The sequence below is a fragment of the Dermacentor variabilis genome, chromosome 7, assembly GCF_050947875.1.
Source record: "Dermacentor variabilis isolate Ectoservices chromosome 7, ASM5094787v1, whole genome shotgun sequence".
Lineage (NCBI taxonomy): Eukaryota > Metazoa > Arthropoda > Arachnida > Ixodida > Ixodidae > Dermacentor > Dermacentor variabilis.
In genome coordinates, this window is record NC_134574.1 from 114,233,199 (window position 1) to 114,305,287 (window position 72,089).

General features: G+C 46.4%; 2 protein-coding genes across 2 annotated transcripts; one reads left to right on the top strand and one right to left on the bottom strand.

The window, feature by feature from the left end:
* Positions 1-23,266: 23,266 nt before the first annotated feature.
* On the top strand, positions 23,267-35,230 carry LOC142587789 (uncharacterized). The gene is made up of 5 exons (XM_075699057.1): positions 23,267-23,389; positions 26,610-26,742; positions 30,064-30,209; positions 32,688-32,817; positions 34,047-35,230. The coding sequence occupies exons 1-5, from the start codon at positions 23,356-23,358 to the stop codon at positions 34,285-34,287; spliced, it is 684 nt and encodes a 227-aa protein (XP_075555172.1). The 5' UTR covers positions 23,267-23,355; the 3' UTR covers positions 34,288-35,230.
* Positions 35,231-36,039: 809 nt separating this feature from the next.
* On the bottom strand, positions 36,040-52,344 carry LOC142587035 (uncharacterized). Its single transcript, XM_075697919.1, has 8 exons — positions 52,106-52,344; positions 50,240-50,289; positions 46,915-46,996; positions 45,544-45,572; positions 43,734-43,788; positions 42,934-42,977; positions 42,408-42,501; positions 36,040-36,322 (listed from the first exon to the last, which is right to left on the bottom strand). The coding sequence occupies exons 1-8, from the start codon at positions 52,308-52,310 to the stop codon at positions 36,201-36,203; spliced, it is 681 nt and encodes a 226-aa protein (XP_075554034.1). The 5' UTR covers positions 52,311-52,344; the 3' UTR covers positions 36,040-36,200.
* Positions 52,345-72,089: the final 19,745 nt, after the last annotated feature.

Here is a 72,089-nt window from a genome sequence, read left to right on the forward strand (position 1 = left end):
GAAACCACTGTGGCAAGAAGCACGCGATTCCGTGGTGTTGACAGGACGGGCGAGTGACGTCTGCGTGAGTAAGGCCTAAGTTTAGTAAGATAGTTGTGGGGGCAACGAGCTAATGTAAACATTGCTTGTCATACCCAGAGACATCCTCGTCTGCATCTCCAATCCCTTAATCCCATACAGGTAATGTCACAGCCCAACAAGCCAAATGGATCAGTTTTACAGCAAAGCTGTATACCTCTACCCACCTAATGCATTTTTCGTGTGCGTCGGCAAAAACTCAACCAATCACAGTGGAAAGCGCGCGGGGTGCGAGGCTGGGTTCCTTGCAGCACCGCGCATCCGGGAGACGTACAAAAGCACAGTTCGGAATAGGGGATCACAAAATTTGGTTGTGGGCCGTATAATTACAAGAGCTTGGTGGCGCAACTCACGGCCCCGTTTCAAAGGGAATGCTTATAACATCCATCCATCCATCCATCCATCCATCCATCCATCCATCCATCCATCCATCCATCCATCCATCCATCCATCCATCCATCCATCCATCCATCCATCCATCCATCCATCCGGGGCAGCGGCGGTGCCTGTCGTGCTCGGCGAAAGAAAAAGAAAACCAAGAAAGCTTGCCTTCGCGTATAGCTTTCGCTGCAAGCGTTACCCGGTAAACAGCTCAGTTGCCTAAGCTGCAGTTGCAGGGAAGTGACATCTGTAGCATACGAAGCAGGAAATGACATAATTACAATATGTTATGTAAAAGAAGAACCCGTCTAGCAACTGATTTCATTGGTCTTCCAACTTTATACGCACCATTGACACAGCTTCAGTCGGCATTTTCCTGCTCAGCTAACAAACTGGTAGAGGCAGATTGGGCTGGTCACGCGTTAACAGTGGGTCGCACTGTACGTTGCATGGCGGTGGGAAAACAGCAGTGGGAAAATAAAGTTTTGCGGATCCATGGCATATGACGCAATCTACTTGAAGGCAAACTTTCGTGAATAAGTTATGTAAGTGCTACGAAAACGTCGATATTTCTCGCCGCGTGACCAGGGCATGTCGATCTTGTGCACGTAGTGACTACGCACCTGGCGCACCTTTCGTCCAATCCTGCGCGTTTTACCTCAAATAATTTTAGCATTAGTTCTGACGATGGATGGATGAAATAATTTTACTGAAAGGTACTGTGAGCCACGGGCGCAAGGTCCCATAGAGCGGGCTACTCCCACGTTGGGACCGGGAGTTGTAACTCCCTGGCCGCATCGTGGGCTCGCTGGACGGCCCAGAGCTGCTCCGCCAGGTCCGTGCTGCGTAAGTCTTCTTGTAGCCTGGTGGAGTCTCGATCCTTGTTTGCGTGGGTCCGACCACACGGCCAGAGCAAGTGCTGTACGTCTAGTGTGCTATGACAATTTTCGCAATATGATGTGTGTAGCGCAGGCATGTAGTGATGTAGTCTGTTCTGCGTGGGGTACGTGTTGGTTCGACGCATTCTGAACGTGAGGGCTTGAGGCCTGGAGAGCTTGTTGTGAGGTGTGCTGTATATTCTGCGGTCTAGATAAAAGTGCTTTGTGATCTCGTTGTATGTGGAGGGAGGGTCCCGATTCTCGCTGGGAGGGTCAAGACCAGAATAGGTGGCGTCGTGGAGGGTTAGGTCTCGCGAGCTCGTGTCAGCCATCTCATTGAGATAGGGAGGGGCATCCTCGATCTTTCCGAGGTGTGCGGGAAACCAGAAGATGGTGTGATGCTGCCGCGGTGCGAATGTATTGACTATTTGTAGTGCTTGTCTTGCAACGGCTCCTTTCTGAAAGGCTTTTAGGGCCGAGCGTGAATCAGTGTAGACGTGGGTGGTGGTCGAGTCTGTGAGCGCGAGTGCGATGGCGACCTGCTCTGCTATCTCGGACTTGTGGGTCTTGACTGTGAGAGCGTTTGTGACTTGACCTTGCTTATGGACTGTGGTGGCAACGAAGGCCTTCCTGGACGGGTGCTGTGTCGCCTCTACGAAACAGGCTAGGATCTTCTTATCACGTATTTGACGCAGGATGAACGATCCGCGTGCCAGCCTTCTGGGTTGATGGTGCGCGGGGTTCATGTTCCGCGGGAGTAGGCGAACCGTGTAGAAGTTGCGTGCGTCCGTCGGAACGCTTTGGTATAGATTCTCGATTGCTCTGGTGTCAGGACCTAGTTTGGCTAGGATTTCTCTACCCGGTTTGTTTCCAGAGAGTCTTGTCAACTGAGCCTGTTCTTGAGCTTCGGCGATTTCTTCAAGTGTATTGTGCACTCTCAGTTGCAGCAGGAGCTCTGTTCCGATGTTCTTGGGGATTCCCAGCGCTAGCTTGAATACTTCCTCAGTTGCACATTGAGTTTGTCCTCCTCCGCTACCTTCCATCTGTGCATGGCTGCCTCGTACGTGAAGTGGCATAGCGCAAAGGCGTGTGTTAGCTTGAGAAGATTTTCTTCCTTAAGGCCGTGTTGTCTTTTTGCTGCGCGTCGTATGAGATTCAAGGCATTATTCGACTTTGTCAAGATCTGCTCCCATGTTGCGGCGTTAGAGCCGTTGCTCTCAATGAGCATGCCGAGGACTTATTTTGCTCACGTGCGGAATGGTTCCTCCGTTTTTTGTTCTGAGAGTGATAGCGTGTGTATCTCTGATTTCGCTCCTTGGCTTGGGTCTGCTTCTCGATGGTTTGTAGACGAGAAGCTGAGACTTCGCGGGCGAACATCGCAGGCCCGTGGGAGCGAGATATTCCTCTATCGCGTTGATCGCTTGCTGTAGAGCGTTCTCAATTGATCCCAGGCTACCCCCGGGGATCCAGAGCGTTAGGTCATCTGCGCATATGATGTATTTGATGTTCTAGATTTGATCCAGTCTCTTGCCTAGGCCGGCTAGCGCAAGGTTAAAAAGCGTCGGAGAGATGACAGAAGCTTGCGGGGTGCCCTTGCTGCCCAGTTTGTATTTCTGGGATTTGATTTCCCTTGACGGAGTGTGGCCGTTCTGTCGCTATGGTCGTTCTGTCTGTGATAAATTATCGAAGGCCTTTTCGAGGCCTAGCCCGAGGATTACTCTCGCGTCTCTCGTGTCTGCGCCAATGATCTCATCTTTGAGGAGCTTAATGGCGTCTTGGGTGGATAGCCCAGGTCTAAAACCGATCATTGTTGCGGGGTAGATATTTTTTTCTTCGAGATGTCTTTCTTCGAAATGCATTTAAAAGCATAAAAGCTCTCGTGGGTGTTACACTCTAAGAACAGTTTACACCCTTTGGCTTGCCCCTTCTGCCACACAAAAATAATCGTCATCTGCCTTGATGCGTTTCCTTTCTTTATCGCTGCAAGCCCGGAACTTTCCAATGACGAACGGCACGCGCGTGATCAGAAGGGGCACTCCAAAGGGTGTAAACTGTTCTATGCTGATAACGCGCGTGCCATTCGTTACTGGAAAGTTCTGGTCTCGCAGTGATAAAGAAAGGAAACGCATCAAGGCAGATGACGATTATTTTTGTGTGGCAGAAGGGGCAAGCCAAAGGGTGTAAACTGTTCTTAGAGTGTACTAACGCTGGAGTTAAAAAAAAAGCGCCAGTTATCTTTGACGTGTGAAAACGCTCACCATTAAATTGCGTGAAAACGTTATGGTGCAGACAGGCGTGGCCCGTACTCAGTCGTTTATAACACCTTGTCAATCACGTACTTTTTTTTTCTACGTAGAGTCAATCAAACATGCGCCCTGCCTCAATAAGGTGGGCTCCTCGTTAAACGCCTGCATGAAGAACACCGTCACTGACTTGGACGTTGCCTCGCGGTTGCCCCAGGAACATCGGGTCGCCGGCGCTTGCTGGTCAGTGCGTTTTATTGGGACATTTGCATGCACGTAGATGAACTCACCGTAAGTTGCGTGAGCCATGCGCGGTGTGTATTCCATACATCTACAGGGTCAGTGGTCCCGCTGCTGGCCCCAGCCAAAGAAACAGAAACGATGCCGAGTATATATTTATTTTTATTTTATATACAAACACTGATGTCTTTATGCAATTCATAGCAGGAGTCAGCACTAAGCACAGATAATATATTCAATTGTGATTGACGATAGAACAAAGCGGATGTACAATATTTGAACTTGTAACATGGTTAGTTAATATATTAAGAAATGTATCAAATGGTAGGTTAGACAAATGCCCATCTATTTCATTCCATATTTATACAATTAAAGAAGAAAAGAGGAAATTTGTTATAGTCCAGGTAGGACCTAATTAAAGAACACAATACTTAGCGGCTGCGTAGGCCTAATTGGTTGTACAGAAGGGATGCAAAACTAGGTGGATGCTGAAATGGCCGATGTTCAGTGCACTATCTTGTGTGTTGTCAGTGCACTATCACGTTTTTACCTAATTACCTTACGGCACATAGGCAATTTACACGTTGCATCCGGTGAAATTCCAAAGCATACCCACTTGGAAATCTGTAGATGACACCATTTCCGAGATACGCGCCATAAAGCTTGCGGTGAAAATGCTGCGTAGTCCCATTTGTGTGTTTTCTGAAACAAAAAGCCTTTTTATGAATTGAAGTGCAGAAGTAAATGAATGTCCAATGTATTTCGTCGCAGTATTCAAGAACGCCTCGAAACTGGTGTCATCGTGAGAATTCGTTCCACACCGACTGGCCTTCTGAGCATGCCGGCTACAATTGATAAATTGCAATATGCTCTGTAAGATAACTACTTTGAAGCATATTTATGGAATTTTCATGATTAGACAATTGTGCACTTTGATTTGATGTAAAAATATTTGTCCACCTCTTTGTGTAAGCCAAGCCGAAGGACTAGAATTGTGCCATCTGCCACAAGTTATCTTTAAAATTTTAGTAGTCTTCCCGGAAACACCCAGTATTTCCTCCGGCACAGCCATTCGACGAGTAATTGTCTCAATGAACAACGTCACTCAAACAGGCGGACGTAGGCTGTACTGCCTGTATTTAACGCGCATACCTATAGCCTAAAGACTACAGGCTGCGAAGACAAAAGAAATTCGCAGCATATGTGGTCTCCACACTTTTGCTCCCGACTGTGCAATACAAGTCAACGGGTCTAGAAGAAGCCTTTGGTCCTACAGTAATGTTGCAGGAGTAACGGATACACGTTTAAATGCTCGTAATTCCATAAGTCCAAGGGGAGAGGAGCCAAAGTTCTGCATATGTGTACCAATATGGAGATCACAACGGTCATGGCAATATATAAATTGCTGTATATAAATATGGAGACCCCAACGCATGCGAGTCAGCCTGTCTCGTAAGCTCGCAGCGAATACTACGTGTCACGAGCATTAACAGGCAACAAAAACGCAAAAAATAAAATTCAATTTGAATAATGGTGGCACGGTCCCTATAAAGATCTCTGAAGGCGCTCACTCAGCGAACATCGCCAATTTGCTAGACATGACCATGGCGCAAGTATTTTAGCGCGTTCTGTTCCATCCTTTTCTAAACCGACTGCTGTAAAGAGGTCGAGGAAGGAAATTTCTCATCCTTTGAATTTGACTCTGTTGCGCAGTAAAAAAACAACAGCTAATCGATAAAACAAGTAAGAAGTGCTAAATGGCGTAATAAGGAAGATAATCAAATAGAGATACGCACAAGTAACTTCCAGTAAAAATGCGAACATCTTAAAATACTTTTCGGTAGACACAAGGTTAGATCAGCGTTTGTTAGAATTCGCATTTCTGTACTCCGGGGAGCTGGGACCTAGTCAAGCTGACTTGTCAGCTTTATTTCCCGCACTCCCTCACTTCAAGAGTGAAATAAAGATTGCTATTATAAGATGAAAGCGACGCATTTGTGTTGCGTTCTACCGACCGACCTTGGAGTGAGCTGCGTGGTTGCACTTGGCGGCCACGATAATAGTGTAACACGCGGATGCGCTCGACAGAAATGTTTCAGCTCGACGCGATACAATTTTTTTTTCTCGCATCACAATTGCCGGGCGCCTCGGTTTCGCTTTCGCAGCGAGTACGACAAGTTGGCCGAGTGCGCGCGCAAGGCGGTGGAGCCCACCTGCCCGGCGGAGGCGCTCGCGTTCGCCGAGGACGTGCTGAAGCGGTACGACGGATTCCTGCTGGGCGACCTGTGCGCCGGATTCCTCCGGTCGGCCGACAAGTGCCGGGACGTCCAGTACGACGACAGACCCGGCGACGCCTGCAGCATGCGCTCCCTCCTCGCACCGCTCGTCGGAGTTTTCGCCGCTGCATACATAGTGGGCTGACCGCGCGCTACGCGTATGTGTGTCGCGAATAAACGTTGAGAAATCGAACTCGTAAAATCGGCATGAGTACGGATGCCACGATTGGAATTTCGCTCCGTGCAACGACAAGTTTGCATATATAGAATGATCATTTTTTTTTATAGAACTATCAAAAAAAGTAGCCTGTTGCAGAATAAGAGCACAATTTCGGTTTAGTAACGTCTGCTGTCGGACTAGTTGGTACATGGCCTTTACAAATAGTTTTAAGCGCAAAAAAAAATACATAAGATACGGACGGGCCGTGGTCCGTGTAAATATACGTTCGCACCTGTACATGCTTGAGTCCACGTTTTTCTTGTGCTGTCCGTGTCTTATTTTTCTGCACCTAAAACCATTTCTGAAAGTCGTAATTCTAGTCTTTGAGCTGGATTTTTCAGAGAGGCGGACATCACTAGCAGGATAAATTGAAATCCATATTTAAACTGATTAACAAAAGAATACACTAATTCTATTTGAGTTAATTACTCCACCGCACGCATTGCGAATTACGAATTGTAGCCGGTGAGTTTGCACGGTGTATCCACGCGGACGACGAGCTGGCGACGAATAAGCTGGCGTCATTCTGGAAATTCATTCCAAGTGGATATACCTTCCAAATTCACCGGCTACAATTCGTAATTTGCAATGCGCGCCATGATGCAATTAATTAAAAAGATAATTAGTGCATGTGGCGCACAATCGCCGTCATACGGCCATGCTCATGAGGGGCCTTGGCGAGCGAACGCGCCGTAGCAAAGTGTTGATGTTGTGGCTACCATCGTCGAGCCTATACGCCTGATGGCGCTTGTCCATACTCTCCTTCTTCCACCGAGGGGTTGTACGAGTACCGTCCTCTACAAAAGTATATAGGAAGACACCAAAGTATGTTGCACATGGCCGAAGCAACGGAAGTGTCAAAATGATGACTACGTGTGTTAAAACAGCGTGACTTCGGAACTGTGTTTGGTCGTTACATTGCTTTTCTGCAAAACCTAGTACCATCGATAGTCAGCGTAAGATAAGTTTTGCCGTTGTTATTTTTCTGTTCCAGATTTCTTCGCTTGTTGCCTCTTGTTATGCTTGTATATGGTCGTGCTTGTCTGTTCGCTTGCCTAGAGCTGCCGCTAACGTGTGAATGTGGTATAATTGGTTAGTTACAAAGTTTAGCATACCCTAGAACAAAAAATAAAGAGAAAAGCACGTTGGAATTGGGCATCGAAATTACACCTCCTACGCGGTAGTCGGAGACGGTACCACTGCAGCAGTTTTCTTGTTTTATTTTCTTTCTTGCATGCCTGCCAACTCTCCCCAATTTTTCCTAAACGTTATGAATTTCAGCTCGTTTTATAAGTTTGCTAATGTTGCGTCAAGTTATACGAGAAATAAATTATGTCCGCGAACAAGTTGCATTCATCGGTCCCCGACTCTTCACACCACATTGGAGGCAGCCTTGTATAAAGTTGAAAATCCTAGAAGGTAACGCGGTGCAAGAGGGTGCTGGCTTCAGTCAAGTTTACACAGACACGTTTCTGAAGAACGTGAAATCGGCAGTACAAATGTGACTGAAGATGTCCCTGCACTCTAAAAACAATGCGTCAAATGCCCAAATCATCTTCAATAATGTGTGCATGTGCCCCTCAAAAGATGCTCGCTTATTTCGAGGTAATAAAGAAAAGTGGTGATTGACATTCTCCCCCTTCCCATTCCCCCCGCTGCCGTAAAAATTAGGATGACAACTGCTCTGAGGCGGACACGACTTATTTGGAATTTTATCATACCAGTCATCCTATAGAGTACATTGATACGCTCCGGAGGTTTCGCGTTACTGTGTGAATTTTCTTTTTTCCGTTTTTTCCTCCTCTCCTTTTATTCCCTTTACCCCTTTCCCCAGCACAGGGTAGCCAGCCGGTACTTACACTGGCTAACCTCCCTGTCTTTCCTCTCCTTTGTCTCCTCCTCTCCTCCGGAGGTTCATACTGTGCCCCGTATATCTTTATTACACATGCGACAATCTCGATAAAGTTTTCGGGCGCAGGACATACGTCGACATCAGCATGCCTCACTTGGATCCGTGTCTTCCGTATGCTGGGGATGCCAGTGTAGGAGCATGATAAGGCCATATTGTACGGCTCCGGTGCTTTTTACTGGTATAAATCTGATTCTATATGGGTATTAAAGCAACTACTTGTGGGTGGTACACTGGAGGGTGTCCCAGAGAAATATGGGATATCAACAGTCTATCAAAACGTGTTCCATTGTTTCTGGTTTCACACACGGTATAAGGATTCACTGTACCAAGCTACCAATAAGCCTTCCCTTTCGAGCCAGGTTTTCTCAAGAAGAGTATTACTACGCAGTTCGAAAAAAAAAGAACGCTTTTGTTGTTGATTTAACTAACATGAAGAGATTACCTAGCATGTGAGCATTAGACTAGCATTTAAATAGCGTTGAAGATAGTTAAAACACTCTTCAGTACGTTCTGTCTCTGACCTACACTGTATATTGAGCGGTACATGGATATAGGAAGCATTCTGTCAATGAGGTCTTTGTAACTGATACGTGGTATTTGTTAGAGCGAGTTAATATTGTATGGAAGCTACACATGGCAAAAGGTGATATATGTCACAGTAAAAAGATGATTTGTATGAGTAATAGCCGATAAAGAAAATGGTCATAGTTGCCTTTAAAGGGACCGACAGATACTTAATATATCGACGGTACCAGTCAGGTTGAAATTATACTTGGTCAGACATATCCTTCATGTGAACAATTATTCCACTAAAATGCACTGATAAAAAAAACGGGTTCAGTATTACGGTTCATCACTATTCTTTTCTATGAAATGTGTAGTTCAATTAGTAAAAACATATAATTGGGCGCACCATCTTCGGCAGGCGCAATCAAATCTAGAACAGCATGCTGATTGAAATCAAAGTTTTTCTTCACGGGCCTTTGCAGCCCATCCCAAACCAATATGTCATCTTTAAAGCTCATAAAACAATGCTCTATCGTCTCCAGTACACCGCAAAGACCGCAATTTACAGAGGACACAAAAATACCTTTTATTGCGATATCAAATACCTTGACACGCCAGGCGCATTGCCGCCGTCACCGTGAGGTTCCATATAAAGTACAAGGACGATAAAATAGTCGTCACTCGTTATATGCTCTTTATGCGACTGAAAGCGTGTGAGGGTGAGCCGGCGATCGCGACTCAATCTCGCGCACCCAAGGTAGGGAAGCGGGGAGGAAGCGCGCCGTCTTCCGTCGCGCGCAAGGGGATGGTCGGGAGGTTGGTGCGTTCTGCTGCGGGCTGCCGTGCGCGCCCGCCCGAAAGTCATCTGCCGAATCAGCCGCGCACTGTGTTTTCGCGGCTTAGTTTGCGTGGATGCGAGATGCAGCACGAAGGTGAATTCGCTAACTGCCGCACTTCCTCACTCCAGTGTTTTGACAGCGAGTTTCCGCGGTCATCGAGTGAGATGAGTTCATGCTTGCTTGTGCGCGCTTGACATCATGCTTGTCAGTTTAGTTGATATGTGCCTATGCTTACAAGTTTATGCGGCCGATAAAAATACCCTCTTTCTTCGTATAGCTGTCCACTAATTTGCGATCGCAATCGACGCCTCGGCTTTCGGGCGAAGCTGTGACTTTTTTGATGTAGCCAAGTTTCAACAGATAATGTCTTTGTGCGTTAATTATCGAAAAAACGCTTTCATTCATGGGCAAAGAGGCATATTGCACACTCGCTAAACTATGTCATCGCCTGGTAGACCGGAGGATGCAGAGCGGTAAAGGGGAGGCGGAAAGAGAATCGATATTATATCGACGTACAGCCGTTTCATCGATACTTGTGAACGGATATTCATGGGGAAAACGAACCAAATGAGAATGCATGAAAAATAAACTTCGTATAAGTAACACCCTGCAAAAAGAAGAGGTTCAAAGTATCGGGATGACATGTCTGAACTGTGCGAAGCATTGACTAGATTTACTTACAGGAATAACTAGAATATTGGTTGTGAAATCTCGCGGAAAAAAGAAGTGGCGTGCTACCTGTTGAATGAAAAAGAAAAAAAGAAAGCTGCACTAATCCAAGCCCGCCAGCACATATAGGCCTAAAGAAATTGTCTCGCCTCAAAGGTTGCAGTTTAGAAGACCACACAAAAGTGGCAAATGTTCTATGCAAAACTTTGAATAAAAGTCCAGGCACAAGACAGAATCTGCAGTACATAGTGTATCTTTGTAGTGAGGAACAGATTACATGCCATTGCTGTTTCAAATAGAGAAATGCAATGGGGTACAAAAGTATCAGCAAAACGCTGAGGTGCTGGTAATCCTTCTCGCCAGTATTGTGCACTGAGCTTATATGTGTCTAAGTTAACGCCTTCGTATCTCAGTGGCACGTATATCCATTCAATACCAGAAACGTTACTTGGCCAAAAATGCCACAAAATAAACTAATGACCTAAGCTATTAGGTCGAGCTATATGGCACACATAAAGCTATTCAGAATAGTTCAGTCAATGATAGCACTTTCTGAATGCCAGGCCTGTCAGTGCAGAAAAAGGCAAGAACATCTGCGTAAGCCAATGCCGCAACTTAGTCGCACAAGGCGCCAAAAAACTGAATGTTTGTACACTGATGCATGCTAAAACACAACGGCCCCAGATAAAGGGAAAATAGAAGTGGAACATCTGTAAAACAGCGATGTCTCTTCTACACAAAAGCCTAATTCAATATGGCGGATTTTTTAGAAACGTTTTGAAACTTTGTACGGCACGTTCAACTGCCTTCGCGACGGCTTTCTTTATTTCTCAATTTCGGCTTGTTAGCACACTTTTCTGCTACAATTTCGGGCAAATTGTGCGCAAACTACTGCTCTCTGACAAATGCTGAACCTGCGGTTCCCGCTAAAAGCACCTTTCTTGTCAAAACTGCGGGTGATTGGTGTGTTTACCAAAGAGGCTGGTGTTCACATTAACGTTCAGCGCTCGCGTCTAGTATACAGCGTGCTGTCGCAGCAGTTTGCTACCCTGCGCCAATCTGCTGTACAGGACGAGCGTAATGGAGTGTCTGCGCCATTCATGGTTCTGCCGCCAAACAGGACATCGCTGCTCCTATTTTCATGGGAGAGCCCACCCACGTCCCATGCCGGCTGACAACGCCAGAGCTGCGGCAGACGATCCGCATTCACAGGTGGAAGTGACACACTAGTATGAAGAAACGTCTACATTTATTGCATTTGTGGACTTGATCTTAAGGCCACATAAGTGACTACGCGTGCGTATGCTATTCGAAATAATCTTAATGCAGCCCCATGTTTCAAGCATTCCCACTGACGTTGAGCGGGTATCCAGTAGAGCCGCTCGCCCGAGCGACAGCACTATCCCACGCTATACGTACTGTGGGACGGGGCGGCTGAAAACGCAGGGGAAGGGGGGGGGGGGCACTGCGATCAGTAGCGAAGCACATTTTTAAAACTTTATATTAAATTACACTTTTAACGCGCGGAGCTCAAATGTATTTCTTAATGATCAGAAGAACCTACGCTACCGACTCAGTACGTTTGTACACAATCGTCAGAATCGTTTCGGGGTCCCTTTAACTTTGCTTGAAATCTCTGCAGCATGCGCATTACAGAGGTCATTCCCGATTTACGACGGGCACGTGACTACTGCATGCGGCCTTCCATTGTCGCAATGTTAAAAGAGAAAGTTTCGGAAACGATTGCAAAATTATTGAACGACATAACTTGTGACGATCGTATAGATGAACTCCCAGAGAACTGGATAAGCGCGCGCTTGTCGAGAGCCATATAATCCGCTAGAGAATGACTGTTACTTCTTCCATCAGTCGTTAGTACAGGTTTATGCGTCTCGCTATTCAATATCGCTCCATCAATTGGCGCGCCGAATACGTGCGCGAAGCTGCAAAGCACGCGCGTGATTGTCACAGATTAACGTAACCCTGCACGCACGCAGGAAATGGCTTCGAAACGTGCTCAGTCTCGATGCCGCAGACAATCGCAATAACGAAAGCGCTAACTTGTGAACGAACTAGTAGTTACAGCTTAAAGCCGATGCACAAGGTGAACTGCGGGCTGGGAACTGAGCAGACGAGATGCATTTCTGAGCGGTATCGCGACGTCCTTAAGCGATCCACCGCCGTGGTTTCGGAAGGAATACATTACGGGAACGCCTGTTTTCAAGTTCATCGTTCATCGGCGGCTAACGTTCGTGTCGATGATTAACGATCAGTATCAGGTACACGTGGACGCAGACAAGGAAGAAACAAGTGCGGAGACCTTGCAGGTGGGCCGAGATATGACCTTTATGGCGAAAGTAAGTCAAAGGCCTCGACAGATGCGATAAACAGATAGTGCTACGGCTCGTCGGAGGTCACCGGAAGCTGCAAAAAAACATGGTGTAACGGAGTCTAGGCCGCAGACAACTTTCTTTGGCCGTGTCGCCAAGCGTAATCCTTAACGACAATTCTCGATATTTAGAAAGCACTGCAGTATGGCATTAAGCCAGAGAAGGGTTGCGTTGGCTCAGTTTCGTAACATCCATTACACTTTTTCCTGTAGGCACTAGAATAGAGAACAGCGTGTTTAGGTAAACTTATCTGTCGTAGTAAAGCCGATGAGTTCACCAGTCTATCATAGTCACGTTGCAGTCATTTAAGGAGCCAAGATGAGAGAACCTGACAATAAAGGCCAATGTTAGTGGACAATTTCTTGTACGTGAGCCGTGACGTAAGTTTCAGAAAGACAAAGAGAGAGAGAGAGAGAGAGAGAGAGAGAGAGAAAGAGAGGGGGAGAGAGAGAGGGGGAGAGACAAAGGCAAGACAGGGAAGTTAACCAGAGCTTATCTCTGGTTGGCTACCCTGTACTGGAGGAGGGGCAAAGGGATGGGATAGGTGAGAGAGAGAAAAGGATTAACAAAATGAAAAAAAAAGAACACACAAACGCACACGCACACGCGCGCGCGCACACACACCCGATACACACGAACTGCTTCTGTGGGCACTGTCACGCAGTCTGTGAAGGCGTTCCTAGTGTTATGCACTGTCACTGTACAATCCTACGTCACACAGTGTACAGTCACAATCTGTCAAAAAGTCCCGTGTCTTTCAAATACCGCAGCAGCGCCTTCATAACGGATCGCGCTGATGTTCGCTCATGCCACTTTACAAGGATCTTGTTCTCTGTCATTGGGCGCTTGTCCAGTTTGTCTAGGGCGGCTGAGAGGACTGCTCTTTGCGGGTTGAAACGAGAGCACTGACAAAGAAGGTGCGCGATTGTTTCATTGCACCCGCAGAAGTCACAAAGTGGGCTGTTGGCCATTCCGATAAGAAAGGAGTACGCATTTGAAAATGCTACTCCAAGCCATAGATGAACTAGAAGGGTGCAGTCGCGTTGTGGAAGCTCGGGCAGAATACGGAGCTGTAAATTAGGGTCCAGGGTATGTAGGTGTGCACTTGTGCAATCGGATTAATTCCACCTAGCTAATGTCAGGTCGTGTGCAAGTACGGCAAGTGTTTTCGCTGCGTCCTCTCTCGACAGAGAAATGGCAACGCAGTTGTCACCGTCATAAGCAAATCGGGCATCTACATCTGCTCGATCATTGCCATGTATGCCACAATGACTAGGCAACTACTGATATATTATATCGTGTCCTTCGTCGACTATGCGATGGTGGACTTCTCTGATTTCTGTGAGCTGTTCACGTGATCCATGGCGCAGTGCTGAGAGTACACTTTGTAGGGTTGCCTTGGTGTCACAGAAGATTGATCATGCAATGGGGTGGTCCCTCCTGAATGAAATGAAGAGCCGCACGAAGGGCTAGCAGTTCAGCAGCTTTCGTTGGTGATACATATGACGTTTTTGACTGTGTTTTGATGGATATTGTTGTTATCACCACAGCGGCAGCTGAACTTGCAGGTGTGACTGATCCATCGATGTAAACGTGTACGCAGCCACTGTGCACCTCATGTAAAAGTCCTAATGTGGTCAGCTTCTGGGCAAACGATGGCATGTTAGCTTTCTTCGTGATTCCTGGGGTGGTGAGGCGTATTTCAGGTCTGCGCAGGCAGCATAAAGGGTGAGGATGGTCTTGCTGCAGGCATGCAGTTCGTTGGCAACGAGGTAGGATTGACAACAGTTATACGACTGAATGTTGTGTGCGGCCTTTCTGCGGGTAAAGCGGCAAGATGGTGAGAAGGTGGTCAGGCAACGTGCCGAATATGCACCCTGAGGACATCGGTTGCCAAGTACGTTGATAGTGGGTGATCTCGAGCTGTGACGGTCGTTGCCGCTATAGATGCACACTTCGGAAGACCGAGACACGTCCTTAGGGCTTGAGCTTGTAGTCACTGGAGTACACGCAGGTTTGTTTTGCAGGTGTTACCAAGCACAGGGAGGCTGTATCTTGCGAAACCGAGGAACAAGGCGTTATAAAGCTGCAGCATTGACCGCACCAATGCAACATGACTTTCTGCCGGGAAATTTGAGGAGGTGTATTATTGTCACTAACCTCTTTTTTAAGTATGAAACGTGCGGGCTCCATGATAGGTTGCGATCAATAATTATCCCTAAAAAGCGGTGTTTCCGTGTGTTTACAATTGCTTGCCCATTCACACTTACACAGCAACGCTTCAATACCTTCGGAGTGAATGTAACAAGGCATCATTTCTCTGAAGACAGCTCTATGTTCTCTTTTCACAAGCACAGTGATGTTAACGTAGCTGCCTTTTGTAGCCTTGCTCGTACCTATAGTCGTGTTACAGCAGACGCCCAAATGCAGATGTCATCGGCATAAATTGATACTTGAACTGTGTTTTGCAAGCATCTGACTAGGCCAACGAACACTAGGTTGAATAGCGTCGGGCTCAGCACTCCGCCTTGCGGTACTCCACGGAATGTTTGTTGGGTTGTGGCGCCATCCTAGGTCATCACGAAGAAATGCCTGTCAGTCAAATAACTGCAAAGCCACTGAAATGTGCGGCCATCGATTCCGGCTTCAATAAGAGCCAGCGTTTGGATGGATTCGATGTTCGGAAACGCTAGAGCACTTAGGGTTATAGGCACACCCTGAGAAGCTCCGGGTGGTAAAAGTACTCCCGAGTCATTCGACATGGAGCGTTGTTTTGAAAAGCGAAACACAATGAGGGAACAAACTAGTAGTACAAGAGCTAATGCACACTTCCTTTGTTTCGGCAGTGCCAGTGAGAATTGTTACAAGAAACCCTTATGAAGCTGCTCTCGAACTCGCGCAGCCAGTCCCTGCATTTATTTTACTAGGACATCCTCAGCGTGCCACAGAATCGAAGAAGAAAAGAGATGTCGCGTACTTTGACGAAGCGTTATATTGACTAACTCGAAACCACATCTGGGCTGGCTCGAGTAACAATAAATGAACACCAACGACTACGCCTCTGAGGATGCATTACCGTTTCCTTGCGCACTCGTGCGCAGTATGGAAGACGTGTTTCTACATCTGAATAAAAAAAAAAAGGAGAAGCAGACTCCGTCCCCAAAACTGGCAAAATTTTGCAATCAATTTGGAGTAACAAGCAATTTTAGTGCATCTTAGAAGCTAAAGATTTACACCGAGAGAGACAGACAAACGAAAAGGGAAAGGCAGGGAGGTTAACAAAGGACGCACCGAGTTGGCTCCCCTACACTTGGAGGCGAGGAAAGGGAAAGGATAGGTAAGAAGGGGCGAGAAGAGAAATAATGAAGTTCACGAAGCGCAAAGGAATTTCGAACGCTACACGACAGAAGCGGGAAGTTACGCGTTGTCTTAGGTAGCGTACGCGCGATGACAAAGAGGAGGGCAATGCATTCTGGCAAGGCATGTATTTTTCATACCGCGAAACATTTACAACTCTTCGGACGAAATTTTTATGCGTATCGTCGTCGTATGACGGCGTATCCAGAATTTCTTAAGCGATGAAGGCGGGCGCTACGTGAAGGACATGAACGCACCTGTACCAAAATTTCTTGCGTGTGCGGAATGCTTAGCACCGTGCCGATAGCGCGAAAGACCTCCGCCCAAGGATGGCGTTGACTATTTAGACGGCGTCCCCATGTCGCACCCGCCCTCAAGTGCTGCTCAAGGTCCACGCCTTCGCGCCTGTAGCGCCGGGCAACGTCTTTTCGCGTGCAATGCGCCTTTCTCGCGGCTCGCGGAGGCCCCAAGTTAACGACATTCGCCATCTTTATTTATAAACGCCATCCACTGGGCGGCGTATCAAAGGCGCCTGCAGCGCACGTGGATCTATACCCTCCCCCTCCCCCCTTCCTTGAAATTGCGCGGTTGTCGACGGCCGACGAGGAAGTGTACTCGAAGCGGTAATTCGCACGACTGTAATTAAATATCCTGGAAACCCCGAGAGAGTAGGCTGAGTCTGTTGTCATCAGCGTCGTGGTGGCTGTCCTCAAGGAATTTCTGCCAGCGCCAACGACAGAGGAGAAGACATTCGGAAGACATAAAAAAACAATTCATGCGAAATTCATGCTACGGTCCTATGTCCACGTGCCGTAGCGGTCGTAAACGAGTGACGTCATGACATTTTCATGGCCAGTGAAAGAGAAGGAACATGTGAGGCCCTGCGCAAACATAAAGTTGTGACTCAGGACGCTTGCCGTAAACAGTTTGGCAGCGCCTGAATGAAGGGTGACTGGGACTATAGATGTCCCGCATTATTTTTTCTCTTTTTGGGGGGAGAGGGGGCGGATGGCGTCATAGTACTACTCAGCCGCTGGGCTATAACGCAAGTGCGAGCAGAAGCTAAAGCGGTGCGACTAAAACAAGGACGCACAGAGATACACATAGCACACAACAAGCGCTGTTGCTTGAGAAGATGTGCTGTTCGAGCTTAGTTCAAAGGACGAACCGACTAGCCCTCACAAAGATGTTACTAATGCCAGAAATCAAAGCCCGGACATTCCATGATCATTGAATAGCGTGGTTATAGCCCATTAGAAGCCTTTACGACTGGTTTAGCGTAGCGCAGTGCCAGGTATGTAGGCAGAAAGCACAAACTGTGAATTCTACAAAACAGAATTTGTGTTTGAGCACCAGAGCAAAATTCAGCGCGCCTGCACAACTCGCAATCGAACAAACTGACCACTAATCGGGTCTTATAGCACAAGGGCCGCGGAGGGCCAAAGAGGGCGGTCAAATTAGTAAATTTATTCGGCAGAAATGCTTCTCAAGGCAAGCGAGATTTATTTTGTCGTGGTACGCAGAAGAAAAGTAGTCGCAGACAGCGGTCATTTGCAAGAGCTATGCGATACGCAAAAAATAACAAAAAAATAGCAAAGTAATCTAGTTATTGAACTGAAGGGCCAGCCGACGAGAAATTACGTCAGTTATCAAAATGAAAGAGATTGCTGAAACCGTTCGCATTTTCCCAAGGGGAAAACAAACTGTTGAAGAGAGACAGGCGTTTTATAAACTAAGCAACTTTCTTTGTGGATACGTGTATTACATAACGCGCGCATGAAAGGAGAAAACGAGGATACGTATACTGCAGTACACAACCACCAGGACAAACAAATTAGCAAAAAAAAGGAGGGGCATAAAAAAGCCATCATGGCAAAAAATTAAAGAAATGTCACTGCGAAGCAAAAGGGCCAAGAAAGGCCACCATATCAAACAAATCATATATATATATATATATATATATATATATATATATATATATATATATATATTACTGTGCACTCGATTACATGAACTACTGCTAAACGGTCTTCATAAAGAACATGGTCTAGAGACGCGTTATGTTCTTAAACAGATACGTTGCCGTTTCCTTTCTTTTTCCTGTATTTTGTCTGGGTGAGTTGTGCAACGCGATAATAAATATTCTTTGTTTTTTATGAGAGAGAGAGAGTACTTTATCTAAAAGCAGATTGTTAGGCAGCGCATACTTCTGTACAAGTACCCGCGTGCATAACGCTCGCCAAGCGAGGCACAAAGAGGAGACAAATGCACCGGAAGAAAGAGGCCAGAAAAAGAAAGTGAAAAGGAACGAGTACAAAAACAAACAAACAAAGAACAATAGCAGCATGGCTAGTTGTACAGACTCCCCCCTTGGATTTGTCTAATCTAATCTAATCCTTCTGCTCAACTTGGAAAGTGCGCGTACGAAAAGTTCTTTCGTATTATCATATTCTTTTGCATACAATGCGCTCGAAAAATGTCTGCACGTTCATTTCGCATTCTTTGCTTCATAATTCATGTGTAGACTGCGCTTTCTTCTTGGTTGCCTGTCGCTCACACTGATTTCTTGGGTAAAGCGCCAAAGTACTCCTCTTTCCTCTGTCTATTCCAGTGCATGGGTGAAAGCGAATGCTTTGTTAGAGAGCACAGACCGCCGACAAGCCACACTATTGTTCATATTTATTTTGAGGGTCCGCAGAATAATTAGCAATTGGTTTTCAGAATGGCAGCTGGCAGCTGAGAAGTGCCCCATCGTCTACAAAAAAAAAAAAAAGAATTCTTACGTTTTTTATCAGGAACTAGGTGAAGTTCCCAATGCATCCTAACAGGCGCGTGCGGGTTGTTACGGGTTAAAGTCACGATCTGATTATGAGGCACGCCGTAGAGGGGGTCTCCGGAAATACGGACCGCCTGGCGTTCTTTAACGTGCACTTAAGTCTAAGTACACGCTTGTCGCATTTCGTCCCCATCGAAATGAGGCCGCCGGGGCCGCTAACGCAGTTTAAAGGGTCACTAAAGGCAAATATGAAGTCAAGCTAAAGTGATAGATTGGTGCTCGAGAACGTCTAAGGCGTAAATATTATTGCGTAACAGAGCCTGAGTCGTCGAGAAATTGACGTAAATGTAGGACACGGTTAGAGACCCTCACCCCGGAACATTCAAGTACTAGCCCGATGACGCAGGCGCTCTTCATTAAAATTATGACACAAGTAGTCAAACGCTCGTAATGAAAAAAGTAATTGAACCGCATTATAATACAAAGGAGGAAGCGCTTGTCCAGTTTTATATGCTTAAAGAAAGAGAACTCACTAACGTTGCCCTTGAAAACGACAGGGGCCGTCGAAAGGTTTCGTTTTCTCCACTCTGCGCCGGGCGCGCTTTCGCGTTTCAGTAGTTTCGTCATCGTGTTTTGCTGCGCAAACTCACGCAAAGTGCAAGCGGCAGAGAATTCCATAAACCGTCCACGCCACCTGGCCAAGAGCAGCTGCAGCGGCGAATCCAACGCCCTCTCTCGGCTCGGTTTCTCTGGGGCCGCCCGTTAGCATTTTGCCCCATCCCCCCTACCCCCCCCCCAAAAAAAAAAAGCCGATAGCGCCGTCTGTCGGGAGCCGCGGGAGTAAAGGGCGGTGATGGTGTATGTAACGTCACCACTTCCCTCTCCGGGGCGGGCGATATTATTGGTGTTAAAGGTGTGCGGGCCCTTCAGACGTGATTTTCTTGTAAATAGCCAAGTCTTTTCTTGGCACGAAACGAGCGCTGGGAGGTCTCTGGAACGATATTTCCACAGAACCCGTCGACTTAGTATTTGCCTCTGATGCCCCTTTAAAGCACATTACAAATTCCGCTGATGAGTATAAGGACGACAGCGTGACAGCACTACGACCAGTGGTTGTGTTATAGCCATCGGAACGGTGCCAAAGAAAGCAGGTTGAAGCACGGCAGCGCAGATGAAAAGAAAAAAAAATAATAAAAGCGCTAGAGCTGGGACAAGCCTAAATAAGGGCACAGATCTGCGAGATGGATTCTCAAGCACCATCATAATAAATTGCGGCCGGTGCACACAGCCGACGGGTGTCCCCTTTGATTTTTATGTTTCGCGATAACGGCGCAAAGCACTCTTATCATATACAGCGATCATCATGTATTACTTTAGATAATTTGATTATTATTTTGAAAGACTGATCACATACGCCGATAAAGAAACACATGAAAAGAATTGCTTGATATAGGTGTAATACTTTAAAGAGAAGAGAGATATAGGTACGGCATTGTTTTTGTGCTTCTGTGAAGAGAACAGAAAAAAGAAACTACTTCAATTTTAGTGAAATAACATTTCTGTTTGTCAGTTTCTTGTACTTTCACTAAGGTAATGTCTTAAAGCCATTTTCCGTCCTTACGTAAAGAAAAAAAGACATTGTTGTAAACATTACTCTTTATGGGACGACCGCTTTCAGGTAAGGCTTCCTAGAGAATAAGAAAGGGTCAAACTCCACGCGGCGGTTGTAACAGATCACACAAATAAAAAATAACCACCCTACAGGGAATACATAACAAAAAGAAATAGGTGGCGATTGGAATACTCCCTAACGTGAAACTTGAGCGGAATTTTAAACGTGTTTTCATTTCGCGATATATCGGCTGGCGCGGACAATCTGTCTCGTGCGGCACGTTCCAAACGGAGCGAAGTATGGCGCGACTGCCTTGCTAATGTGGAGATCGCGTTAGCGAGTGCGGGTGACGCTTGTGCTGCTGTCTGGCACACCACGTCGGGAGCTGGTGCAGAACGTGTGTATACATGACAGGAGCGTGGCAGAGAAGAAAGGCGAGGCGAAACATTCGTTTGGACCTTTTCACCGCGTCGAATGTGCACAATACCCCCTGGAGCTCCCTGGGCGTCGCCACGTTAGCCTCTTGACAGCTGCTTTATCCCGGACCCACCGCAAAAAGCATTGCAGAGATTTCAGCGCTTATCTTTCTGCCAACGTGCAAGCCCAGAGAGAAGGTAGATAGAATGGTAGAGAGGACGAGGGAGAGGAGACAGAGAATGGGTGGAACCAACGCAGTCGCGAAACGAGTGAATAACAGCCTTGCCACTCTTCCTCGCAGTTCTAATGAAAGGGGGGCACGGGAAAAGGGGGAGGGTGACAGGGCAAAGGTGACGTGAGAAGACAAGTAAACGCTACTATAATAGACATCACAGCGGTTGCGGGCAAACGGGATAAATTCAAGTTTAAGGTATGGTACGGTACGTTTCCGGTACTTCTCAAAAATATGTGATGTGATGTGATAAATTTATTTGGAATCCGGCGATTGGGAGGCCCGGGCCTGGGGCCGCCTAGATGGCCACTGGGAGCTGCTGCTCCCGTGCGGCTTCCTTGGCTCGCTGGACGGCCCAAAGTTGGTCTTGGAGTTCTGAGCTGAGCAGCACGGCCGACCACCGCGCCCGTAGATTTTCTGGGGAGACTGCCATTTTATTTCGGTATATTTCACATCCCCACAACATGTGTTGAAGGGTGGCTCTAACAGACTGTACATGTAAAAGGAGAATTCGTTTTTCTCGGCAACCACAGCACCAAATTTGACGAGGTTTTGTTGCACTTAAACGAAAACCTATAATCTAGTGACTGTTGGTTTCGAATTTCCGATTTACGTCGTCAATTTCTCATTAAAAATTGGCAAAAATTGCAAATTTTCAAGAACGAAACTATCAAGTTTACAACTTTGTAACTCAGCAATAAAATGATAGCACAATTATGTTAATAGCACCTAAATGTACATCTAAAGAGGACAAAATTTATGTTACACATGAATCTACAAAAAATTTGTATTATAGAAATACAGCTTTTGCAGAACCCTTGTACACAACGTAACAAATTCACGGAAGATATAACTTGACGCACAGAATTTGTCTGCTTTGAATGATCTAATGGATGCCGTTTACAGAACCGCGATATCTGTTCTTGATGCAGAGCTATTAATTTGTAAACTTGGTGCCTCTATTATTTTAGAACTCATGAATTTTTGAAAATTCGCTTAGCGAAATTGAGGCCCTAAATAGAAATTCCGCTTCCAACAGTCACTAGAATTTGATTTTCTCTCTCAAATGCAACAAATTTCATCAGAATTGGTGCAGGGGTTATCTAAGAAAAACGTTTTTGCGTTTTACATGTATTTGAATAGGCCGCGTCGGAGTTGGCCCCGAGGTAAAGCTTCCTTAGAAGTTCCTTAGAAGTTAGACTCTATTGTGTCCATGTAGTGTATTTTACAATTGTATAGTTTTACGTTTGTGACGCATGTGCTGCAAGAGTTGATAGACGATGACTCGTCTTCCCTTTCTTCCTTTCACTCTTTCAGCCCGTTCCGAATAGTATATATTTGTCCGGGCTTCAATAAAGACGTTGTTGGCAGTCAGCGCTAGTCCTGTGCTCTTCTTTTCTCGTCCGTTCTTTTTTTGGCTCTGTTTCAGATGAATGACGCTATGAATGCAATTCTTATGCATAATATAACCTTCCTAAGCCCGGAAGCGAGATAGAGAGAGAGGAGGTCTTCATTAGAAGGCATAAATTTTTGCGGCATGCATACAACCACAGACATGCTACTGTGCAAATTAAGGCTGAAGGGGATTAAAAGATTCCAAGGGAAAAGTGTGAGCAAAATGTGCTGTAGTAAATCTGATAGTTATAATATATTTATAGACAAGATAATGGCGAAAACTTCAGCCCTTCTTATGTCATGAAGTGAACCTTGGTTATAGCTTACCGAAAAGACCGATTCATGAGAAGCATCGAAATAATAACTCCAAAGTCCCGCCGGTGTTTCGGTGGGCAGGACATAGGACGCAAGCCGCCACATGACGTCAGCAAAGCGCCACCATTCGTGTCCACAAACCCGCCGTTAAACCCGCAAGGCTCCGGCGCGGCTTCTGAACGCCACAAAATGGCGCCGCAATCCGATGACGTGCAGCGGACGCACTCTACGAACTTGCAATTGGCGGACCCCGCAGCGAACCCGGGAGCGCCTTGCAGACCGAATGCGGGCGCCAACGCCGCGTAAGACGTTGCGACTCTTCCAGGCAAGGGCATTTGCCGAACGCGGGGGGCAGGTTTCAGTGGCAATGGCTTTCACCTTCGACGCGTTCGCTCTCGAAGCACGCGCCTTTCCTCCTCTCCCACAGAGTCCTGCTTCGTCGGTTCTCTCCGCTCCCGGTGACACCCGCCACGAGTCACCCTCGCCGCAAGTCTTGGAAGGCCTATAAAAAGAACTGGAGCCGATGAGGATCTTCGAGTCCTCCAGAGCTTCAGCGGTGCTTTCACTCCGCCGTTCGTACACTAATCGGACGCAGCTCCACACCTGCTCGCTGCAGCCATGTCTCGGATTGGCTTTTGCCTCCTGCTCGCAGGTGCGTAAACAGTCTCGCTTTCACCAACCACTCATATTTGTTCAAAAGCCGCAACTTCGGATGGACTGTATGATGCTGTAACTACATGAATTGGGACGATGTTCTAGAACGCCAATAATGTGATGCAAAGGAATTTGTTCGTGCATTTAGTATTAGTACTTTAATTGCACCGTTTTCAGGAACAGCGTGTAGAAGCCGTTTTGAAGCGTAATCAAGTACCTTTACGGAACTCAACAGTGCACTCAAGCTCAATAGCGAAGAAGAATCCGAGGTTTTATTCTCCTGGTAGCGCTTCCTTGAACTAAGTGTCGTGCGATCGCAGGGTAGCCGTGTCACTACCATGTTACAAAAACACAGGAGTGCCAATCGCAACGAAACTTCACCGGGCCGAGCAGGGTTTCGCATTTCGATAGAGATCTTCACGTAAAACAGCGCGAGCAAATGGTGGGTGGGTGAGCTGCCACGAGGCATCTAAACGTCTTAGCGCAGCTTGATTTTCATTAGCACGTGATAACGCATTGCTCTTTTTGGAAGGTGCCGAAAATTGGCGGAATGGTATCGCAACATTACAACAGTCTTTAATATATTTTTTTTTTTTTTTTTGCTGTTGTACGTATTACAGTTTCACCCTGTATATAAGCAAAATCTTAAGCTATTCTGCGCATTGAGTACCAGATGTCGAGAGCACAACTGATCGGGCAGTAGATAATCGGAAATCGGCTGGCCTAGCGCCAATGCAGAACGTTCCCAGAGAAAAACCTGTACTTTCGTAGATGCCGTGAGATAAATACCGGAGCCACAGTAAGGTAATTGCCTAATCTGCGGAGTACGTGGTTTCGTGCCGTGGCATAACGAGCTTTGGCTATGGCAAGTTCCCAGTAATAAAAAATAATGAAGAAATGTATTCCATTTACAAAAGCGCATGAGAAAAGTCAGAGATGCGACAGGAAACGCTCGGAGATTCCCTTCAGCTGCTTCGCCTTCAAGCCGAGTGAGCCCCCTATTTCAGAAAATAGAATTTTTAAAGTCTTGCGCGCCATGACTCGATCGTGTGTGTCTCTGGAGGCTTTGATACCATTTGCTTCCTTTCGCCTTATTTCCGCACCATGTTCCAGCTTGAAAACTAAAGTATCCTTCTGTCCGCCTCAGGCGCGTTCGCCTACCCACATCTCGTTTACCTGTCTTGAGCAATGATGTGCGTATCTATTATGGCGTGTTCGTTTGTCACTGTCCTCTTTGTTTCACAATACCATGCAGACTCACAGTGGCACTGCGTAAGGGGAGACATACGTAAATGAAGCGACTATCAGAAACTATATATACACATATAACCAGTAATTGCAACAAGAGCGGCGAGGAAGAATAAAAGAAGGAATAAAAGAAGTGCGTTGTTTACTTTTAATGGATGATGCAACAAGCTTGGAGCGACGTTGTGATGTGGTCTTGCCAAGAAGGTCACGTGCGTTAATCACTGCCACATGTGTTCATCGCTGCTCATTGCCGCCGTGTAAAGGCTTCTGATTTTGTTTTCTCACGCTTGTTGACTATCGTTTGTATTCCTTTCCGTTTTATATTTTGCTTTTTTTAGCTTTCTATCTGTCAGTCTGTCTACATTTCTTTTCTTTTTTTTCACTTTCCCTACTCTCTGGTGGTTCACCAACGTTGTATTGGTGTGTTCTCCAGAATATCTTGGCCTTTTCACCGGATGGGTCTCCGATACCGTGATTGTTTCCTCCATTCCACGTAGAGAGAGAGTGAATGAGAGAGAGAGAGAGAATAAAGAAATGAACAACATCCCTCAAGGTCCTCGCAGCCTCCCTCATGCATTGGGCAAAGCTAATTGGAAGCGTGCACGCGCACGTAGGTACAGTTGACGTCACATCTACTTTCTCTCGCTCTGGAAGGCTTCCTTCCGCGTTTCTCGGTCACATGTCCTGTTTGGTCTTTGACCGCCAAGTATGTATAAAAAACAACAACAAAGCGACTGTCACGATAACGTCCACTAAGGCCATTCTTAATACAAGAGGACTGGGTAAATATACTCACAGTGTGCTTTTTATCTGAACTACAGTATGTGTTTGTAAGCGTTTGTAGACGCCCCTACACGAGACTTCCGTTTTGATGTAGACTGTGACAGACGCACTGGAAGGAACGTTACAGCATAACGGTGGCGTCGTCTTGCGCGCCAATATATTGAACTACATCTTGCGAAGTTAATTTTACTTGACACATATATAATGCGCTTGTCGCCGTAAATGCCTTTCACGAGATTGTTTGACGAGAGCTCTTCGGAATCTCCGAACTGGCCGTAGAGGTCGCGGCATGGCAGGCAATCTAGGGTGGACATTGTTACGGGAATGCCACGCTGCCCTAAACGCTACTTTTACAGCGACACGATTTTTCTTCTCTCCCCTTTCGCTTCGTCCTCCTCTTCGCCTACGCTTTCTACTCGCACACAATTTCTTTTTCCCTACCTGTCGCATTTCGAAGTTGCGCCGCAAATATATATGCCATCGTTTCATAATTTAGGAATTAGTAAATAAATGAATAATTAAACAAATAATTTTAAACAAACAGTCCAATAAACAGGTATACAAATATACAGATGTACACAAATTATTTAAACAATACCGCCGGCTGTCTTTCAGAAACCCAGGCAGGTGTAGTTACATAATATGAAAAGACAGCATACACTTTCCCTTGAAAGGAGTAAGAGAAAAAGCCTAATGAAAGAAAAGCAAACATATAGGATTAAGCACGTCTTGGCCTGTAGTTACAAAATGAGGTTGACGCGATTACATTTCCTGTCAAAAAGAAATGCACGAAAGAGGCTTCAGAGCGTGAAAACATAAACGAAAAATAAAATTCAACGCATCAACATTGCAAGAACGTCCGCACTGCAGGCGAAGATGACCCAGGAGTCGTTTCGACGCCGACGTTTCTTGTAAGGGCCTTTCATTCGCCTAATGTTTGAGATAGGAACGATCAACGATTTTCGGTTGTTCTTGTCGGCGGCATTAGGATTGTTTTGTTGCGCTTACTTTTTGTCTCTCGCAATTTATCAATTTGCGCGTCGAATCTCATTTCAGCTCATAGTGATAAGCGTTGTCAAAACGTCATCCGTAATTGGCGTAATTTGCGTTTGTCAATTCGTTCGTTTTTTTTTTCTGCGCGCTCGGCAAAAAAAAAGGGCGCGTGCGACCAATGTGTCCCTTCGCAGGGCTCGCCGGCTTTGCGTCGGCCGGTCCCGACTGCGACGTCAAGAAGTTGGACGCCTGCGCCGCCGACTTGTTCATCTTCGCAACGTCAGAGAAGGTTCCGACCACATCGAGCGAGCTTGAGAGCTACTGCAGGTGAGTTATTCGGTGGCCTAAATGTACACGCATGTCTATTCTTTTCTCTCTCTCTTCTCGCTTTGTACCACGGTGACTATTACTCGTTCTTTCAGCTCTCGACGTGTCCTTACGTGTCTGTGTAAGACAAGCGGCAGGGATATCTGAAACGTGCAACCAAAGTATACCGGCATCGGGAACCAGCGTTATAAGTTGTCTAACTGTATCTTCAAAAGTCTAGGAGGACAAAGAATAGCAATATCGAATCGTGGTGGAAGTGTATTTCTGATAGCCTATGACGTAGCAGAATACCGCAAGGCTGGTTTGTGTTTCTGATTTCGAAAGGTGTATTGTCTTACTAAATGTGATCCGGAAAGACACAGACAGATGATCCGCCCCTGAAAACTGAACTGCAGATGATCCGCCCCTGCAACTGAAAAAACAAAGCAAGAAATGCTGCAGTAAAGGATGGGAAATATCACAACAGTTCAAGTTCGAACCATTTGATTTTAAGGCATACACCACGACGTACTGCACGCGGTAGCCATTAGAGTCGCGTTATTACCCCGAGCAATTTCTTTTTCTTTCCTTTTTTTTTTCATGTGGTGTTCGTGACTGTCTCCTCTCCGTGTTCACGGCAATAAAAAAAGCGCTATGTGAGAATGACGCCGACGACTTGTCAAAAATGATAAAAACGTGACCGTTAAAGTGACGGCTGGTTTATTTAGTATAGGTGATGTGGCCCAGGAGAGATTTAAAGATACCGAACATGCGCGACTATCTCGTGGGCTGGGCTACTACACTAATGTGAAGTAAAATTACGCAATAACTATAACAAACCCATATTGGATACACTTTTCAAAGCTAGTCTGAAAAAAAGAACTGTTCTAAAAAGCCACTGGTGCTCTATGCGTATTCCTTCGCTCTGTGCGTAAGGTTATCGTGTCAACAAGGTAATCATAGTGACAAGTCATGTCAACGAGCTATACAAAGAAGTCTTTGCAAAAACCACCTGACAGAAGCGCTGAAATGTGCTAACAGCTTCACCAAGATTATGCTTAAGCGGCCTTGAATATTTTTTAATCATATTCATTTCTCGAGATTTATCGTTTAAAGACAATTGCTTTTGTCACGTTCCAGCGTGCTTCGCTCATTGTTGACGATGGTCGCAAGGCTGCCACCATCTAATGTTAATGTAACTTAACGCCCGTTAGGATATTCGCATGTACAGGCTTAGCTCAGAATTCACTCTAGAATTCGACGGTAGCAATCCCACCTTCCGCCATTGGTCACACTGTTGCAGCACGTAGGCCTACGCTATACGCGAAAGCGAAAAGTAAAAGAGTCATCGAGTATTGAGTTCCCAAATCGAAGCACAATAGTTTCAGTTTTAAATCCCGTTCATTCACACAACCATGAAACGAAAGAAGTGGCGAAGAAACAAATAAGAGATGTACGACATATACGAGGAAAATAAAGCGATAAAACCTTCGAAGCAGCTTAGACAGCGTCGATAGGACCTCAAAGTGGATCGGTGTGTTGCCTGCCAGAACGATTACATCACAGCGGTAAGCATCTCGCCTAGCTGTTCTCGAGATAGGATATGCAGGCGCGCACCATCGAGGGCTGAGGGGCGATCACTATCTCTTGTGCCTGCGAGGCTCAGTTTGCTTTAATTAGCACGCGCTGCGGGTCAGCTGGTTTTCAAGGAGCCGGCATAATTCCCATGCGTGAGCCGAAAGGCGAACTCTTCAATGCCAGACAAGTATTTATATATCTGAGAGTGTGCTTGGGGGGAGAGAGTCAATTCGGGGCGGTTATGGCGCACATTTGGCTATTTACAAAGTGCTTAACCGAAGCGCATGCACCTTCTAATGCACAGTGTTCTTTAACTCGTGCCAGCCCATCTGCGGTATAGGCAGGTTCCCGTCTCGCCTTGTTTCGGGCCTCTTCAATAAAGAAATTATTACGCGTTCGACGGTGCGATCGAACCAGCTCTCAGAGTGAGTGAGTGAGTGAGTGAGTGAGTGAGTGAGTGAGTGAGCGAGCGAGTGAGTGAGTGAGTGAGTGAGTGAAACAACTTTATCTGGTCCACAATAGATGCGAGTAAACTCAACGTCACCTGGCTAGGCCCACTCGGGGGGACCATAAGGTGAAACCTGACGGCCCTCTCGCGGGCCCTCTGGACTGCCAGGATTTGAGAGGTCTGGTCGTGGGCCCTAATGAGCTTCATCATTTCTTCTTGGGTGAAAGGGGGACCGGCGAGGCGCAGCCCCACAGGAGAACAAAATACCGATGCATTAGGCACATTAAAAAAATCAAAACCCGTTAGGCCACAGACGCTTTTCTTTTTTTTTTTTCCTAGACCGACCACGATGGCTAAGTAGGTGGCTGTGGCGATACGTTGATGAGCCCGAGGTTGAGGTTTCGACCCTGGCCCTGGCAGCCGGATTCTGATGGGGGCGAAATATATATCTATATATATATATATATATATGTGTGTGTGTGTGTGTGTAAAGAATGTTTGTGTACCGTGCAATGAGTGCACGTTAAAGAAGGTAGAAAATGACCCAGAGTCCCCCCCCCCCTCTCTCAAACAACGTGCCTCATAATCAGCGGTTCTGGCACGTAAAATTCTAGAATTTTCTTTTTGCTTTTTCCTATTGCATATCGAGCAACATGAACATGAAGAAACAAACCTCTACCATGATCGATGCTTATGGTGGAGCACACTTTAATGATGTTTCAAATTGACAAGTTCGGCCAAGACCCCTTATCAGATTTTAGCTCACCCTGACGCATGCATACTTATCTCTCTCGGAAAAGCGCCAACTATGGCGCAGGGCTAAGTTCAGATCGCGAACTACTGGGACGCAAGCTTTAAGGCACAGAAAAGGACAGGCCCTGTCTTTTCTTGTGCCTTAGCTTGTGTCCCAATAGTTAGCGCTCCGAATTCAGCCCTGCTTCAATACCGACTCGCCCATTTCTCACTTTTTGAACTATGGCGCCTGGAGACAGTTGGCGCGACTTACCACCTTCTCGATCGGGCCTGGTCGTGTGCCACAAGTGGCTGCAAGGTTTCTTCACCGGATTTAAATAAATTAGCGGTCGTGCCGCTACCGTCGCCGTCATGCCCGTATAACGCTACAGACGCACCCACTCGCGTCACACGCAATCGATCGTCGTACATCGATCGACGTACATCGACAATCGACGATTACCGTACATCGATGGCCGTACATGCGCCTCAACGTGGGGCACTTTTGAGGCACGCTTTCAATTCTGTTCTTTTTCTCTCTCTCCCTCCCTCCCTCTCTCTCTCTCGCCGCGAATCACGAGCAGCAAGCAACACAAATCGGAGGCCTGCGCCCGCGACTACTTGAAGCGGTGCACAGACAGCATCGCGCAGGGCGTCGGCAGCATCTTCCTGGACGACATCAAGACCGAGATCGAGGGACGTTGCGACCAAGCCTCCACCTACCACGAGGGTGAGCGCGACCGTCGACCGCGTTTTCACCGTCGTTAAAGTGACAATTGCGCGGCCCTACATTAGACGCGAATAGTCTGAGACGCGCGCGGAAGTGTAGAGGACCGGACGAGCCAGGCGTATGCGTGCGTTCACACTGAATCTCCGTCTACTAAGGATTCACGAATCGATTTAGGTGCACGTTAAAGAACCCCAGTTGGTTCAAATTTCCCGAGTCTCGCGCTACGGCGTGCCCAATCAGATCATGGGTTTGGCACGATCCCAATAAGTTCATAGTATTTTTTAGGGATTCACGAATTAGGTGTTCGAAAATCATGCTAAGGTTGGCTAAATGATGACTAAGACGCGGAGAAGTGACGCTGCGACCTTGGCTTGGATGCACTGACGAACAGATGAGGCTGTGTTTTAAAGCAAGTGCTAACTTATTTTATTGAATGCATTGTTTGCGCTGTTAACACGGTGTTTACCACTTCTTATTGCTTATTATTAGCTGTTGCTTACGCGTGAAAAAAGTTAAAATTTGGCCAACCGAATGGTTGGTGAAATTTGGCACGGCAGGCCAACCTGCCATGCCAAAGCCATAGCTGAAGAAAAAAAAAAGCAACGCGTTTTTTGGTTGTTGTTGTTGCTGTTGTGACCTCAACACGTTGCTCTCGCCTCGCGAATGTCATTCTTCCTGCCTGTCACGAATTAATCTCCGTGATTACGTCATCTTCCGCGCTAACGGCGTATGTAGCGGGCCTCAGCATGATATTTTCGCGAACGATGGCTCGACGTTGCGTGTGACGTCAGTAACCGGTAACGGTTACTGACCAGCATGTGGCTGCTGCTGGAGCTATTCACAGGCCTCGAGCTCAACGCCAGATCATGCAAAAGCAGGGACATTCGCATAGCGAAAGTTTCGAATCGAGTAGAAAGCGAATATTCGATATATATAAAAAAACAATCTCTGAATAAAGAATCGAATGTAGTATGTTTACAGTTCCTAAAAAAGAAAAGAAAAAATCAATGGAAATGTTCCGCAGGGTTTGCTTAGCAAAAAAAGAAGGGATCATTTACTCTATTTGATACGTGTAATTCCGTTAACAACTGGATGTCAGGAAAACAGAGAAACCTGAAAATAAGAAATTAAGGAAATGCGGTCGTATCTTATGCGCCAGGACAAAGACTGTAATGAAACAAAGGAAGAGCAAGTAAGGAGAAGCACATTGTAGTGCCCTTTGAACAAGCCAAGTACAACACTAGAGCAGAGCACGTAGCTTTTAAAGAATATAAATATGTTGAGATTGGCGAAACAAGTTTGTTGGGCTGCCTAAGCAGTGACGCGCACAGTTAACAAGTGAAAACTGTCTGAAGGACTGATCTTCGATTTTTGGGAGGTCCCAGAAAGTGTCCAAAGCGTATATGTACTGGTTAAGGAAGTCTACAATAAGTTTCAAACTTCACGCATTCGCCCAGGTACCGATCCGTGTTGGCAACAACTGCGGTGCTCCTGCGGCATAATTATTCATCTGTGTACCCATTTGCATTAGTCTTTCCACTTGTAGAGGGCAAGAATTGTTGTTGTTCCTTGTAGTAACCGAACGAAACGAGTGATCGTCAACTCCGAACAGTGAGTTCTCGCATAGAATGTGAATCTAGTAGAAAAGACTATTCAATTCGTATTCAAAATTTCGAATATTCGCACTGTCGCATAGCCCTGCGTCACCAACTGGTCCCTGAAAGTGATCAGTCGAGAAAACAGCTCTAGCTATGTGCTACATAATCACAGCACGGAACCCGCTTCTCGACGGGGTGCTAACGGGGCGTTGAAGCCTACTCGTGGGTACCCGTACGGCACATATTGGAGGCATCGCTGGTGGCAGGGAAGATAAAGAGATCGCTCTCATACTATCCTTTACGGTTTAGGTATAATCCCTTCCGTGGGGGTAGTGCGAAAGGAATTAAAATGCACTCGGGTCTGCATGAAAAGATTAGGACATTTCCAGACATCTGTTGGAACACGTGGAGACAAGACAAGGCTAATTGGATATTGCTGGTAGAGGCTTTTTATTTATTCCTAATACTTCAACTTTCAAATGCTCCTTTAACCGTGGTTTTTAGATGACGAGTGGGCAATGCAATACAATGCAGAGGTAAATTATGCCGGTGATGATTACGAATACATTGGCAAGGGGCCCTACCGGTACCTTTATCTATATTTATACTTACTTGCCGATGATGCAGCTGTCTATACAAAGCCTACGCAACCGGCTAGCTGAAGTGTCCTCGTAACAAGGAAATGTTCTGCAAAGCAAGACAGAACTTTATCCGCGCGTTCGTACGCGAGTAGCCGAATACGTAAGCTTCTCAGGTACAAGATCTCGCTGAATGTGAAGAACATTTCGACCAATGACATGTAACGGGAGGTATATATCGCCGCACTGATCTCGATTAAGACTAACTATTCTCCTCCTCTCCCCCTGCACGTTGCTCGCAGACTTTCTCAAGCACGCTCCGTGCCTGAACAAGGCTGGAGCCGCATTCCACAAGTGTTTCCGCTCCCTCACCGCTGACCTCGACGTGGCGTCCAAGCTTCCCAACAAGCAGAGGATTGGCGGAGCTTGCTGGTACGTATACATAACGGTCGCCCGGGGCATCAGCGAAAGAGGGAGTCGAAGCACACCGAGCTGTGCCACAGCTTTACGATTACCGATTCTCAAGCTAGAGTAGTCGTCGTCACAGAGCTCAGTAAGAACTAAGTCGCCAGCGACGAAGTCATTCAGTTTCGGTTGAATCATTCATGTTCGCCAGCACTGTGCTCTGTCACCATGGAGCTCCGTTTTAGAGCGCAGCTCTTTGGCGTCCGTTCCTGGGTTTCGCGTCGTCGTCGGCCTCGTAACCAGCTCCGCCCCCCTTTCATCCCCCCAGCGCTAGCAGCGACCGACTGATACCGCTGGATGCCGCTGACGCCGCTAGAGAGTCAAGATAACGTGACTGCATAGAACACCGTCGCCGCCATGCAGAAAGAGGAGGAAAGGGTCCCCCCCCCCTGTATCGGCGTCAGCGGCATCAGTCAGTCGGTGCTATCTCTTCCCTCCTCCCTTTATCGTGTTGTCCGCTTGCTGCGCGCGCTTCTGCCCCCATCGTTTGCCGCTGGGTGTACACGCCGCCCCCCTCCCCCCTCTTCCTGCGAGTCTCCGGTTGTCAAAGCGCCGGCACGAACTTAATTCCTTTCTTCGCTCCTCCTCCAATGCAACCCCTGTGCGGTGGCAATCAGAGAGCCAGATCGGTGGCGGCGGATCTGTATATGTGCACCGCCCGAGCCGAAATTGCCGCTGCCGTTCGCCCTGTGCGGTGGCAATCAGAGAGCCAGATCGGTGGCGGCGGATCTGTATATGTGCACCGCCCGAGCCGAAATTGCCGCTGCCGTTCGCCACTGCGAAATTATCTGCCAGTTCTTTCTGAGCCATGAGCGAGACGACCGATGGAAGTCCTCCGTCTGCTGCTGCTGCTGCTGCTGCTGCTAATCGAGCTGCCAGAGCAGAGGCCCAGCGCCGTCGCCGTCAGAATCCAGAGGTGCGTGCCGCCGAAGCAGAAGCTTACCGTCGCCGCCGTCGAGATGATCCAGGAGTACGGGAAATATAAAAAAAAAATTCTGTGATAGCGCATACATGTGTTGCTCGATTTCTTTGCCTCAATCTATCGAAAAGGTGAAACAGCTTATTTGCTGCGCTCAAATTTCGCATTAGGAAGTAACGTAATCGTCGGTAATTTTTTTTGTTTTAAATCTTTTGCTCTCTGTATACCTCATAGTGGAGCGCAGTGACCTAATCTCCTCTCTCGCATTGCTGTGCAGCAAGTTCAACGTCTTCGAACAGTGCGCGCACAAGGCCGTCCAGGCCCAGTGCGACGAAGAGGTGATCGAGTTCGCCAAGGGAATCGTCGAGAAGTACGCCGGCGAGCTGCTCGGAACAGTGTGCACCGCCTACCGATCCGGCAACAAGTGCAAGAGCATCGACTTCGGCACGGCGCCCGGCGACAAGAACATCCGCGCTGTCCTGACGCCCCTCATCAAGGTGTCCGCTGCCCTGGGCTAAATCGCGGCGCCGCACGGGACGGAGAGACATTTGTACAAATCGCGATGTGTAATGAGTGCTGCGGTGCGTCCACTCGGAACGCGTGGTGCGGAAACTGGCGGTTCGGTGTTTTGGCGTGCTGGACTCATCGAACCAAACACGATACGCGCATTACGAAGAAGATTGGGGAAGACTGATTTAACGCGGGGCTACAGTGGCAATACCTGCAGATGAGATTGGCACGCGATGTTGGGAAAGAGTTGAAGATGGATCGACGTGGGGAGGATGGGGAAGACTTCATTGTCCCGACAGGTGTTGTTCCGAGACTTGATGCGACATTTGGCCGACGCGAAGATGGCCTAGCTTGAAACGCTTACATTTAAAGAGCGCGCTGTTTTGCTAATGTATACTGCAGCAATTAATAAGTGTCGAGAAACAATTAAGTTTCCTTAAGTGTGTATTGAACTTTTGCGTTTTTCTTTTAAACTTAGGTCGCAGACTTCACTGCAAGACGTTTTTCAAACGTTACCTCAACGGTTTGGGGTCAGCAACGTTTCACTAGAGGCTACGCAAACCTGAGCTTAATAGCAGCTCAATCTCTCCTGTGCCTATAGTTCCTGACGAGCTTTATCGCTGCAAGCTCAAAACAAACGGACGTACCTGGATGTCAGATCACAGATGTTCCCAGCGGAAACGAAAGCTTATTGCCCCCAATTCTTTCCCCCTAAGTAACAGGTGCTTGGTTGTGGTAGTCCCGTTGTCTCCAGTGTTAAGCCACCAGTGTCTTTCTGTCGTTTACCGCCCGTTCCGTCCCATACGTTCCGAGCTTCGCATTTGACTGTGTAATATACGTCTATGTGGTGTCTCAAATGGGTGACACGTGGTTCTGATCGCCAGCGGGGAGTTACCAGTGCACTCGTACGCCCACGTGTGTCCCTGTGTGATTTGTGATACTTGTACAGAAAAAAAAATATATGTATTCTTTCTTGTTGTTTCGTTGTCTCCAAGTGTGTTCTCTTCTTTCACCTCTCCGCTACACCTACTCGTTGCTGAGCTGTGAACTGTTACGCCATTTCTCAATGCTTTCCGTTTCCCTAATTGATAGTTTGATTGATTGATCGTACCGCTGATCAAGTAGTTTTTCGCGCCCTAGAGCTAAATATCTATGGACACTTTGAGTGACCACTTCGAATTACAACGCTCACGGGAACAGATAGGCAAGGAGGAAGACAAGAGTATTTTCCTCTTTGTCCTAGTGTGTGTTATATTTCGCAGTAACATGGAACAACTACATGCGAGGTCTCAAACCCTAATGATTGTAGATTGAGTTTGCTACTCTGCGTTCTCTAAAGCGCATGGAAGTCGTAGCACATGGGCATTTGAATCCTTTACCCGAAGAAATGCGTTCATATATTTTTTCTCGAGAATTCACGCTGCCGGCGTGACACGCATATGTGCCACATGACTTGGGGTAGAAGTCTCAAAAATTAGATTCCCCCCCCCCCCAAAAAAAAAAGAAAGAAAGTCATAGGAGTCAGATGTTTGCCCACACCTATACACGGTCAAACTGAGCACCCGATGCAGGTGTTTCAGCTCTTGTCACGACAATAGCAATAAAGACCAAAACATTTAATATGAGAAAATGCCATTAGTGTTGGACACATCGAACTGCAGAATTATAAGGCTAGTAGCAGATGAGCGACTAACCATGGGCCGTCAAAGGGACTGACGCACGCATCCCGCCTTTGTTCTGACCTGTTCATTACGAACAAAACTAAAATAAAAACAAACAAATAAGCGAACTTCGAGTACCTCGCGGCTTTATTTTGATCGCACGAAGTGACGCCCATCCGTTCACATGGTTAAGCATCGGGCCCAGCCTTGTCGTTGGCGTTCAGCACAAAGGCTGGACGTCCGATGTGACACTTGTGTGCTCAGTTCTGTGCGACAAGCGCAAAGCTCGCCGACCTACAGCCGTTGCAGCAGTATTCAATGCCGTATAACGTGGCGATGCTGTTAGGTCCGCAGGCAGGATACCGGTCGCTGTGCTTCAGACCTGCGCACGGTATTGAAGACATAGGATCACATTTGAGAAAATATATTTCCTCACTAGGAGCTTAGACACGCTATAGCACTTGGAGAAAGGGTCACTGTTCGTATTCTGCTTCTGTATAATTTCTTACTGTGCAGTCAACCGCGAAATGTTACGGACTGCGGTAACATCCGAGAAAAAGAAAAGCTTACTATCTCCGCAGCTTCGAAGAGCAGTCTCGTATGCGGTTTTCTGGCCAGTACACTAGCACGTGCAAACAAGTTACAGACTTATAGTTGTATGGTTTTGCTATTCAGGGCGACATGTACTGCTTGGAAGTTCGACGTCTTCTCAGATCTCGCCGCCCGTAAACTTTTGCGGAGTACTGTACGTATCCGTGGAGTCACATCAAAAGACAGTCTTAAGATTTTTATATAACAGTTATTTCGGCGAAATGTGGTTTGCCAGACATTTATTTTCGCATCGAAAGAGACAGTGAACGACAATAGCTGCAGCACAGCAGTGATTCACTGTGGCGCGGCTACGTTTTGTACGTACGAAACTTTCATTTCAATTATCATCACTTTTATTGCCACTTAAGCTGAATGACTACGCTCACTAGTGACTAAGTGCAGCCGAAGAGTTTCGGCGTAGCTCTCTGATGTGGGTGAAATATAAGTAAATATCTGGAGGAAATAAATGCTGATGCTATTGACAACTGACAGTTCCGACGAACTGGAAAGGTTCAGAAACGCATGAACAAGTAAAGCACATAAGCTTGAACGAGGCGCGTTCTGACCAAGCATATTCTGTGCAGCAGTTTAAGCCCATGTTAAAAGATGTTCTGTACCACCGCTATTTTTCAAGCGAAGCTTGTATTGGCTCACAAGGGGCGTTGTCGTGGTCACGCAAAAACCCAGTTGCTCCCAGAGCAGAGAAGCTGCGGGAAAGGGCGGTTTGATGAGTTGAAAACTGCGTCAGCGCCGAATTAGAAAGGATTCCAGCTGCATAGGCGCGCGCTAACGACACACGCGCAACCAATCAGAGCCGTTTCGCTTCCGCCGGGGAGGGAACGAGCAGGAAAGGATGTCGTGCGCGCTGCGCCGGCTTCGTTTCCGTTCAGTTCAGTCTCGGAAAACAGATGGGACGGCCAAGCGATGTGCGTTCCCCCGAGGAACGGGCAGCGTTCGACGAGCAGCGGTGAGAACTAGCCTACGAAACGGCTCGCCATCGGTATGCCGATCCAGTCATTAGAGCAGCCCGAGCTCAGGCAATCCGACAGCAGCGAGAAAAAATCCCGAGCTAAGGGAGCGGGAGGCCGAAGCAATCCGGCACTGTTACCAGCGTCTTGCTTAAGCGTGACGAATGTCAGTTGCTCGTAAGACAATCGTCGCTTACCCCAATTTCCTGGTACGAGAGGGCTTTGTCATTCTCTTTTTTCTTCCAGCCTGCCTTTACCTTTCCTCATTTGCCTGTTGCGTTGTTTTCAACAATCCCGAATGGGTAGAAATTGGCTAGTTCTCGCGGGATGTCATCCTTAAGTAAGCGACAACAACTAACAAGGCGCGCCGAACGAGGTTCAAGTGGAAATGGGCTGAGAGTTCGTAAAGAAGGCAGCTCACAACGGAACCGCTAGGACAGAAAACCGAGCGTGCAGAAACCACATACGCATTAGCTTAATACTTCACGATTCGGAATCCCCCAATGAATCATTGTTGTTCGTATAATTGGACATGCAATACGTTTGTCTTCGAGTACGCACATTCGGGACAAGGGAGAAATGTCCGTACAAGTGCAAAACGCTGCAGTCGTTTGCTTCCACGACTGCTGCCAGTGATATGCTAGCGTGGCACTCCGGGAATGTGAACGTCCCACCAAAGACGGCCCCGCCAAAGGGCCGTCTATCCGAAATATTAAAAGTAAGCTTCAGCGAAGAACAATTGTCAAAAATAAGCAAACAAAGAAACAAGGCCGAAAGGTGAAACGGCGAAGAAATAAAACATCACATAAGTCAGGCAAAGTACACAACACATTATTTCAATATTATTGCTTTCTTTTTGGCAATCGACTTGGAAGTATAGTTACAGCCCACACGATTGGCATGAGTAACGCATCGCCTACGGCGGTGCCTAGCCGAAGGCATAGAATTTGTCGGAACAGTACTGTGGCGCCGTCTGTCGCTGCTACAACGAAGACAGGCGCGTGGGCACTGTGTGTTTCGCTTGTAGCCTATGGTTTCAACCTGACAATTACAGAGGGCACTACGGTGCCGTTACAGCCAATTCAACACTTTCTACTAGGCATCGCACATGTTGTAAGCGACGCGTACAGGCTGTGCGAAATTCGAATGCGCCAGAATTCAATAAAGCTTTACCACACGAAATGCTTACAGAAATAATGCACGATATTCAATACCATCTCAACTTTCACTCTATTGAAGGCAGCAGAGAGAGAGAGAGGCTACAGAGGAAGGCAGGGAGGTAAACCAGAGGTAGTTCCGGTTGGCTACCCTGCACGGGGGGAAGGGTTAAGGGGGATAAAAAGAGAAAGAGAGTGGAAGGGGGATAGAGAGAAAGCGAGACGAGCACTAACAAAGCGGGTACACTATAGAGCGGTAGTGGGCGGCGTTCTTAAAGTCTATCATTAAGCCCCGTAGACCGCAGGAACCTTAATAACGCGAGTAACGCCTTCAACGCGGATGCTCTTTCAGAGCACTGACCTAAAGCTTTCAGTTCTGATAGTGGACGATTGTCCATCTGATCCAGTACTATGCACATCACTTGTCTCAGCGCACTATATCACGGGCAGGCACATATAATGTGTGTGAGCGTCTCTTCGCTGTTGCATGTGTCGCACGTGGGGCTGTTGGCCATTCCAATGAGGAAATCATACGAGTTCGTAAAGTCAACGCCTAGCCACAGACGTTACAGCATGGTCTGTTCACGTCGTGGTAACCCAGGCGGGAGGTGCATCCGTATGTTCCAGTAGAAAGTCAACAGAAGGTAAACAGAAACGACATTATCTCTATAATGATTTTAGTAAGTACTGCAGCGGTCGAAGGAGTCACGCGTACTTGGCGTTCCTATTGATGGAACAGCCTACATTATTCATGCGATATCGCACCGCTGGTGTATGAAGTGGCTGCAGAGTTACGGGCAGCAGAGCGTGTAAGGCGCAGTTACAGCTAGGAGCAGCTGTCTATGTAGATGATGTACGAAATTGGACACTGCTACGAAACACTTAATAACACAGTAATAGAACGGGGATTATTTTTTATAATAACTGTTCGCGGGAGACGCCCCTTTAAGTTGACTGCTTTAAACAGACCGGGGTCGAAAGAAAAAAAGAGAAAATATTGGATGAAATATGTAGGTAGAAGTGTATGCAGGGCGTTTCAGCTAACTTTAGCCAGAGTTTAAAAATATATCAATGCACTCTAAGACGACACGACCAGGTGAATGATGCTCATTTTTGGATGTAGTGTGTCACGCTATATTGTGTATTTTACTTATTAGATGATTAGTCAAGATTGATTAACCAACCTCTGAAGCAACCAAGTTAGGGAAAAATCAAATTAGGAAGTTGCAGAGCGGTTTGTAAAACGTCCGAATAAACAGTCTGTGTCTTTCTGCCTTTAAGTATTAGTATTTTTCAGCTAATTGCGGATGCCCGCGAAAAAAAAAAAAAAAACGCCGCGTGACATGCCCGCTTGCGCGTCGTGATTGTACCGCTCCCAAGCGTTCCGCGCACAAACGTAGCACAAGGTCCATCTAGATAGGTTGCGAAGTTTGGAACGAAAAGCGCGCCAAAACCTATCACCAAAGATATCAGTTAGTGGTGCACGATTGAAGCGTGAATAGGTGAGGGGGGCGGGGGGACAAGCACCGAAACTAGAAAACCTATGTGAAAAAAAAATTTGTTCGAACATTTTTAATCAGGATACTGCCACACGAGTAAATATTCCATTCCAAGTATTTTTCCTGTACTAAAACAAGAAATGTACGTTTTATCTATTTCTCAATTTATTAGTTCGTGCTTGGTGACCTCTACCAACCAGCGATTCTGGTGCCAGACTTGGCAAGGCTGTGCGAACCAGCTACTACGTCGTGCGGAATGACGTTGCTCGTTTGAACGCGGTGGTTTCATCAGAGTTTTTTATTGCCTTGCGTGTTTGTTCAAAGTGTGGTGTGCGCTCCACTTCGTTTTGCGTGACCTAGCACACGGCATTCGTTGGCGAAACGTGCGAGTGCAGGTTTTTTTGTTATCGTGCAAGTTTACGCTGCGTATCCGACGCGCTTGTCTCGTCGTGACGATAAATGCGGAACGCTCCACGAAGAAACGTCGCACTACGTTCGTTTACTCCCGGTAACACAGGCTCTGAGTGTCCGACGGGCAGCAAAAGTAGTAAGTCGAATGTTTTCTAAATGATAATGTGGGGCAATGTTGTCTGATAACTGTTGCATATGTATAGATTGTGTCGCAAGGAATTACTAATGATTCTGTAAAAAGAATCCGCATATGTTGCTATACATTACGACTGTCTGCTGGCCACAGTACTTCTCATGCATTGGAATATGTTTTGTTTGGTCAGTTGTATTGGTCGCATTACTCTGAACGAACAAAAGTGAAGTTGCTTTTGAAACCTCTTTGGCAGTGTCATTTATTTCCCTCCCATTCGCTCACTTTCCTAAGGAAGCTGCTGGGTCAATTGCCGTCAACAACAGACTAATTATGTTCACCTTAAGGCATACGCCACTCCTATATGTAGTTAAAGGACACGCTGACGTTTAAGCTGAGGCGAGTCGCAAGCTCGCCTCAGCATCAAGAGGAAAATGACTGCTGACGTAGCGGTCGAAATGCTGGACGCTAAAGAAATTGAAACATTCGCGTCAAGTAGCATAAGAACATGGCGTCACTGCCATTTCCCGTTGTGACGTCACTTCTTAAACATTTTTGCTTGCTGTTAGTTGTCCCCGCGATACGCAGATGGCGACGGTTGCAGCGAGCCGCCGTTTTCTTGACATGTGGGCTCCTATGGAAGCTTCGCTACCAGTTTACATATACCTTGCATAGCATTTAGCCGGTTGCGCTGCCGCTTCCTCTGCTCGTCGCTATCGGGAACCGCCGCGAGGGAAGCACATCGCTGGCGTAAATCGCACAGCCAACGCCTTGGTCACTGCCCTGTCGCCTTTGACGCGACAGCACGCCCTGCTAGATGCCATGTTCGTTTGTATGCACACAGTTAGGGAGCGCTGCAATCACGCTGCGCAAGCGGGTATGTCACGTGGTACTTTTTTTTTTGTATTTCGCGGGCATCCGCAGCAAGCTGAAAAACAATACTTAATAGACAGAAAGTTAGAAACTGTCGAATCGGACGTTTTGCACAGCGATCCATAGCTTTATAATTGAAAATTTCCGCCCAAAACTTCGTTGCTTCAGAAGTTGGTTAATTAATCTTGACTAATTATCTAATTAAGCAAAATACAAAACATCGTGTGACAGACTGCATAAAAAGCAAGCAACATGAATTTGGTTGCATCGACTTCGAGCGCATCGGCAGATTTTTGAACTATGGCTAAATTTAGCTAAACCACCGTGCATAATTAGGCGGCCTTAGTGGCATATACACGTGAAGGCTTTTGCGCACCACTGGAACAGCAACAGCGTCACTTCGGCCCGTGCCGGACAGAAACTCGCCGTTGATTTGTTTACCCGCATCGTACGCTGAGCGAACGTCTTCTAGTTGCGTAACTCCCTAATTGAAAACTGATGACTGTACAGCAATCCGAGCAACCGAAAATGCGGGAGGGGGTCATGTGCTTGCGCCGTATCTCGGCACTGCCTCCAGCAATAGAGAATTTTAGATAATGGAGACGCAAGCGTTGGGGCCCGCTAGCGCTTGGGGCCACAGTGCCGAGCATGCGCGGAACCGGTCTGCGCATGCGCAGTACCGTGGCCGCCCACAAGCCCTAGCGGGCCGCAACGCTTGCGTCCCCCTAATCTAAAGCTCTCTAATATCGCGGACATCCTGTGAATGACGCAATGTACACGCGACGCCTGCTGCCCTGTTCACGGCTGTTCATGTCGAGCCGGAAACACATAGACTCACAGGTGACGTTGAACTGTCCATAGCAGGGGCACTTGTAGCAGAAGACTGTGTTGAAGGCGTACGCGCAGGTCTCATCGTCTTGGCATACGGGAGCCTGCAATTGACAGTTTAATTTGCGAAGCAAATGTAAGGCCTCGACGCCTGGTTCTCCAAAACCAGAAAGTTGTTTACAGCAACAACAGCGACAACAAAAGAAGAAAGACAGCGACATCCGATCACCTAGGGTCTGAAGCCATAGAAATAAACGATGGCACATACAGGAATAAATAAATAAATAAATAAATAAATAAATAAATAAATAAATAAAGCTAGCAGGCGAGAGTGCTTCAACTTAGGCAACAAGGCAGATTGGGTGGATGGAAGGAGGGCATCTAGAATGGCAGATTTACCCCACTTTCCGTTTGGTTTATCTTTAGAGACCGCTGGTTAATGCACATGGTTGGAACAATGAAATTGAGCTCTCGTTTACAGGATGACACGGAAGTGCCTTCTCTATAAAAAAAAAATATAAACATGAATCACTCACATTTTCCGCACCACATCTGCTCTTTGTGTCTTCCAGAAATAGACCTGCAGAATAGGAAGCGTACACGGCACGGTTAGGCCCCCGCATCGGCTTTACTTCAGACGATGTTTAGAGCGTTTTGGCGTTGCTAATTCAGAGTTAGGCCGTCTGTTGACTACTCGTGTTTAGTAAGGGATGCGAGTCCAAGAAAAATACGCCATAGGAGTGCAGATTATCCCCCACACAAAGCAATATATATTGCAGTTACTAAGAAATGGGAGGAATCAAGAACGACAGAACAATAGGGCAAAAAAAAAATAGAACTATGGAAGATTGCATAAATCACATCAGAAAAAATTTGCCTGCTACATAATCTATGTATCGCCAGAGGGCGATATGATTTTAACACATGAACGTTGAGTCTCAGCGCAGGTTCGCAGCGTACATCGAAATTAGCAGTCAGTACACGTAAGGCTATTTCAACGTATATAAAAGGACCAAGGATCCATTGTACACAGCGCAGAATAAGAGCTTACCGTTGCAGGAAGCGATTTGTTAAGTCTTTCAAACTCAAGCATTTTTTTTTCTCAATTCGATTTATTTGGATGTACACGAAAGTGTTGGTTACTATTGCACAAACTCCACAAGAGCAATCAAAGTCTTCAAGCACTTGACAGAGCGAGTGATTGACAATGGTGACTCACACTGGACGCAGGATCCATTGATATAGGAGAAACAGCTTTTCCGACAATGAACTCGTTGTGACAACCAGCATAGCAAAAAGACAGATGCATATACTATAGAATGTCTCGGCGACTCACATTCGTAAGGAGAACTCGGGCAATCCTTCAGGCGGCAGGTGTAGCCATCAGAACACTAAGTATAGTCAGGGAACAAATAATAAAGGAAACGTTACCGTCAGGTTCCCGCAAGAGGCGTACTTATCTAGGCAAGATTCGAATGTGTTTCTTTCTCATGCGCAAGGTCCCAAACAATGGACGAAGACGTGCGCATGACCTTTCTTCCCTAATCGGCTTAGAGGGACTCTGCAGAGAAATATGAAAAGGAATGTAGATTAAGCGTTTAAAATTCGGCGAGGTAACTTCAGAACAACATTCGGCCATGGGCTTTCGAAATGTCGAGAGAGAGAGAGAGAGAGAGAGAGAGTGAGGAAAGGCGGGGAGTTTAACCAAAGGAATTAAGTTACCGGTTTGCTACCCCGTACTGGCGTTGGAGATATAGGGTTGTAAATGCGACAAAGAGCGAGAGGAGAAAAGAAACAAGCAACAAGATAAAAAGAAAACAGGTAGCAGAAAAGGCGCTCCCATCATAGGCGTTCACACACTTTGTACGGTCGATTCGTCGCTCTGTGGTGCTGAGGGAGCCCCAGTAGCTTCGCCCTTCTTGAACCGTACGCTCAGTGGTCTGTCATTCCCGAAAGATCGTTGTTTAGAGCGTCTAAACACGGGGTCCACAAAGCACACTTAAAATTCTTCTCACATGCGGGGTTCGGCTATCGTGTATAGCACACATATACTCAAAGTGTGTTGTGGTGTGTTGCTTCTGTTTCCGCTTTTATTTCTATCCTGTTCACGCGGAGGGCCGTTCGTGCCACTTTCAGGGGACGACTGCCAGTCTGCTGCTGTTTCTTTTTAAGTGTTGTGCTTGTGTGTTTCCACAATTCACAGTAATAATAAAAATTGGAGACGAGGCAATGAAACGGTTGAAATATGGATCCAAGGTAGAAGCATGAGGCAACGCCATGCACATGTGCACGGGCGCTCTAGGCACTTTGCTTGTCGTCCCTTGAGTCAACAATATCGCAAAATACTGGGTCAACGAAGTTGCGCAATAACAGGCAACTTAAGTTGGATTGTGCAAACAGCAGTCGAAAACTAGCGAACTGCACACACGCCGGTTAATTTGCGTCCGTATCGGGATAACGATATGCAGGGAAAACAAAGGCAGAAGACTTTCCAATGTCATGGCGCTTGCATGCGAAAAATGCCCTTCTGGACAATAGTATATATAGCCTTCCCCACGCGTAAAATGTGGTGGACGATACAGTGGGTCGTTTTGTGACCCGACTCCGAGTTGTTTTGTGTGTGTGCATTGTACTTAGTGTACTAATATGACCCGAGTTTGTGTTGCAGTATTTAGTGTTTTACTTATCACATGTTTATAGGGCACTTATGCGACTTTTGTTATCATAGTGACTCAGTGCCGCTTTAATTGTGCTTTCAATATAACATCTCTTAATCCGATGTGCTGTAAAATAGCCAGCGTGACTTCTGCAAAACACAATATTATGTATTAAGAAGGAAGGTACTAAGGTGGTAGAGGAGGGCGTAGGGGAGGAGGTGTTATGTTGCCATTACTCTTTAATCAAAGTAGGTTAGAGTTATATGCATAATTTGTTAGCATTTGTTCGCGCCCGTGCCTGTGCTGTCTACCCTCAACATTTGTTAATCGCGGACACTGCTCACACAGGGTAGCTAGACGGAATGACACCCGTTGCTAACTTGCGTGTGTTTGTTTACTCTGTCCGTTCAGCGAGTTCAACGAAGTTGAAACAGATGTTTGTTGTCGCTGTGTCCACAATTATAAAGCAACAACAACCAAGGTACTCACGGAGCAGGATGTGTCGGATACGTCGATACCTAAAGGTAACGTAAAGAAGAAAACACGTGTTGAAACCACCATAAATTCAACTCGTCACTGTTTTCTGCAACAGGTTGTCATGACCGAACCATAAGATGAAACAATCTCGTGCAATGGCCAGCTTGCGAGCTCACGTACCAAACATGCACCGCTGTCTGACTGCGGCTTGCCGACTCTGCATATGTAATGCAAAGTGCCACGCTAGCGATAAATGGGCGAATAACGACGACAAGCCTAACTAAATCGAGCACACTGGAATTAACGACGAAAGCCTGGCACGTAGTTATCGTGCACGGTGTTTTGAAATTCAAACTAGGCGGGTCACAGAAGCAGGAGATCTCCCACAGTCTACGTGTCACCACCTGTTGCCACAAAGAAGAAGCTTTAGCCAATGTTCCGGTTCTATGATGCTAGACGTCCCTACGTTGCAAAAGGCCTGCGCCGACATTGAAGCGAGCGCGAAATGCCGGTCCACCTTGAGTTTGTTGTTTCGCGGACATTTTAAAATTTAAAAATTTTAAATTACAAAATGTTAAAAATATATACTACAATAAGCCCCTATGCTTTCCCTGGCTTCATTGCCTGTTGGCATTAAAAATTTGCCCACACGCTCGCACACAAACGGAGTTTGGAAAGGAGAAGCACACTTGCGAAAAAAGACATGTTTAATGGCTTACGTTTCGGCCGTGGCAGGCCCTTCGTGAGAGGAACCTTTTTTCGTAAGTGTGCTTCTTTCTAAGCTACGTGCATACTAAACCTACTACTATTGTGTTCGAAATTATATTTATTAAAGCCGGGGCCACTAATGTCATGGAGCGCATTGGGCCGGTTTACACGCGGCACGATGGTGGCACAGATTTGTATGCACTGGCGAATCCAGAGAGAGAGAGAGAGAGAGAGAGAGAGAGAGAGAGAGAGAGAGAGAGACATTCTAGATCAGGAACGCGAAAGAACTAATGTTATGGCGGTCCTTGTGTAACGCATTAGTGTTACATATTTTATTTCCGCGCCTGTCAAAAGTCGAATGGCCCGCTCGGCGGAACACGTTGTCATAATGACACTTTGCTCGCAAAATGAAGACCTCCCCGCTATTTGATCTTTAGGCACTCATTTCAAAGTCACAAAATATTGCATACGACAGAAACTAGGAAGAAAGTCGTTCCGAAAATGTGAAATAAGCATGGCACCATAAAAGCATATCCAAATATAAGCGTTTTGCAATCGCGTCGATTGCGTGAATGAGCAGCAGTGAAGTAAAGGAGAAAAAATACGAGCTCCGAACAAGTTTAAAACAAACGTTTTCTTTCTCTCTGTTTCTCAAGCGAGCGAGAGAGCTCTTACAGTAATTGTAGCTGTCGCAGTTGCTGTTCACCGACATGTTGTAGTGTGTGACGCAGCGCTGGCCACCGGAGCAGTCAGAATCCTGCGTACGAGAAATGCGTTATAGACGCGCGACACAAACTTTGACATGGTTCACGCTCGGGCAACATGATTGGCGCAAAGATGTAGTAATTTACGTAATGAAGAATGGTCCCAGTGTTTGTATAGACCTTTGTTCTTGCGACCTTAGCAAGAACAAGCGTCTAAACCAACCGTCATCTCGTTTTGTCGCGTCAGAGAGCAGCAGTTACCGTGTCATGCAGGCGCTCTCGTTCCTTTAAACCGGTATTTCTCAACAGCTGGTCAGGATCCTTTTTCCGAGGCCTCATGGAGGGTACAAACTATATGTGCATTCTGCTTTCCGGAGCCGATATGAACTTTAGGTCTCGGAATATACGTGTTCATCTTGAATAAAACTACGTGGAAAGAGTATCGGCACCGAGACCGACGGCTATTGTGGGCAAGAACACCATGAGGAAATTCAGCCAAAAAATTCGGGATGATTTTGCGTAGGACGCAATGAACATTCTTTAGTTTTTTTTCAATTCTCCGTCTGTCCGTTGTAGTACATCGGTCGAACCTAAACTGCATTTCGATACCGTTTTACCTGCCATGAGATGCATGTACACTATTCAATGTGTGCATGTGCTACATTTGAAGACTGGCATTATCAGAAAATAATGGAGAATATAGTTACCTTGATTGGTTGCTAATGTTCAATAAATGACCCTCCTTGCTGTGTACAAGCAATTACACAGCTGTATAGTTTCTGGATACGTCCCTGGAAGTCGTTACCGACAGTGTAGAGTTTTTTCATCATAGCCCTTTGCATATCCAAAATTGAGTCAAAGTGTTTTACTCTCAACATTATTTTGACTTTTGGAAAGAAGAAATAGTCTGCTGGGGCCAGGACAGGTGCATAGGGCGAATGATTGAAACATGTCACGTGTCTTTTTTGGTTGCCAAAAATGTCTGTACTTCAATGGTTCGGTGGAGCGGTGCATTGTCGTGCAACAAGAGCCAGTCACCCGAATGAACAATTTCCTGACGGACCCATTGCATTCTCTGCAGCAAGCAAGCTAAAATGTATGTTTACATCGTATCATTCAGAGTTTGTCCTTCTGGAATGAATTCTTTATGCACAACACCTTGCCCGTCGAAAAACCCCCACTAGCATTGCCTTCACACGTGATTTCTGGATGCGGAGTTTTCTTGGTCGTGGGGAATTCTTCCGTACCCATGGTGCTGATTGTCTCCTTGTGGCAGGATTGTACGCGTGGAAGAACGATTCATCGCCAGTTATGATTTTCTTAAACCATTCTGGGCCATTTTCGGCCAGCCGGGCCGACTCCTGACACGGAGACACGTGGTCTTCTTTTTTTGCTCGGCTGTCAGACTGTGGGGCACAAATCTGGAACAAGCTTTTTTTTCTTCTGTAGATCTTGTTCCACGATCTTCGGAGCAGCATCCTTACCTATGTTCAAGTCTTCCGCAATCATCCTGAAGGACTGAACGATTTTCAGCCAGCTTTCCCCGCACTTTTTCAACATTTTTGTCAATTCGAACGTTTACCGGACGGCCAGGTCTAAGGTCGTCCGTAACCACCTCCCAGCCCTCGCGAAAACAACGATTCCATAAAAAAATATTCGCTCGAGACAGAGCATCATTGTTGTAAGCTGTTTGAGTCATGCCCACGGTCTCCGTGGCTGGTTTGCCCAGAGCATCATTGTCGTAGGTTTAATTTTGACCACCAGGCTATCTTTAACGTGCCTCCAATGCACGGTGCACAAACGCTTTGGCATTTCGCACCCATCGAAATCCAGCAGCCGCGGCGGGGCATTGATTCCGTGAGCCACCGCGGTGGCCTAGCAGCTATAGTGTTGCGCTGCCAAGCACGATTTCGCGGCAGCAAACTGCGGCCACGGCGGTCGCATTTCTTTGAAGGCCGAATGCAAACAAAAAACAAGAAAAGATAAATCGCCCGCATTCTGGGCATTGCGGGCACATCAAAGGTTCCCCTGGGGGTCGAAATTAATCCGGAGTCTCCTAGTGTACGGCGTGCTTCATAATAAAATCGTGGTTTTTGGCACGTGAAACCCCGGAATTCAATTCGATTCAATCGAACCGTGACCTCGTGCTTATCAGCGCAACGCCATAGCCACTGAGCCCTCTACGGTAAATCTTCGTTACGGATAAACATAGCTAGACTCGAGCAGACGCCGCCAAAAGCCATGACGTCACAGTGAGTTGATGCGGGAACTCGACGGCAACGGCGCCACCGGTCTGCCGTTTTTTTTTTCATCTTTCCTGTCTGAGCGACTGTCCTCTCGCGGTGCGACATGCCTTCCCTTGTGAGAGGTTATTCACTGACGCAGCTCGAAGAATTGCAAAGCGAAGCTTTTTTTGCGAACGCTCCCAGCCATTCCTGACCGTGGCTGGTGCACTTTATTCTCGTAGTTAAAAAAAATATAGAAAAATACGTCTACCCGATGGTGGGGTCGAACGTAGGGTCTTCTTACGGAAGAGCACGGTACTCAAACGCTAGGACGCAACGTTACTTGTATTTCTAGCATGCCAATGAGCTTTTTGGGATGATCGCAGTGTGTGTAAAATTGGACATAGCACGTGTGCGCCCCTGTTCCCTTAACGCCAATGACGCGGTTAGCATTTAAATAACCGCTCCACAAAATTTTCGCTTCACAGATGTCAATGTATGCGTTGGATCGGCATAATTTTATAACGATAGCTCTACTACTCCAGGTACAAACCAAGAAAACGTCTGGTTCCGTAAATCTGACCTTCACGCTCAGCCAAGGTCAAACTGGGACTTAGGCTGCCACTATGGCGGTGGCTGCTGCACGCGCCGCGTGGGCGCCCATATCCTGAAAGCGATCTGCGATGCGGACAAAGTGCGTCGAGTGCTGGTGGCTTCGTATGTGCTGGGCTTTCGACGCTATAGTTCGCGTTGAAGCGAGACGCAGCATGAAGGTCAATTCGCTCGCTGCTGCTGCGCCGAGCAGCGTCTGTGCCGTTTCCAAAAGCAAGTAAAACGGTGCTATCGCTCGACAAACTTGGTTTAACTGTGTTCAAGCACGACATTTTTTTTTCTTTTGCTCTTGAGTATCCCTTGATCCCTTGATCAATCCCTAAAGAAAGCCCGACCAATGAGATTAGTTATGTTCAGTATTTAGTGGCAATAGAAAGAGAAAAAAAAAGCTCAATGAAGTTGCGTATCCTAGTTAAGAAGCGCCTCAATAACTGGAACCATGAAAACGTCACAACTCACCGATACGCATGTGGGAGGCACGCCGGCGGCGCATAAATGCAGCACAGCCGCTGAAAGCATGGAGGAAAACGATGTGAACCATGTTAGAAAGCACGAACAAGCTTCTCTCCTTAGCATATAAGATACTGCTCACAGGCGGCAAATTGTTTTGAGTAGCCAACCGAGCACCAGGTAATAGAAGGCATACTACGGAGAAACCGTATCAGTTTACACCGATGAAGTGTCTCTTTCGAAACAATATTTTTGTTAATTTTGCGGTAACACGTTGATTGTTAGAAGACAAATATAGGTCAAAGTTGCATTTGTGTATTATTTTACGCCGCAACCACAGCAACGGTAAGTCGACATGACGGCGCGGATTTCAGAGGTTTTTTAAACTTCCATTAGCCAGTTTCCCTCAGTAGATGTTCTTGAAACTTTCTAAGTTCACTGTACCTCCTTTAGGATACAATGTGGTCCCTGTTTATCGACTAAAATTTACACCGCCAAGTTCTTGACGTCGCGTGTGTGGCGGTCCCAAGTGCGTGGAGAGGGGGGGGAGGGAGGAGTATCAATGGGAGCGACCATCGGAACTCTTCGGAGCAGCAAAAAGGCAGGCCAGGAGCAAGCGTCAAAAGACAGAACGCTTCCAAGTCTCTCGGGGTTGCTAGACTTTATTCCACTACGAACTACGTAGGCGAACGCCACGACAACGTCCGACGCCCTAATTACGACAAAGAAGTTTTCTGAGACGGTAAGTGACCTATCTTGGTATTACCGGCCTCATCGATTCTCGAGCCTGATCAATTAATGACTGACGTCGCGTTGTGTGGACCAGAGAGTGTATTCACCTTGCACAAAGCTATGATCTCGAGGTCTGTTGAAACGTCTCTTGAGCGAAGAAGAGTGCCAAGTCAATCGGCGGCTCACCGAAAGTGAGGGAAGTTTGTATCGTATTTACTATCAAAATTATGGCGCAAGACTTCGCCACAGTAGTAGTCTGTAAGAAGCAGCATATGCACAACGAAAGAAGCGCAATAGACAGATTGAAGAATACGAACTATCGTGACCATAGTGTTCGCTATGGGTTTGTAAAGGCTGTCGCTTAATGAATGCATGAGTCTAAAAGAAAAAGAAATTGATTGGGTTTTACATGCCAAAACCCCTATCTCATACTGAGGCATGCAGTAGTGGGGGACTCCGGATAAATTTTGATCACCTGGGGTTCTTTAACGCCCACCTAAATGTAAGTACACGGCTAGTTTTGCACTCCCCCCCCCCCCCCCCCCCCCCCTAGAAATGCGACCGCCATCCCGCGATTTCGTGCTTAGCGGCGCCACACCAAAGCCAATACGCGACCACGGTGTGTACATCAAGCTGTAAACAAAATTCGGCCATGTTCCTTGTCTTATTTTGCCGAAGAAAGAATTTTTGGTCATTTTCATCGCCCCGTCAAAAATGATTTAAAATATCAGAAAAAGAAGACAGCCGCAGCGCCTTTCTCTTTTGTCGAGAAACATTGTTTTCATTCTCCCGCTCCTCCGCCCCCTGTGGAAAGATTTAAAAAAGAAGTAATTATTGGTGTCACCACTGCCTTTTTTGTGTTATTAATATCATTATTGCTTTCTTTTTGCCCAACAGAAAGTTTTCACGTGGAATGCGCTGAACGGCATTGTGCAAATGGTTTAGGATAACGCGGACCGTAAACGCTCTGCTAAAACATGTCTTTTGACATTGGATACCACGTGACCGCATGCCGCCATCGGTTGTCACCACGGCCACCCAACGAAAATTATTCTGGAACTCCCCTTTAAAAGTTCGCTGAAAAAAAAAGAAGAAAAAAGAAGAGAAAGGAAACCAGTAAGCAGCCATGCAGTGAAGACGTACCCAAGGATGTAGCGAAGCAGACGACGGTGATTGGGAGCTGCCTGAAAAACATGGCGCGGCGGCAGAATAACAGACGATAGACTCGAAACACGCCGAATCGAAAACACTGATCGCACGGGGTGCTGCGAGCTAAATAAACAGGCGGTCGATCGCGCGTACATGGACCCTTGTTGCTCCACCAGGTGGCCACCCACGTGCCGAACATTTCTATCTCTGATTCATGTAAGCTTTTCTAAGTACTGGATGGCGCTGCGTTTTCCGGTGTCGGCGTCGCACACGCGCACACGGAAGCTTTAAACGCACATGCTTTCAAATGTTAAAGAAAAAAAAGGAACGGTAAACGAAAAACGGTGTGCTAGACAAGCTTGCACACAGTCTGCAATGGCATCCACAAATCACGAATGGTTTAACAAAGGTTTAAAAAAAACAAACCTGCAAAGGTAGAGAGTGAAAGAGCCCTGGTTTTACTCACGATTTCGGTTCCTTCTCGCCTTGTTTTTCTCGACGACAGTGTATGTGGCAGTGAAAATCATTTCTATGAGAGTGTTCTTTCGCTCTGCATTGGTCCATGTTACTTTAATGAACCATTCGCGCGGTACGCATGTCACTGCGATGAACTACAAGATTGCGCAAGCCCACACGCTTCTGAAGTAGCGTCACCACTATTTCCATGCTTCCCGATGCCGTGTTTTTTTTTTTTTCGGAAATATCGTCTCTGCAATATCGGAAGCGTGGCGTCCTTAAGAGCAAGCGTTATCTCGGGCCCAACTACTACGCGGCCTATTAAAATACATGTAAAACGCAAAAATGTTTTCTGAGATAACCCCTTGGCCGACTTGAATTAAATTTGTCGCATTTCAGAGGGAAAGTTAAATTCTAGTGACTGTTGGAAGCGGAATTTCGATTTAGGGCTTGAATTTTGTTAAAAATGTTTTGAAATATTTTACCGGTTGAAAAAAAAATAGAAGCACGAAGTTTGCAAATTCATAGGTCTGCATCAAGAACAGATATGGCGGTTCTGTAAACGGCATCCATTAGATCATTCAAAGCGGAGAAATTCGATATGTGATTTTACATCTTACGTGAATTTGTTACGTTGGTTACAAGGGTTCTGCAAAAGCTGTATTTACATATTACCTTTTTTTATATTCGTGTGTAACATATCAATTTTGTCCGCTTTAGATGTTCTATTAGATGTAATTCACGGAATTCTATTATCGTTTTTCGTTGTTGAGTTACAGAGTTGTAAACTTGATAGTGTTGTTTTATGAAAGTGTTCAATTTTTCGCCAATTTTTTACGAAAATTGAGTACCTAAACAAAAACCTCGAAACCAACAGTCAGTAGATTTTATGTTTTTCTTTTAAATGCGACAAACCTCGCCAAATTTTGTCCAGTGGTTGCCGAGAAAAACGAAATATCATTTTAAATGTATTTAGATAGGAGTACCCGAGCTAAAGCCAAGCTTATGATTTTTCGTTGACTTATTTAGGGCAGTGTGTTGGGCTAGTTGGAATTTAGACGAATACATGTAACAACCTGTAAGAAAAAAAAACGTGAAACAGTGCAGAGAGGAAAGCCGAATAAACAGGCAGAACGCTGAAGCGTACATACCATGTCCAGCCGCCTATCTTTCCCGCAATCTCTATTTTTGTTTTCTTAAGAGCTGGAACATGTCATTGTCTGTCTACTTGAACACATGGCCTTCGTCATATATATTCTTTTTTCTTGTGCTGATGATTCCCGCAGGCGATATGTCCTACGTGAGAAACGTAGACGCGTACCGATAAAGCGCACTAATTATGACAAGCAATGACTAAGTTACCAAGTTATCCCAAAACTAAATCGATTTCATTTTGTAACTGACTATTAGCGCCCATCAAAATATTTTAAACATGCCAATCAACAACACCCAATTGAACAAACCGTGACGTGGTTTCTTTTCATTTTCCTACGTATATTTTTTTATTGTTCTTTCCGCTATGAGAAAAGGAGTAGCCGTCACCATTATATGCTGACTACGTCTCTTTCTTTTATTTTCATTTCGATAATAAAAATAAAAGAAAAAACGGAAGGTATTACTTAATTAGCAGATATGCCCTAGGTAACTCTTGCTGCCTTTAAAACGGTTTTATCATGCTTGTACCTATTTACGACTTTATACTTAACATGAAAACACTTGATATACACAGTTGTGAATATTATAAAATTGTTATCTGATAAAATGTTGGCGTTCTTGCAGTTGTCAGGAACCTTTGAAGTCGTGAGACATATCGTAAAAAGGGCCCCAAGCTTTTCAAGCATGATATCTCCTCCACCTTTGATCAAATGCCTTTTCATAATTTATGAAAGCCATATAGAGAGCTTGATTGTACCCTACAGATTTCTCGATTACCTGATTGACGGCATGGGTGTGATCCATTGTAGAGTATCCCTTCCTGAAGTTAGCTAGTTCTCTTAGTTGACTGAAGTAAAGGGTTGTCCTCAAAATTATCTTGGTGAATATTTTATACAATACGTAAAGTAAGCTGATGGGTCTGTAATTTTTCAATTCTCTAATGTCTCCGTTTTTTTTGGATTAGTATATTTTGAGCATTTTTCCCGTTCTCTCGGGTTCTTCAAGTCGATAGACAGTTCATATAAAGGGCCGCTGGATATTCAAGCATTATGTCTCCTCCATCTACGGCAGGCATTGCCATGCGGCAGACATTGCCAGGTCCTGACTGGAAGCATACCACTATCATTGAAAAGAATGGTGTACAGTCAATTCATCCTACCGGTGCTAGCATATGGTGTAGAAACTTGTAAATTGACAAAAAAGCTCTAAAACAAGTTAAAGACCCCGCAAAAAGTGATGGAAGGAAGAATGTTAGGCGTAATATTAAGAGACAGGAAGAGAGCGGTGTGGATCAGAGAGCAAATGGGGATAGCCGATATTCTAATTGACATTAAGAGAAATAAATGGAGCTGCGCAAGCACTTTTGTGCGTAGAATAGAGAACTGGTGAACCATTGGAGTTACAGAATAGTTGCCAAGAAAAGGGAAGCGCTTTCGAAGACGGTAGAAAAAAAGGTGAGGTGATGAAATTATGAAATTCGCAGGCACAAGTTGGAATCCATTGGTGCAGGACGGGGGTAGCTGGAGATCGCAGGGAGAGGCCTGCATCCTGCAATGTACATAAAGTAGGCTGATGATGATGATGGTGATAAATTTGTATATTTAGTGCACTAGGTTGCTCATAGGCTCCAGTGGTTTACATTTCATGTAGAAATTTGGTGCATGTTGCCTTCATCATTCTGCTCGCGTACTTATATTTATAATCCATTGTAAAATTGTTTTCAACTACATGTTGTGAAGTACACAATGACGACTGTTTTACGTGTGTCAATGACACTGTCAGGCTCTTAGCCTCTTGTTTTGGCATCTTCTTTTCGTTGAAAAGCAATTAAGTTTCACTTTCACCTTCCGGATTGGAACGCAGCTTTTTTTATTGGGATTGCCATCAGCATTTTTTGTACATATACGGCATGGGAGACGCAGGAAACAGGAAGAGACATCAACAGCAGGTATATCACCTGAAATTATGCTAATTTTTATGGCGTCGCACAATGAATGCATAGTCATTAAAAACTGCGTCTATAATTAAGGAATGGTCGCAAAAACTTAATGGCCAAAGCTAACGTGCCAGTTGTACCGTTGTGAAGCCCGTGTCGCTTTTCAAAGCGCCCCCTTCTATTCATATAATTGAGCTGCGCGTTTCTTCAGCATTGACGCCTTTATTGTTCAGATTTCACATCTTTCTTTTTCAACATTCTTTTGGTTACATTGTTTTACATACAATACACGTTTAACTATGCTTTGTACCGGCTGGCTCCCATTCACATCTCGGTGGACAGCACCGCGTGCGACAACCGGCCCAAATTCAGTACACGTCGTACACATGTGCTGCGTCGTTCAGAAAGAGCACGTAAAGGCATTTCGTTAAACCGGAAAATCTGTAAAAAAAATTGAAGAAAAAACTTCGCTCGGTGCTTTACGCCGCATTGAGGAAAGAAATAACAAAATCCACTGACTGCGATAACAGGATGTCGGACCCTGTCACCGGTGTCATTTACTCTGCCTATTGCTCACGTTCAGGGGATGCATCCATACCGAGCTTACACAGTACTCGAATCGGGGGCAATTGCTCAGTAGCGTGGCGTGTTTGAAAATAGATTGTGCGGTACGTTTTGCGTCCAAAAGGCCGCGATCCGATAACGAGCAACGCTATAGTGAAAGGCTTCGGGCTAAATTTCACAGCCGCGGTTGGCTGTATTGCTTTGCTACCATTCCAATTCTTTTACTTTTTGAACTTCATCAGTGGTGCCAGCGGCTCTCCCCGTTGGACCTTTCCGCGGCCCCCGCAGGGGCGTCTGCGTCAGCAGGCGTTTGGTGTGTTGCGACACCACGTACCCGAGCACACGAGGGTTGGACCCTCCCGCGTGTAACCGTGCGCGGCTTAGCTGTGTCCGGGGAAAAGGGGATCCTGGGGGTTGAGCCAATGACAGGTGTTTGGACGTTTACGGCCTCTCGGTGGCGGCAACACACATCTTTGGCCTCTGCTTCATGTAGACGGCACCCTCGGACTGACCCACCAGGGGGAAATAGGTAGTTGCCTCTTCCTGTCCCCCCTCCACTCTTCTTTCTCTCTGACTTTGAATCTTTCCTCTCTTCTACTCACTTCAGTTTACTTCTCATTTTCCAGGCAGCAAGGGTTAACCGTATGTATCTACCCAGCCTTGGGTACATATATTAGGTTATAGCGGCGTTGTATAGCTGACGTCTACAGGTGTGCTCCTAACCTCGTAGCGTCCCCTTGTTGGGCTCGATGGTGGGTGGCTACCATCGCTGCTGAATATTCTAAGAATGACATGGCAAATGCATCCCCCCCTTTCAGCTCATCCTAACAAAAGAGGGCGCACCGATGCAATTTTTGATTTCACTCTAAAAAAGCAACCTAGAAACATTCCCACGCTACCATGTGATGCATAGTGAATCATCTCTGCCAACGAGAAAATTATCCTCATTCCTAGTAGCGAAATGCTTAGTAGAAAAAATTGGAAAACAATACAAAGCTTCAAAAATGTCAAGTGGGGACCTCCTCCTTGAACTCCAAACAAAAGACCAAGTAGAAAAGCTCGCTGATCTCGCCAGTGTCGGTGACATCAAAGTCACAATCTCGGCACACCGTTCGCTTAACACAAGCCGGGGCGTAATATCCGAAGATTTCTTAAACCTGAGCGATGAAGAACTCCTGGAAGGTTTCCAAGAACAAAATGTAATCAAGGTTCAAAGAATAACTCTGCGAAGAAAGGACGAACAAATCCCGACCAAACACGTTATACTTACCTTTATACTTACCTTTGGTACCAGTATTGTACCTACTACACTTTATGCAGGCTCAAGATCAACGTAAGACCGTATATCCCAAACCAGAGGCGATGTTTCAAGTGCAAGAGGTTCGGACATGCATCGCAATCATACAGAGGTAAATCGACATGTGCAAAGTGTAGTGCCAATGATCATCAGTCGGAGAACTGCAATGCTGCTCCCCACTGTACAAACTGCAAAGGAGATCATTCAGCGTATTCATGATCTTGCCCTTGCTGGAAGAAAGAGAAAGAGATAATTGCAGTTACGGTGAAAGAGAAGATTTCCTTATATGAAGCAAGAAAGAAATTAGCACACTTACCTCAAACAACGTACGCCAGTGCGGTGCGGCAGGGGACAGCACCGCAGTGGTCTCAGGAGCCTACAGGGACCGCAGTCAGTGGCCCAGTAGTAACTCCATCCGTCCCCTTGGTGGCAGCAACCAGTGCTGCTCCATCATCATCATCATCATCATCATCATCATCATCATTATCATCATCATCACAAAAGACGGGCCTGCAGACCCCGGTTCCACAGGGCCCCAGGCTAAATCGAACTTCCAGGCCTGAGACGCGCGTCTGAGCACCTAGTTCTAGAGACCATCCAGCGCCTCGGAGAAGGCTATGGAGGTCAACACAAAAACTTAGGCGTCATCGACGCCAAAAGATCAGCGCTCTCTGGAGCGCACTAAGAAAGACACGCTCACAATAACTACGCGAACAAATGGACCGGTAACCTGAACGGTTACCGTTCTTCCGATAGTACATTGCCGCTAACAAATGTCACCTACAGTTGCTTAGTACACACACACACACAAACACACACACACACACACACACACACACACACACACACACACACACACACACACACACACATATATATATATGTATATATATATATATGTATGTATATATATATATATATATATATATATATATATATATAAATTAACATTCTCAATTCTGCCACTATGGCTTTTATCGTGCATTGGCATTGTAGAGGACTGATTCATAATTTAGGGGACATTAAAGACATACCAAATAACTTTTCGCCAGTCGCATTTTGCCTACAGGAAACAAACTTAGGCCCTAAACACAGTCAATTCTTTAGAGGCTTCACCATTGTCCGAAAGGACCGCGAATGTTTCAGCCGTCTGTCAGGTGGGGTGGCTATAGTCGTGCAGGGTGGCAGTCCTACCCGAAATGTCCAATTAAATACATCTTTAGAGGTCGTAGCTGTCACCATTCTATCCTACACAACCATCACCATTTGCTCACTGTATATTTCACCCCACACACATTTTACTATTAAAGACTTAGAAAATCTAATAGATCAGTTACCGGAGCCATTTGTCTTGGTAGGAGATTTTAACGCTCATTGTACTCTTTGGGGCAGTGTCAAAACTGACCAAAGCGGGCAACTCGTTGGATATTTTATTCTGTCAAATGATATCTGTCTTTCAAACTCAGGTGCGCCAACTTATTTCTCACCGACTTCCCGCACATTTAGTTGTTTAGATTTAGCTTTTTGTTAGCCCTCTCTTTTTACGGATTTTAAATGGGAAGCTCTCGACACATCATATGGTAGCGACCCCTTAACAGCACTCATCAAACTCCTACCATCACCACAAACTTTAGTAACTAGACCACGCCGAAGGAAATTACAGCTCGTTGACTGGCAGGTTTTTATGGAGAACGCGAAACTGGAAAATCTCTTTTCACCAGAGCTTAGTATTGATGAACTTGATCAAAAAATCACTGAAGTTATAATATCAACGGCAGAAAAGACAATACCCCAGTCATCCGGTATTGTGCACAAAAAGCTAAATCCTTGGCGGAAAAACGGATGTACTGAAGCCAAAAAAGAACAAAATAAGGCCTGGGGAATCCTACGGAAGTACCCCACTTATAACAATCTTCTAAATTTCAAGCAGGCCAAGACCAAAGCACGATTTATTCGATGAAATGCGGAGAAATTATCATGGCAAAAATACATCACTTCAATCAATAGTAAAGTCACATCAAAACGGATGTGGGACCAGGTGAGGAAATTTAGAGGAGAGTACTCATCATACACATTACCACTACTTACATGTCCAGGCGCACAAACAACACTACAGGATCAGGCCAACTTATTAGGTGAGCACTTTTATAACATATCCAGCTCAGCAAACTATTCAAATTGATTTTTAAAATATAAAGAATCGGCTGAGAAAGAGAGACTGCCTACCACTGGGGCATCAGCTGAAATGTACAATAACCCCCTCACAATACATGAATTGACCAGAGTTCTCTCTGCCGGTAAAAAACGGCAACAGGTCTTGACCGTGGGCACTACACAATGCTGGCACACCTATCTCAAGCATCGGTAGGGGCACTTAAATTTTTCAATAAGATATGGGAGTCTGGGGTAATGCCCACAGATTGGAAAAAAAGCGGTAGTAGTGCCTTTTCTAAAACTTGGTAAACCCGCAACATCCCCTAGCAGCTATAGACCCATCGCACTAACAAGTTGTCTAGCCAAATCCTATGAGAGCATTATAAACATAAGACTCACATTCATCCTTGAAACAAGAAGCCTAATAGACATGTACCAGTGCGGATACAAAAAGGGCTGCTCCACCACTGAACATCTCGTGCGACTAGAGCATGAAATACGTGACGCGTTTCTTCACAAGCAATACTGCCTCGCGGTTTTCTTTGATTTTGAAAAGGCATATAATACCACATGACGATACGGAATTTTGAGAGACCTGGCTGACATGGGAATTCGCGGAAGAATGCTAAATTTTCTATGCGATTTCATGTCAAACCGAGCATTTCAAGTGCGTCTCGGCACAACAAGAAAATGGCGTTCCACAAGGTTGCATTCTGAGCACGACGCTCTTCATAGTCAAAACGAACTCTGTAAATAAGATCATCCCATCATCTTTTATGCACTCAATATATGTCGGCGATTTGAAAATGGCCTGCCGCGCCCCAAACTTACCCACCTGCGAACAAGAACTACAAATCCCGGTCACGGCGGCCACATTTCGATGGGGGCGAAATGCGAAAACACGCGTGTACTTAACTTTAGGTGCACGTTAAAGAACCCCAGGTGGTCGAAATTTTCGGAGTACTCCACTAAGGCGTGCTTCATAATCAGAAAGTGGTTTTGGCACGTAAAACCCCATGATATTTTTTAAACTACAAATAAGGATAAATAATCTTACACAATGGGCTGACAAAAATGGTTTTCGGTTTTCAACACACAAAACTGTTACAGTTCTCTTTTCCCAGAAGCAAGGGTTACACTGCACTCCAGGTCTCACGTTGCACGGTACAACGCTGCCGGTCAAAGAACACTATAAATTTCTTGGCGTAACGTTTGACATTAAACTGAACTTTCTGGACCACATTAACGCAACTAAAATTAAAGCAAATAAAGTGCTAAATATCCTCAAGGTTGTATCGCATAAGCACTGGGGATCGGACCGAACATGTCTACTACGTGTATACCGGTCCCTTGTACGTAGCATCCTCGACTACGGCAGTGTAGTTTATGGTGCAGCTAGGCAGTCCTACACAAAGCGACTTGATCCAGTTCATAATCTCGGTATACGACTGGCAATTGGTGCCTACAGGACATCGCCTGTACAAAGTTTATACGTTGACTTTAATGAGCCTTCATTACAGCACCGCAGAGCACAAGTTACACTTTGCTATGTATTAAGAATTCGGTCATCACCCTAACATATATGCTACAACATCGTAACACAGTGCAAATCACGAGCACACTACACAAATAAACCAAACACGATTCGGCCACCCACCTTAAGACACGAACAATACTGTCAGAGTTATGATGTTCCTCCTGAAGCCCTGCAGGTTGCCGAAAGGCCACCAAGATTGCCCCCGTGGTGCAATTTTAGACAACTATGTGACTGGACGTTAAAACATGTAAAGAAAGAAGACATTCCACAAGAACACATAATTCAAGAGTTCCGAGCTGTTCAAGAAAAAATATAAAAATTACACTGAATTTTACACTGACGGCTCTAAAACAGAAGAACACGTAGGTGTTGGGATCGTAACGAAAAATTGGGAAAATAGCATTCGGATAAATAATTTTTCCTCAGTGTTTATCGCCGAAGTTTATGCGATATGGATGGTAGATAAGAAAATTACTTCCGGCAAGCAGAAGAATGCTATTATTTATACCGACTCGTTAAGTGCCCTAAGAGCCCTAAACTTAAGCTCCGCGTACCAAGCAGGGGTTCAGACGCGGAGTTTAAGTTTAGGGCTCTTAGGGCACTTAACGAGTCGGTATAAATAATAGCATTCTTCTGCTTGCCGGAAATAATTTTCTTATCTACCATCCATATCGCATAAACTTCGGCGATAAACACTGAGGAAAAATTATTTATCCGAACCTGCTTGGTAATATCTTAAACATAGTATTTAACAAGAAATACGAAGGAACCATACGATTCTGTTGGGTACCAAGCCATGTTGGGAAAGCAGAGAATGAAGCTGCAGATAGAAGCGTGTCCATGGCAGCGCACAAAAGCATAACACACATAACACTTCCATACAAATACAGTATCCGAGTGGTTCGTAAGGCCCTAGCATCAAAATGGCAACAAGAATGGAACTCGTGCGCAAATAACAAGTTACATATGACTAAACCCCTGCTTCGCGAGTGGAAATCATGCATTCACCAAGAACGGTTCTATGAGGTAATGATATGTCGACTTCGAATTGGACACACGCATCTAACACACAATTTTTTACTTCTAAACGAAAACCCACCAACATGCGAGAAATGTCATGAAACGCTTACAGTAACCCACATCATTATATCATGTCCACACACTGAAACGCAGAGGCGGAAACATTTCAAAAATTTGTATCACTTACATATATACCTTTGCACTCTGCCTTAATATTGGGGGACGATCCACTAGTGCCATTCTCAAACTTGTTCGAGTTTTTAGATGAAACCGGTTATCTACATCGACTTTAAGGTAACACAGCTAATGCTGCAGTAACATTGGATCTTATACTGTCCTGTGACTGGCGCAGCATGGCTTTAGTCGCTGTTACGCCATTAAACCCGAATTAACTAACTTTCTGCGGCGATCCCTTGGGGGCTACCATGTTTGATCACGTGGTGACGCGTCCATTGTTTGCCTCAACTGGCTCCGTTGCCTCCGTGTTTACAATGGACGTGCATGACGTCGGTGCGGCTTGGCGAACCTGTGTTTCGGGATATATCTTAGACGGTGACTGGGTGGATGACACTAAGCGTTGGACACAGCTTCAGAGAACATGGGAAAGCGCTTTCGGAGCTCATTAAGCCATGCAGAGGGCGACGAGGGCACTGTTGCGGTTTTTGAGGGCGACAGAATTGGACAGGCGGCTGTAGCCTGAACAGATGTTGATAGTGCGGCAAGTGTCACTGTGCTGTGCGATGACAGTATTCGGTGCCAGTGACCGATTGTGATTGTGTGTCTACGCTCCTTCCTTTCCTTATCTCTACTTTGTTACCACTTTACCTCCCCCTCCCCTCTCTCCCCAGTGTAGGGCAGCCAACCGGATCTTTTTGTCTGGTTAACCTCCCTGCCTTTCCCCTTTCGTCTCTCTCTCTCTCTCTTTCTCCAAACTGTGCGAGCAGCGTATATGGTACTTGTTGTAAAAGCGGCGGCTAAATATGTATTCCAAGCTATCCAAACTTTCCGCCCATGAATTGAATGAGGATTACTGTGCTTCGCTTTTCGTTGTTTATTTGGCAAATATTTTGAAGCAGTGGCTTGTCAGCTTTAGGACTCCGTAAATTTCCTTGGTGAAGATATTCCATTATTTTCTGCCTAATCACTCTCGCGTGGACTCGGTTCCGATATATTTACCCTTGCTGCGCAGAATGGCTTGAAATGTAGCCGTTTCGTACACTGTATTACCTTGTAGCAAAGATGTATTATCGCTAGTAACTCGCTTACTTTTGTGGGCCGTAACGAAACATTCAGCTTCGACCATACGCGCGCTATCAGTGTAGTTCTTCATTATGATGCGTATAGTGCGTACATATTCAAGTATGCACCCATTCACTCGTTGACACGTTGGCGATAGAGTGGGCGTAAGATTCCGTGCCAGTTGGAGTAGATGTGCGCAGGTACTGTGCGCGAAACTTAATCACTATGACAGGAACCGGCGCTACTCCCTTTGTCATTGTGGCACGATCGTTACTCACTCTTGCCGACGTTCCGGGGCTGAAGCCTTTTCTTTGAAGGTTAGCGATACAACGCTTGAGCATAAGCAAATTTCTGTATCCTCGAGAACAGCCGCGCATCTCGAAGTGCAGGTAACACGTACTGACAGTTGCAGCAGCGGTCGGCGAACTTGGCCACACAGATTCATTCCATTATTTAATATGCAATCACTATTTTTGCGGCCAACTACTGCACACATCTTCAAGTCACATTATTCAATCCACCATGATTGGAGCATAGTGCGTTAGCAAAAACTCAGTTGTATTTCCGGCAGCTGATCGCACAGAAGCAAGGTGGAACGGTAATGATTTCGCATTCATGCGCTGTCGCAGGGGACACGTGTGGAGTGCCGCCGGGAGCGCCATCTAGTTTCTCTTTAACAAACTGCTCCGCTAAAAGGGTCAATAAGATATCAATACAAACATCCTGATATAGGAGGGGCGTGTCAGAAGAAAGGAATGGAGCGAATCCAAACGAATGTTTACATTATGCCGGCGCCGGGCTCTTCAACGCCTGCACCGACGCTCGTCGCAGAAGCGTTCTTTCGTCGGTATGGCGCCATTGCAGCAGGTCGTTGACACCTCATGCGGCCTCGTGCTCAAAATCAACTCTATAACTACTCAGCCACTGCGCCAGCTGGAGTCTTTGCAAACTGACAACGGAACTACCCCAGCTGTAGAGTAGCATTTAGTTTACTGTGGCAGCTGTGACGAGCTAGAAACTATAGATTCTCCCTTTCCAATACGCAGGGGTGGAACAGCCATTTCACCTTTCGGCGCAGGTCCTGACGCAGGTAAAGAAGTCAATTTGGCGCAGCAGCAGGCACTTTTGGCGCACGATCCAACGCACGTGATGTTTACAATATATAAAATGCAAGTATTACTTGATATAGTCGATATGGTTGTGGCGACGGATTTGCGCGAGGCTCACCCTGCAAGCGCGGTCAGGAAAGGACGCGGTGATCCTCCACACCGCAACGCACACTGGGCACTACGGCCGGGTTAGCCGATACGGCGGAGGGAAGGCACCCGGACAGATCTTCACCAAATGCGTGTTTCTTAACACAGGATGCAACACAGGGTGACAGTGACGCGTGAGCAAAGGTTCATCGCAAGACCGATCGAGTATACGCGCGCCTGCAATATACTCATGTCATGCTATATGTACATTAGGAAATTTTCGAATAGGGACCGCAAAAAAGAGAAAAGCGTCAGCGCCACTGCGCATGCGCGAGACGCAAATACGGTGTTGCGTTTGCGTTGGCGATGCTATTTCGACGCTAATACACCGAAATAGCGCGGTGACACAAACTCGTTGCAAACGTCTTGCGCCAACGAACATGGCGGCACCCAGGGAAGTGACGGCTCGCCATGCGCCACATTGGCTAATATGTACCATTATTACGCGTCACGTGAGATTCTGATGGAAGCGACTATATTGCAACAGCCCGCTTTCACCCATAAACATCGAATACTTTAGCTAGCTTTAATCATAGACTGCGGCAACCTTGTTGAGCAAACTCCATGGTACGACGCGGGTTCGATGAACACATAAATAAAGCGCCAGCGAGACTGTACAACGGCACTACATTGTACGTCCGTCAGAGAAAAAATGTGCGAATGACGAACCGGATGACTCCGACGGACAGGCCTGTGCTTCCTTCTATGATGATGATGACAATGACAGCGTGCTGTTGGTTTTGACTTCAGTTTTGCATAACTGCGAAGCATCCAGAGAAGGAGAGAGGGTTTCGCTTTTATACGTGCTTTGGTGCGGGCTCGGCGCAATTTTCCGCTGAAATGCCGTTTTGGCGCAGGATGGCACAAATGGCGCCACTTTTCCAGCACTAAATACGGGGACGGCGACGGCAGTCGGCATTCTCGTCAGGGCACGTTCCATTGTCAGTTTCACCGCTGAAAATATATGGCGAAAAACAAATTTGAAGATTGTGCAGATTCCAAGCACTGTGGGAACTGAAGGCATGCGAAACAATTTGGAGATGCCGGGCTATCCGGAATTGCTTGGGATTCCGCAAAGTGATATTTGGTGGACCAGCGTCGTTGTGTAAATTGAGTAGTTGTGTGTGTGACGCGAGCATGCGCACTCGCGTGTCGACGGCGGCAAGACGGCGAGCACGTAGACGGCGATTGTATGGCGGCAATGCCATTATTTCTACTGCGGCCGTTCGTTCGACGGGAATTTATACGTGCCAATTAAGGTGTTCTACATAGGCACTCAAAAGGCGTTAACGAGAAAAACACGGTATTTGACATGAGCTGAAACTAACTGTTATGATATACAATCACACCTATATCCGTGTGTGTTATGTGACACGGGTTAATATGATGATCGCATTTGAACTCCGGAGAAGAAATGTTTAAAGCATGATTAACTTGGACGACGGTGAAGTCGGCACCCCAACGTCGCCAAATTTCTACGTATACTATTATGCTCCGAGGAAGCTACTGGTGAAAGCAGACCGGTCCCGCACACAGTGCTAACACAACGCCTCAGAGCGTCTCTATCTGTACCGCCTAGGTACCTACCTGTCTACATATACCGCGAAGTACCAAGAATGAGGTAAAGAATGCTTCGGAATAAACGTCTGTTACTACAGCTTAGATTCGAACTGACGTCATAGCAGGAGTGCATACAGTTGGCTCTTGGATGGGTTAAGCCTTGTGCGAGATAATACTGCGTCTGCAACGCGGTAATCTGCGCTGGATTTCATGCGACACGCTGACTTTGAGAGTAGTGACATCTGTGCATGTATTCCGTAGGCTGAACCGCTGGCTGTTCTTTGGACATCCCATACCAACCACGCCGTCACGCTCCACCGTCGGCTTTCACCCCCGCCGCGCGAAAACCATTGTGGAATTCCCCTGAACCTCACCTGAACCACATCTCGGGCTTGGTGAAGAAGCACAGTCTGCGCGTAGCATACGCTCATGTCTCAGCCAAATTTTGCGGATCACGCAGTCGCCCTCCATTCTCAAGCACCATCTTTTCGAGCGAGGCCTTTTCCTCACCCGTTTTCAAGCTGCTGGCGGCCTGCATATGTCCTCCTATTCAAGATTTGCATAGGCGAGTGCTATTGGCCGATAGTCGACATCGATCAAGAAGGGTGGTTGGGTCAGTACGCTTCTTCCCACTGTTACGGTGTATATCTATTGATGCGGTTTATTAAACAGGCTGAAGCAAGCGGAAAACCTGCGTTTCGAATTGGGATAACAATTACGACTTCCGGAAGAAGTCGACTATTTTCTCCTCGTGCTCTGTGGCCGCGGCTGTCCGCGTAGGAAATGAAATTTGGCCACGCTGCTTTTCGTGGACATAGTAGTCGGGTCTCTCTAATCTCGATTATTTCTGGACGCTCAGCTAGCCTCAAACCACGCGAAACTTAAGGTCAGACCACACGTACGTATGCTTGGCAGCGTGCGCTCACCCTAGTCTGCTCACAGCTAGACGCCTTGGCAGATGTCGGTTTTCAAAATGCGCCATTCGAATGGGGCTGCCATCCGTCGGTCAAGCTGGTGCAATAGAAAGCTGGTTCGTAGCACAGCCAGACTGGAGCACATGAGAACGCACTCTATACATTCTAAAAAGGAAAAGAAATGTCAGGCTCAATGTCAAGATAAGCCGTAAGCCTAAGCTTGACACACATGCAAATGAGGGGAGGATAACGTTTCAAGCACCACATCAGCGAAAACAAGCGTGAGGACAGTACTTAGTAACATGGTTCGATCTTGTGCGAGCGTGAGCAAGCTGCTTACGCGTGAGAAACGCAAATCACACGCATAACGACCCGCGGTGTGCGCGCGCGGAAATTTGCCATCACGCATATACAAATCCTCATCGCGGAGCCGTGATATATCACGTGATCTGCGCGGAGCGCGGGACAGGGAGAACGACGCTCTGCGCCTTCTCACTTTCTCACCGCCGCGCATGGGGAGAATATGAAACTTTTTCTTAGGGAGGCTGACGAAGACCGTGGTGTGTTTCAGGACTGTTGTCAGCCACCAGTACTGGACTGGACTACCAGTACCTTTGTTCATTGCAGAACCGCGCTTTTGTTCGAATTGTCTGAGTTGGCGTGTATCACCATGTTCAATTCTGCAGACATTCTTGGCGTGTATAGCTTGGGCGGTGCAAGCATACCATAGAGCGTGCCGAAATCGTAAGAGAATATCAACCACGGCCTGACAGCTCAGGATAAGCATTTTCATATGGATCATGCATATACTGCGGCAACTCACCTGCCATTCGTGGACGATGATAATACATAGGCGACAAAATTAGTCATAGTTTCCTCATATTAAATGGCGCTAGCTGCTGATATATCGCGATTTACGGTGTTTGCTTGTAATGTGTGCGGGGCAAAATATGCCCTAATGGTGCATTCCTTAAAGGGGTGGAGACATCAAAATTTTCGTTCATGCGTTTGTTGATTCAAACGTTGCGTCATGCTTCAGGGAGCACGATACACACAGCGGGATTCATATATATCCGATAAATAATTTAATAATAGCATTATTATACCGAGCGATTTCGGTTTCGGTTTCTGCGCTCTGGGGGATGCTATGACGTCACAGAGGAGGAAACGCAACATGGCTTGGTCACGTGGCCCACAAAAAAATAGTGACGTAAAACTATGCTGCGTCGTCTGCTCGCGCATACGCGTGCTCTCCCAGCAGAGGTCAACCACTGGCGATTCGAAGTGCATGTCGCGATTATTATAATTATTGCGAAGAGCGACAACAACGGTAAGAAAATATTGCGGCTTGTGAGAGTCGGTGATTCATTCCGAAGCGCCGTAAGCTTTAGCTTTGAAGTGAACCGGAAAAGGCCTAGCGACGATATCGGCGGCGCCGAACGATCAGAGGCGGTGAAGCTGCCGTCGATGCCAGAGCGACCACTCCTCGGTCGCTGATTGGCCGCTTCGCCGTACGGCTGCCGCACAAATGGGTCCCGGGCCCGTCCTCTCTACGGCAAAGAAAACTCGCCGTTCGCGAGCAAAACCGCTGTCGCACGGGGGCCCGCGAACGGCAAACGGCGAGCGGCGAGTTTCCGTGCCGGTAACGTGGACGAGCCGGTAACGTGGTAAGGCCAAGCGAAGGAGAGTCCGCTCCGAGCTGCCGAACTACGCGACTATGCGAGGAGAGAAGCAGACAACACGAACGCCGCATATCCTGGTCCCTTTCGGAGTCGGCCGGCTAGTGGTACACTCAAACGTGTAAAGGCCCGTCCGCAGGGCAACTCGCCGCACGCAGTTTGCCGTTCGCGGGCCGGCGTGCGGCGTTCGTGTTGTCCACTTCTCTCCTCTTGTGTCCGTGTCGGCACGCCTTACCCCTTCTTTGCATTAAGAAAGGATTTCTATATGCCTGTAGCTCGGTCGTAGTGGAGGCTATGCTCGGTTGCTCGGCTCAGCAGGCTCCGTAATCGGCATTTCATCGCTACTCATCATACGTCACGTTTTTGTGCTGGTGTGCTATGACGTCAATATTTTCGTTCCTCCTCTGTGACGTAGTAACTGCCGCGCTAGCGATGGGTCTCGACTACGAGAAGGAGTTTTTAATGACTCTTTGGAGCTCAATTAAAATTATTTTGAAATGTTTGCAGCGTCCAATACCTCGTTCTGGGTGTCCTTGCATACGGAAGCAGCCTACAACATGCTTTTTATAGCCTCAAAATTTGGTGTCTCAACCCCTTTCAGTAGAGAGCGAGAATCTTTCACGCGAGCAGTAACTGTTGATAGAAATAAAGAACAGTCAGTCTCGTGGTTTTTGGACACGTTTTAGCGCTGCACTTACGTCCCTGCGAATTTTTTTCTTTATTGCACTCAAGTGCCATATTCATACGAATACCATGCGGTTGTTTCGGAAATTTATGACATCGGAACGCGCCTCGCGTTATATCTTCTGGCTTGTAACACGAATATAACGTGCTCTTCTTTTCGTTTCTTTTTTTAATTTTATATTCGCCAGCTCACCGCGCTCTCCGTGCCCGCTGCCACTTCGCCTCGGTCAAGGGCGGCGAGCTGGGAGAGGCCACTGTGCATTTCGCGCCGTGTTTCTTCTAATCATTTAGAACGCTGTCAGTGCTGTCATGGTAAGCAGTTTGATTAACTCGAGCCATTCGGATAAATGGATGGATGGATAGATGCAGCAAACGTGCAACGGGGCGGTGGGTTGCGCCACCAAGCTCTTGTTAATATATTGCCTAATGTTCTACCTATGTTCACAAAAAAAGAGGAAAGTAAAAAAAATGAAGAATTCCGATCACCAAACTTGCGCAAGGTGATCGGCGCTGTTGTGCGGGTGCCTCCAGGGAGCGGTGCACCAGCGCACATTTAGTGAAAGGCTTTGCCGCCTCTGATTCTATCGCGGGCCCGTCTCAACTTCAAGGAGGACGGCGCCGTTCCCGCCGACCGTGACAGAGGCGTCGGCCCTCGACCTTTCAACGCATTTTGCGACGGCGCTTAGCACTGACAATGAATGAAGCCGTGCGGGCATCCGCTTTTCCTCCTAAGCGTGGTTTCTTGCTACTCTGTAGCTTAACTTGGCGTTGCATTTCTTTTTTTCTGAGAGAGTCCAAAATTTCCCGCTTGCTTTATATTTGTGGTGGTGTTATTTACGGGCAAATACGGCATACCCGCCTAACGAGAAAGATAACTTTCCCACGGTTTTCCAGCCGGCGATAGTGCTTACTTTTAGATTATTTCCCACCGCAGTAAGAAACGCTTTTACAACCTACGTTCTCACCGCAAATTGATAATTATCATCTGCGCTGGTCAAGGAGAAAACCAGTCTTGTACATTACACTTAGCGCCTAATCTAGATGCCCGTATTGCATGTGTTCTGCATTTTGTACTTATATGGTCGGCAGGCATATTGCTCGCTAAAGAACTTATTTTTCGAGGTAACTAACTTCATCCTACCAGCCTAGAGTTCACCTGGTATGTGCTCTGGCGAACGTGGTCTTCGGGCAGCTAGGGATGCTACGAGAAGCGATATCGGATACAACTAATCTCGTGTGTTTTTGACTACGAAGGGTCGACGGGAAATAAAATGGCCGTTGTTAAACGCTACAGAGAGTGACCATAAATGTTTTAGAGCGATTTTCAGGAGCATACTGATGGCTTCATTGTAACGGGTTAACGGAAATTGAGGCACAAGCCCACTGCGAGTTTCCCGGCGAGCCGCACGCTGAGCAGCGGTGGATTATCTGTAAATTACACGAGTGAAGCGGTTCTCCGCTGCATGTCGCTGACGTCTGTCGGCCTAGTTGTAGTGTATGCGGCTCATGGTATACCACTGCCGATAAAGTAAAAATTCGTAATTTTGTCAGCTATTTGCCGACTTAGAGTAACATGCATCTGAGAAGGGCTGCATGCGAGGTTGCAAGCCGATGTGCTGCCTGCAACCTGATTGCGTTCTGAATTGCGATGTCTCTTTGTGCGCAGCTCTGCGCATTTTACACGTTGGACTTTAAAGAGAGAAAGTGTGACTGTGTTCAGTGAAAATGAATATACTCTATTCGTTGCAAATGTACTTATGCAGCGCTTGATTTCCAGCTACAAAACCAGCTGTGCCCGACCAGCAACGGAATGAGCAACTATTCGCGACCCATGGATTTGACACGACGCCGAAGCAGTGACACAGGAACATGTTTCTCTGCCGAGGTTGGCTTTTCACGGTAAGCAGTTTGATTAACTCGAGCCATTCGGATAAATGGATGGATGGATAGATGCAACAAACGTGCAACGGGGCGGTGGGTTGCGCCACCATGCTCTTGTTAATATATTGCCTAATGTCCTACCTATGTTCAAAAAAGAACAAGAAAGTAAAAAAAAATGAAGACATCCGATCACCAAACTTCCTGAACCCCTATTGGGAAGGTCGTTTTTGTGCGCCTCTGTTGTTTGTCGTTTCCCTACTTTCCTTCCACCAATATTCCAATCGCCTCTTACTATTCTCTAATGAGGACAAGTTTACCTTCCCCCTGCTCTTGCTGAACCCAAGGGCATTAAGGAGGCCATAGGTGCCTAAATAGACCGCTGGGCAGATGTCTTCACATTCCAATAAAACACGCTCCATCGTTTCCCTAGCTTTACTGCAGCAAGCAGATGCTTCTTCTTAAGTCTTATATCTCGCCTTATAGGTGCGTCTTCTAAGGAATCCTGATCTCCCTATGAAACACATTGAGCTTCCCTTTGAGTTATCATAGATTGTTTCTTTCCTTATTTCGTTCTTTTTATCTTAAGCAGTTACTCATAGCAGCTTTCTTCTCCATTACCGCCACTCATGAGATTATCTCAGCCTCT

What these genes read in the sequence shown, in the direction of transcription:
- LOC142587789 (XM_075699057.1), top strand. Translation starts at nt 23,356, where the DNA reads ATGTCTCGGATTGGCTTTTGCCTCCTGCTCGCAG. An exon ending in CTTTTGCCTCCTGCTCGCAG is followed by an intron (nt 23,390 to 26,609) that starts GTGCGTAAACAG and finishes GTCCCTTCGCAG; the next exon opens with GGCTCGCCGGCTTTGCGTCG. An exon ending in AGGATTGGCGGAGCTTGCTG is followed by an intron (nt 32,818 to 34,046) that starts GTACGTATACAT and finishes ATTGCTGTGCAG; the next exon opens with CAAGTTCAACGTCTTCGAAC.
- LOC142587035 (XM_075697919.1), bottom strand. Translation starts at nt 52,310, where the DNA reads ATGTTCGGCACGTGGGTGGCCACCTGGTGGAGCAACAAGGGTCCATGT. An exon ending in TGCCTCCCACATGCGTATCG is followed by an intron (nt 46,997 to 50,239) that starts GTGAGTTGTGAC and finishes TCTCGTACGCAG; the next exon opens with GATTCTGACTGCTCCGGTGG. An exon ending in TGGACAGTTCAACGTCACCT is followed by an intron (nt 36,323 to 42,407) that starts GTGAGTCTATGT and finishes TACCGTGCGCAG; the next exon opens with GTCTGAAGCACAGCGACCGG.